General features: G+C 40.5%; 2 protein-coding genes and 1 long non-coding RNA gene across 6 annotated transcripts; 1 reads left to right on the plus strand and 2 right to left on the minus strand.

Moving 5' to 3' along the window:
- Positions 1-33,844: 33,844 nt before the first annotated feature.
- On the minus strand, positions 33,845-37,763 carry snx10a (sorting nexin 10a). 3 transcript variants are annotated; one of them, XM_080863785.1, is made up of 7 exons: positions 37,746-37,763; positions 36,185-36,232; positions 35,930-36,016; positions 35,738-35,838; positions 35,545-35,643; positions 34,479-34,670; positions 33,845-34,391 (listed from the first exon to the last, which is right to left on the minus strand). In XM_080863785.1, the coding sequence occupies exons 2-7, from the start codon at positions 36,215-36,217 to the stop codon at positions 34,259-34,261; spliced, it is 645 nt and encodes a 214-aa protein (XP_080719911.1). In that variant the 5' UTR covers positions 36,218-36,232; positions 37,746-37,763; the 3' UTR covers positions 33,845-34,258. The 3 variants fall into 3 exon arrangements, with proteins under 3 accessions (XP_080719911.1, XP_080719912.1, XP_080719910.1); XM_080863786.1 differs by lacking the exon at positions 37,746-37,763 and adding an exon at positions 37,494-37,737; XM_080863784.1 differs by lacking the exon at positions 37,746-37,763 and adding an exon at positions 37,429-37,737.
- Positions 37,764-38,214: 451 nt separating this feature from the next.
- LOC308384164 lies at positions 38,215-40,788 on the plus strand. The gene is made up of 3 exons (XR_013969280.1): positions 38,215-38,301; positions 39,214-39,306; positions 39,437-40,788. It is a non-coding gene; the product is annotated as an uncharacterized lncRNA (long non-coding RNA).
- Positions 40,789-43,159: 2,371 nt separating this feature from the next.
- Positions 43,160-54,405, minus strand: LOC308385065 (chromobox protein homolog 3-like). Of its 2 annotated transcripts, XM_080863794.1 has the most exons (9): positions 53,516-54,405; positions 51,731-51,811; positions 51,195-51,302; positions 50,524-51,001; positions 49,988-50,404; positions 45,856-46,009; positions 45,473-45,629; positions 44,995-45,089; positions 43,160-44,314 (listed from the first exon to the last, which is right to left on the minus strand). In XM_080863794.1, the coding sequence occupies exons 1-9, from the start codon at positions 54,029-54,031 to the stop codon at positions 44,188-44,190; spliced, it is 2,133 nt and encodes a 710-aa protein (XP_080719920.1). In that variant the 5' UTR covers positions 54,032-54,405; the 3' UTR covers positions 43,160-44,187. The 2 variants fall into 2 exon arrangements, with proteins under 2 accessions (XP_080719920.1, XP_080719919.1); XM_080863793.1 differs by lacking the exons at positions 49,988-50,404; positions 50,524-51,001; positions 51,195-51,302; positions 51,731-51,811; positions 53,516-54,405 and adding an exon at positions 46,746-46,901.
- Positions 54,406-72,089: the final 17,684 nt, after the last annotated feature.

Raw genomic sequence — 72,089 nt, forward strand, 5'->3', positions numbered from 1 at the left:
CAGCTTTTCCTGCTGATAAAGTCCTGGCCATTCATGCTACACCAAAGTAATAAAGTAAAAGATAAACAATTATGACTGATTTCTTTTGGGGTTTTTTTACAGTGGGTCCACAGTAAAACGTCGAAGGTTCGTTGACAAAATTTTGCCTTTTTCGTATTCTGTAACTGCTTGCAAAAGGTTGTCATCATAGCACGTAAGTCACATCTGCTTCTCTCCCATGTGTGGTACCTCAAGGCTCTGTCTGTGGACCAGTTCTCTTTTCATATTAATATTGCTATAAAAGTTATTGTACTAACCCTTCTCTTTGTTATCAAAGAGCCAATAGTCAAAACTATTTACATTAGTGAAAATGTTGGTCATGTTTAAGCATACACTGTTGTAATATTAAATAAATGATAGGATTTGTGAAGAGTAACACTAAAACTCCAACACAAAACAGAGCTAAAACTTTAAATCTGCTGCACTTTTATGTCTGGCATCAAAAGGGTCCTTTAAAAAAAAACACTTTGAAATTCATTCAGGTCCTTTGATTGAAATCTTTTTTGTTATGGCATATGTTTTTTTGCACGTGCACTGCACACTCTTCATCCTTCCACCTCTCTAATTAATGCTGTACACCCATGGTGAGACGAAGTGGGCACATTTGGTGTCTCTGGCTGGCAACCACCATGACTGATAAAATAAACAGATAAAATACTCAGGGCTGGCACCATCTCTGTCCTTCCATCTTCATCCCATCCTCTCACACACTCTGTTACGCTCCTTCACTCTGCCTCACCACTCTCCTTCTGCTCCTCCACAAAGTTGTCACTCACTAGCTGCAGAAAGGTTTATCACATCTCTTATCCAGTTATCTAACCTCTCTTTCACTCCTCTTCCTCACCCTTTTTCATTTTCTTATTTCATACCCACACTCCTTCTGGCTCTAAATGAAAAGTTGTACTGTGTTTTCTATATTTGCTGCACAGTTTAACAAGGTATTAGCATACCCTGTGGGCCTAAATTTTAGTTTTCATATGGGTGACAAACATGCTATCATACACACATAGCAAAAGCACACACACACACACACACACACAAACACCTATAGGTGCGCAGAGCCAGTTAATTAGAGCTTGAAGCCCTTCTCTCCTAATGAACCTGAGGGTAATTAAAGAGCCCCAGGACACGGGTGTGTCTGCGAGCTGGTTCTAATTAAGCCCCAGCGAGCTGATTTAGCTAATTAGCTAAAGGCTCGATGTCGAACACCAAAGCATTCCAGCTCCAGCATAACACAGGAACTTACAATGCCCCCACATCGTCCCTGGCAACACTTTCATTTCCTGCGGCATTAATCATCGGAGTTACAACTGTCACCATAGTGACTGCCATGTAAGAATGAGTAGAGGAACAGGCTGCAACCCTCAGGGTGAGAGGTGTGAGTTAGCAGCCGGCAGGTATGGCAGGGAGGACTGGAAACATGTGCCACGGTTTTTCTGAAGAACGTGGAAAGTATGCGACAAAAACATGATTATTATCCAACAGCTAGTAATAAAACAAGGTGAACGCATAACTCAAGCTAATTGGCTCAAAAGAAAGCAAGGATGTTGTTCTTTTTGTTGCACTAGTGAATATGACTTTTATGCGAGCTAAACAGGAAAACAAAGGCAAACTGTAAAATTATCATTCTGTCATATGTTAAGAATCCAACGATATGAATGAGGTGTCAGTGGCTGAAAGATGGTTAATGTCCTCGTTGAGGTTTTTGTGTTTTTTATTTCACTTGCAGTTTGATTCGATTTACGATACAAAAAAAGCCACAGAAAAAAACTCTCAATGGTCCTACTATGTTCACATGTGATCCCAAGAAGACCTCACTACATGTTCGTAGGTAACAAGATGGTAAAGAAATGAAAGACATTGTCAACTCATGGAAACTTTGACATGCAGATGAGCTAGGAATCAAACCACCAACCCACAATGCTCTACCTCCCCAGTGTATTTTACATGCTAAAATCTTAAAAGTGTGTTTTTTTTCTTTTGCTATTTAAAGGTGTTTTTTTTAATATTTAATAGCTAATTAGTCAACTTGTTTTTTTTCAACAACTATATTTAAAAATTAAGTTTCACTTTATTTAATTTTATGTCTACTGTTAAATGTACAGTTACTCTAGCAGAGCCCATTCTCAATCCCAGCTCATCAAATACTACCCATTAATTAAAGTTGTCTTTGGTGTCAGTGCCAAGATGCATTGGTTACCGGTTGGTCGCGGCACCAATGCCAGAGGGGACTTTGTGCATATCTCTCAGATGCTAGGAGCAGTTTTGGATGCTCTGGAATGAGACCATATCCCTCACAGGGGTGTAATACTGTTTTATAACTAGCAGTTTTAAGGAAAAGAAGCACAAAAATATTATGAGAGAGAGACATTAAAATGGTTATTTTTATCACAAGGTATGATTTTCAAGCTATTTGAAAGTTCTAAAACTTGTAAGAATGAAGACAAATAGACTTTTTTTTAACTAGTGTCATCCGAGGCATCCTCGTTTCCATCTCTCCCTCTTCCCCTCTCTCCAGCTTGTGTCACCAATAACTCAGCTTCCAACTTCATAGCTGGAGCGCATCTGATCCCTATTCATTTCCACGGGAGAGAGAGCGAGCTGGTGTTGGCCACTAAGGCCCTGATCAATCATGATCTAGAATGACAGCTTGTTTTAGAGATGGAGGAATGGATGCAGAGAGTTAGAGAGAGAGCGAGAGAGAGTAGGGATTTTAAGATATTCAGACATGGATATTTCTCTTTCTGAAACGTGTGTGATTTGTCGACATAACCAGATATGATCAGAAAACGGTCAGAGGATAAAGAGTTAGAGGAGGGGGAAATGGAAAAAGAACATCCCCGGCCCTGTTGGTTATTAAGAGATTAAATTCCGTCTCTGACAGACTTGTCAGTGCAGAAGACAGAATCGAGCACGGCCGGTAATTTGACTAGTTCCCTATCTCCTCTGCGCTCACTTGGCCGATGACAGCCAGGCGACAGAGCGTTGAATATGCAAGCTGTCTCTCCCTCTATCCCTCTACCATCTAATAGCTGTGAACCCTGTCAGGGCTACCTTAAATGGACACACACACATGCCCTCACAAAACACATACAGCCTTGTGAAATGGTACAATTTCACCCATTTGCATTTTCACAAAGCGGCGTTGACCTCCAAGGATATTGACAGATGAAGACTTGCAGATTCAGCTCCCTCACATGTGTGCTAGCGAGACGAATTCTCGCCACTAACGTCTAGCGTAAACTCCAGTTTTGCATTCCTCCATGCATTCCTCCTCAATAAGTGAGTGTGCGTATGTGCGTGTGTGCATGAAAATCCACTGACACCTCCTTTTATCCTGATGTGCAGATACTTCCAGCACACCCACAGTGAATTCACTCAGGCCAGGTGTTATTTTAGCACTCACTTTCCGGAAGATGAACGAGGGACGTTTTCCTCCTCCTCTTCTCATCTCACACTTTCAAATCCCTTGTTCTGTCTTTCCCCCACTCAGTCCCATCCCTCCATTTGGAAAAGCCTGACCCAGTATTACGGTGACATTATGGGGCCACTTACCGCCCTGCTAAAATAAACCCTTGTGAAGGAGGCGTGTGACAGAACGAGGTTACAGCACGCCGTCGCGCAAATTAATCAAACAAATAAACGAGGAATTTAGACTTAAACAGGGAAGATCTCCCCCTTCCTCTCTTGTCTCTTCTCTTGTCTTGCAGCTCCCGTGTTTGCCCTCTCTGGGACACAGACGCTTTCAGACAAAAAGCACACACAAAAGTCCAATTATGCATGTACAAAAGCATTAGTGCAAAGATAGCAGCTACCTGCACAGTCATATGGCAAAGTCCATCAAACTCAGACCTGCTTTGAGATTCAGCCACTGACTTTTTATTTTGTGACACTGTGAATAGTTCCAAAGCTTTAACTTCTTCACAGTGAGAAAGTCTTTTTTTTTTCCTCTGGACCAGATGTCTCCTGGAACTCGAGTAATGAAAAGTAAAGCTTTAAACCATGAAATACATGACATAATTTAAATATTTATATCCAAATATTAGTCAAGCAACCTGTTTCCCATTAAACTTCACACAGTTCGAAGCCTACTCTTTCAGCAGTACCAGCTACAGCTTTGAAATTGTAGTGTGACTAATGAACTTGCTGTTCACCCTGTATTCTGCTCATTGCTGCTCCGATTTTTTTTCTTCACTAATGGAGGCATGGATCTCTTCAACTAGCTAACAAGTCCATTAACTGGTGTTAATGAAAATGTTAGCTAGTTGACAAGAACATAAACAACAACATCAGAAAGCATCAACATCATGAAATTGTCATTTGAACTTCTGAGCTTCTTTCAAACCCAACTTACTTTACTGAAATTTTTCAAAAGGATGTTTAGAGGAAAAGCATGCAGACACTGCAATAGTCTACACTCTACAATACCCATGTGTCTATATGTGTCTGTAGGAGACGTAATTTTTGTTTTGTCTTCACTTTATTATTTGTTCACCTGCTCTCCCCAGTAGGACTTTTTCTGCTATTTCTTGTTATTTTTCTATAATTCAAGCAAATAACCATCTACAGTTGGCATTAGTGGTAAATTTTTCCTCTGTGATTAAACATTGAATGAGTGCATATAGACAGTGGATCATGAACTCCCTCAGCAATAAAACTGGTCCATGAAGACTGTTAAGTACGATTAAGTTTTTGTTTTAGGAAGGACATTTTTAGAGCACCTATGTCTATTATGTTTTTATATTGGAGCCCAAAATTGTTCTCAAAGTTCTCTGGTTAAAGATGTCTGTCTTCTTGGAAGACCAAATTGCAAGCGCTTAATAAGGGTGGTATTTAATGTTTTTTTTCTTTTCTTTTTTTTAAATAATTTCCAATGCACTCTCCCATTTTCCAGTCATGGAGCAATTTTCTCACTGCAGTCAGGAATGCAAACTACCATCCAGCTTTTAGTGGCAAACATTTGCTCCAGCCAGCTCGCTTCCTTTCAGGTTTCCTCTCTGAACTGGATTATGCTGTGAGCATTTATGCTGCCTACAAAATGACACATGATTCTTTTTGTGTGTGTGTGTCTGTTTGTCGCTGTTAGTTGGTTTTATTTACGTATTTATCCTATTTTGCTTTGTGGTGCAGCTTTTATTCACCATTAACTATCAGGTAGAAAGCTAAAAGGACTCTTTTGTCAGTTTCTCATTTTTGTTATTCATATGAAACAAAGAATAAAAATCATCGTCATTTACTTTTGAAAATCCCAAAATACACAGACCTGGAACAAGGAGGGAAAAAGTGGATTTTTTTTTTCCGTTTAAACATCATCAGGTTCACGTAAACATTTAGTCCCTGTCATCTCTCAGCAATTTCAGATTGCACCCAGTGTTAAATGCTAGTTACCATAGAGATGGCTTTGAGGCCCATTCTGCATGCAGGCGGCATCTTGATTAATCTTGACGATGACAGTGCGACTCTTGATGGGGACAGCTCCACATTGATCCATAATGAAGCCATTGAGCCGCATGACGAATGGAGGGGAAGGAAATTTGTGAGCCCGTGATTAATGAAATAATTAATTAAGTAATTGGGCTGAATTAATTATTTATTTCTCAATCCTTGAAGTCGGAGAAAAGTTTGATTACATTTTGAAATTGGGGGCCGAGGAAGTGGGGGGGGTGTCGGTGATGAGGTGAGCTGTGTTTTCATTCTCAGTCAGTGCGAACTGGAGCAGGCATCCCAGTACGAGTGAGAAATTATCTCTCATCCAGATCATATAAACTGATAATTTACTTCTTTTTGGCACATTTCATGGAAGCTTTTTCCAGTCACAGAAAGAAAATCTCTCCATGTGATGAAATGAAAGTGCGGGATGATTTGTTATTTAGATGATCAGATTTATGACCATCTGGGTGGCATGTCTAAGAGCTCTAAGAGAACCAAACACAATTGTTTCTGTTTTTCATTTTGTTAATAACAATATAGATGATTAACTATCTTAATGGCGAGTTAAGCCTGTGATCCTATTCCCACATATGACTCCCAGAACATCTGGGAATTTAAAAATTTCTGATTCCACATTGTCCTATCCATCTGCTGCCTTCTGTAAAGAGGGTGTGTGGGAGGTTTCCTGGACCTGCTGGAAGGAATGGGAGCTTGTCCAGGTAAAACATGCAGCAATTTTGGATTTTCTCTCACAAAGCTGTCACCCTTCACAAGCTCCTGCATATGTTATACGGAAAACCTGTTCAGACTTCCCATAACTTTACAGAAAGAATAATATGTTGGTTCTTTTTGGCCAGCTTTTTAAGCAAAACCTTAAATTTGTAGTTATTGGAAATCACTGGAGATCATTCTGCTAATGATGTATAGCACTCGCGAACATGTCTGCAAATCCCAGTCCGAGGTCTCCTGCTACATATCATCACTTTATGTAGGTCTGCTGAAACACTAATAAAATAAGTCACAACCTTTTATTTCTTTGTGTGTTTTTTTCACCACCATACTTACACCTGGGAGCTACAGGCTGCCATAACAGTATTTCACAACTGGCCATTATTGTGGCAGAAATAACACAGAGTCACTGTCTCCCATTTCTGCAGACAGTGTGCAAGAGTTAAAACATTTTCCTGTGAAATCAGTAGCTGTTAAAATCGCTCCAGTCTGTCTTCTGTCTGTCGCTGTGTTGACTTTTGGACCTAATTAGTGCAAACTGGATCACATCAAAATACACAACGTCAAGGACAAGTTACATAAACTAATGTACAAAATAACTACTGCCACTCCAAAACATTGATACCAGAAGATTCTGCACAGTGGAAACATGTCCACACCTAAATGCCTCAGTGTTACATTTGACCAGGCTTCTAATTTTGATAAACATATTTATAGCCCTGAGCAATCCTGTGTTTTTTAACTAAAAAATCTAGAAGCCCAGTAGCTGCGAAGATTTACTAAGTCCTCTAACTGGTCTCGTGTGACGCTTATTTTTTCATCTTTGCACTGCACTGGCTCCAGATGAAGTTCAGACTTCAGTTTAAGATTCTGGTGATCACTTTCAGAGCTCTCCACGGTCAAATGCCTGCTTACTTTAGCAAACTCCTGCATTCACGTATACCATGCAGGTCATTGAGATCTTCTGATCACACCTGTTGGTGGTTCCTCATTCAAGACTAAAAACTAAAGTAGGCATTAAAGGTTGTGTTGCTCCTAAAACTATGGAAACACTGCATTTGCATTTTGAGATCTGAGCACTCCACTTAAAGTAACAAAAATCAACTCAAGACTGATTTGAATAGGCTTGCTTTGAACTAGTGGATATTATTGTTTTGATTTATTATTTGTATTTTTATTTGTTGATTATTGTTGTCAAGCACTTAGAAAAGTGCTATATAAATACATTTTACTTGCATGCAGTTCATATTCAGATTCTGCTTTTCATTGCATTATCTTTGCACTGCAGTTACACAACAATTAACATTAGGAATTATGCAAAATAAACTCTGATTATCTTCAGGTATCTTGAACACCTGGTTAAAGTTTGGGAAACACTTACAATAAACAAATTAGTGAAAGGAAATGGAATTCAAACTCCTACGGGAAAGTGAGACTTGTTGGATACTCACCTTAATATTTTATACTTACTACATGAAGGCACACTGCCTTCCAATACTAATAAACGTCTTGTAGTGGGAAAGGAAATCAAAGAAAGTAGTGGTATGCCACATTTGTGTTTGATGATGAATGTGCAGAATCCACTGAATGCGTAACTTTTAAATTAGTCTTTTAAAAGGTTAAGAGTTGTAAACACATCATGTAATGTGCATTTATTCTTCATCAAGTGTCCCGCTAGTTTTGCCCTCCTATCATTTTTTCCTAGAATGATTTTATCCCCATAATTGCCACGCAAATAAAATAATATTACAAATTTTTATAATGAAGGTAATGGCAAAAATGGATCCTCTAATGTCTGTGCATTACAGCATGACCATGCATACATCTTGTGTGTGTATTAGCCAGTGTGTGTTTGACTATGAGTATGTGTGACTGTGTCTGTATGCAACGTGCGCAGGTCTCCCTGTTGCGTCGTATCGGAGATCATTGTGCATCCATCAGTATGCCGTTAAGCATTGGCCAGTGAGGATATGAAATGGCTCTCACTTTGGGGCTATCGCTGATCAATGCTCATAAACATTTAATGTCATAATCAGCCATCAGGCGGCACAATAACACATCAGCAGCTTTGGGCAGCGACAGCAGGATGGCAACGCACACGTTCGTCCACTAATGCATGCACAGAGTGCACAGCTTTAGTGTTACATCTCTGGTACATTGAGTATGTATATTTTATGTAACAAAGCCACGGAGGTGGAACGAACTGCCGCTCTGCGCCATACCCACACACACACACATTAAATGTCTTGCCTCACACACCATTAAACAAACACACACCATCAACCATTTAGGCACTAAAATAATGTACGCGTGCTCAGCGTGTGTATGATGGTATGCTATGGTCTGAGTGAGAGACGAAAGAGAGAGAGAGAGAGAGAGAGAAGGTGGGAGAGGGTGGGTTGAGGAGGTGAGGTATTATCAGGGGAGGGCTTTACAAAGTAAGCCAATTTATACAAGGTATCCCTGCACGAATTAGCGGCTAATGACTCTATTAGCTTTCATTTTTGCACCGAGGAGATTTGCCTGCATAAATTAGGACCCGATCATTGGCAAAGTGTCACAGCCAAAGGACAGTTTATAAATACAACAGCCAGGCCCTGTCAGCCGCACCAAGCGCTGATATAGACGTCTCTGCAGACTTTGTCGTTGAGCGCAACAGACTTGTGCCAGTCAGACTGTGACAGGGGACCGTGTGGGTCCCGGGGGGAGCTCTCTCACCATCGTCCCTGAAAAGGTCAACTTGACGCGGGCACAGCCCATTGACCTGCCCCTCTGTCAGCTCCGCTGATAAAAATCAGATAAACTTAAGACCACTTATTGATCCAGCCTGCAGAGCCTTAGGCAAATGTTGGCCGAGCTCTCCTCCTTCCTCCTCTTCCTTGTTCTCCTCCTTGCCCTCCTCTTTTCTGCATATGATTAAACACTAGCAAATTAAAATATAGGGCTGAATCAGTGAGGAGGAAGAGGGAGAAGCAGAGACGAAAAGCAAGAGGAGGGACGGCGGGCAGGAATCCGTGACTCTCTGTGGAGAGGAGGGGAAGGAGTGTTATTAAGAGGTGAGAGGATGAAAAGTGGAAGAAGGGACAGTAAGATTAATAGCAGAAATTTGAGCAGAGACAGGGAAATTTCATTAACTATGAGAGCACTTGTTAGAGCTAAATGGTCAGAGAGAGGTGGGAGGTGGAGATGGAGAGCAAGACAAGCTCTAAAAGGTGTAAGAAGTAGTAAAAAGAGCAACAAAGACGTAGTAGATGCTCATGCAGCTTACAGCTTCTCTTTACAGTTAAAGAAAAACGGATGTGAACACAGCAGATGAGTGAGAGCAGCTCTGGTCGGGAATGAAGAAATGAGGGGCCCTGCGGCAGGAAGGATACAGGCGAGCAAAGGGCTCAGAGTCAAAGCTAGGGAGAGGAGTAGAGACGGCTGTGGGGAGACAGAATTGGAGCAAAACTGCAGGAGAAACGAGCGAGAGCAACAGAGGTGTAGCACATCTGGCTGGCAACACTTTCACCTCAGTAATCAGAGCACACATCCTCCTCACTCACACCAACTCTTTTGCCAGGCTGGGTGTCTGTCTGCTGCCCTCTGCACCCGTGCTATCTTTACACATTTCCTCCATCCAGTGAAACTATACTTTTTTCAACACACACATACTGTATGCACACTCACACAGACACACACATATCCACACACTCCCGGTGTCTCACTGTCTCCGTGTTTCCCTCAGGAGAATGAGCATTACAGCTCAGGGCAAAGAAGTGCCGATAAGGCGACAGGAGTGTGACGCGAGCGGGGGGCCGATGACCACAGATAACACACTCGCTCGTGTGGCTGTGTGGGTACGTGTGCGTGTGAGGCCCACAGTCGTCAGGGTGTAAGTGGGAATGATGAGGGTAACCCCGTTATCAGCTCTGTCTGTATCAGCACCTCCATCTGGCGTTGGCTCTCTTAGCAGTGGGTGTGTGTCTGTGTGTGTGGGTGCATTTGTCTGTGCAGGTCGATAGTTGTCTGGTGAGAAGGAAGTGCAGTCTGGGTCAAACTGGTGACACATGCAGAGCAGCCTTTAGTGTCTTTCCAGTTCTCTTTTGCATTTGATTTGGATGTGTGTGTATGTGTGACAGAACAGTCGTGCAGTCAGCACAGAAGCAGAAAAACAGACTTTGTATTTAAAATATTCAAGTTGCAATTAGTCCCTATCAGTCTGCTCACAGCAAGGCTTTTGAGCCTTTCACACAGTAGAGTATTAGTCTTTTATATCTTCAGTTTGAACAATTGGTTAAGTGATGAAGCAGTACAATTGCAGCAAGTTGTCAGAATAAAAATGTTGCCCTGTATCTCGATTAAATTAGTTAGAGAAAAATTATACGCTGCACAGTTGCAGGTAGGATGCACTTAAAGAAGTGAGGACGCAGCAGCAGAGGTGTTATAAGTGAGTGCTGGGATAAGAACATGAATCACAGCTTTAGTCCTCTGCTGCCAACAACTGGAGAAAATGAGGAACAGCAGAAACTCACAGTGAATATGAAAGATCCTCCTTTCATGATCTTCTCACTTGTGGGACCTCTCCATTTTGCTCTTTTCTTAGCCACTGTGGAGAGAAAATAAGCACGTTGTTCCAATGCGTTCATATTGCCAGAAAACCTCTGTGCTTCCAGTCAAATATTAATTTAAAAAGGCAAAGCATCACATTTAATAGTGGAGGGCTTTGTCAAGGACTTCTAGGGGTCAGTCATTGTAAGTCGTTGATTGTAATGTTTTCCTTTAAATTCCCCGACGGTTCAAAGATTTTTGTTTTAAATTCCAAACAGTCTTTACTGTATAGCGCAGTTTAACATCCAGAAAGTGATTTGTTATAAATGCAGCATGGCTCAGCTGTATATTATAGTGATTCTGTCCATCATATTTTCAAAGAATAGAAATATTTTCTTTTGACAATAGGAGAATCCAACATATTAAATGCCACTAAATATCCCCCTGACCAGCAATTCTTCAGTTTATTGTTCTTTGTCTCTACCAAATTATATTTACCCAAAGCATATCCAAGATACAGCTTGTTTATATGCACAGTTTGCTGGTGGAAATAAAACTTTTACAAACACAGTTACTAGTGCAACTCATATCAGAGGCAATTTCATCTCTCTCTACTGCACAACAAGATATCCCACACAAAAAAACCACCTCGGTGGCAACACAAAGAGTAAACTTTATCATTCTAAATGTATGTATATGATGTCGAAACATGATTCATATGGACCAATGCTGATATAACTCATTGAAGATGGGTCGTTATGATTACACAGAGTGCTCCCTGCTGGCCATTATCATTCAAGTGCATCTTTACACTGAAGGACACAGCAAAGCCTGTTTGGGCACTGTGGGACAATTTGTGGCTTTTTGTATGCGCGTGTGTATGTGTGTGTGTCTGTGCGAAATTGAGGAATATTCAAGCTTTTTTCGCTCGCTCTCTCTCAGAAGACACGGGGAACAGGTGCACTCAACACTGCAGAATAAGTTCTGAACTGTCTGATCAGTGCCATTAACCGTGAAACAATTCGGTGCACTTCAACGTTTGCACGGGTCTGTATACGCGTGCGTGTTTGCCTGCAGTCACAGGGTGAGCACGTCTATTTCATCATAGGTCGCAGTGGACAGTAAAAAGATGCAAATACGCCCAATAAAATATCTGTTATTCCTCAAATCTAATACTGATGATTCAGTAGCTAGCCTCTCAATAAAACGCGGCAGTAAATGGCAACTGGATTTATTTATAATCATAACTCGACCATAAAGTTAAGTGTTCCTAATAGTTATAAATGACAGGCTGCCCGCTACTTTTGCTTATTGGCATGCCTTCTTTGGGTATCCCTCCTGATTCCCAGTAATATAACATGTCGCTCGCTCTCACCGCGCTGCGAAATGAGATTAAACTCTGACATGAGCTCCGCATCATCCAGCGACAAGCCCGCACCGTGAACTCTTCACCGGGGCACGGCACGGTGGCGAGAAGACGCGAGGATCCAAACAGGAAGGAGGCGTGCGGGCCGCGCGCTCCCTGGAGCGACAGGGCGCGCGCCTCCTTTCCTGAAAGAATTACACATTCAAGCCTGCCATCTACCGACGGGAAAGCGCAATGGCGAATTCAGAAAACGTTGGCGTACGCCCTCTTTGGTACAATACGTGTCAATATAATATTCATATGAAACCGGTTATAATGATGCTGCCTGACGTTTTTATGTATAGTTGCAGGCCTACAATTATGCTGAATATTAACTGATAGCTTGTAAATATGTTGTATTTGGAGTCTGTAACGTTCATGTTCACATTGTGAGTCATAAAGTGCCCTCTTTAAAAAGAAAAACTCCCTAAAAGGGGTATTCAAAAGCTTAGGTCTTTTTCATGACTGTATAATCCAGCAGTACCCAAGCTGCTTTAAGGCATGAGGTCTGAAATCATTTAGCTAAATGAAAGAGAAAAAAAAAGCACCAAAAAAAAAAACCCTGAAATCTTTTGTCACCTCCTTGGCCACTAGTTTCATTACAAACCCTTCAGCTATAATATCTGCATGTAGGTGAGCAGTGAGTATACTTACATTCTGGTACAATAACACAGCTAATAAACTGAAAGTGAACTAATATTCCCATAATGTGGTTATCTCAGTAATTTTTACACCATTTACAAGTCATAGCCTGGTCATAAAAAGTGCCCAGTACATAAGAATGGGCATACAGTACACATGCATACAACAGAAGAGAAGGAGCAGTGGGAAAAAGGAAGAAACAGAAGGGTGTTTTATTAGACCAGTTTTATTGCTCTCACTCAGGTCTCTTATCCTGACTTTAAAAGGGCTAAAGGCAAAAGGGTTTAAGTGTATGTATGTGAGAGAGAGAGTGTGTGTGTGTTTGAGAGAGAGAGAGACAGATTGAAAGAGAAGGGAGCAGAGGAGGTGGGGGTTACTGCCCATTACTGATGGTTGTACATGTAGGCCAAGGCCACATTATGTTGGACTGAGTTGAACACAGTAATTTTGGCCAAAGACTGTGTTACTGTCTACTTAATGCGAAAAGAGGTGGGCAGTTACAGTTTAATCTGCGGTGGTAGTATTTCATCTTGCACTGAAGGATTTAACCATTATATGTAATTCACTCTTAATGTTGCGTGAAGCACTTTCTGACTTTAATATCAGAATGGAAGAGCAGAAGACTGAAGCTTTCAGAGCAAACAGAGAAACAGGGTTGGGGTTATCACTTCCTTCTGTTGAGCTCAACAAAAGGTTTGACATGAGCTTTTTCCTCACGCTCCAACTTCACAATATTTACACACCTTTTTAACACGAGTGTTACTGTAACGCACTCACTTGTGTGTCTTTTGGAGTTTATTTGCAGTTCTGTGGATCAGCAGCTCGCACGCACACTCCATAAAGTCTCCTGAGAGATCCCCAGGTGGCCTGAGATGCATTTTATGCTGGAATATTTATGTAATTTGTTTATGATGCAGCCAAACAAAGACTTAATCCTCGTTATTGGACCCAAGTCAAAATCTTTGAAAGGACATCTGAACATCACCGCATTGTTTCATCCTGATATCACGTTGCAGTAATGAAGGTTATGTAAGCAGTGTGTGTTGTGTTGTGTTCTGTGATGAGTTATAATGCTCTTTGATGGTCAAACGTTATCTCTTATCTTGCAACTTAATGGTTTCAAACTCTTTGCACTTCTGAAAATTTACATTCAGGTTTGAACAGGTCAGTCCCTTTGCCGTATTTTCTCTGAATTTCCCCACTTGCATGAGGTCAAAGTGCACAGACAACACAGAAGAATACTTTTTGGCCAGAGCCTAACTAAGAAGGCTTGTAAATTTTTACAGAAAATGTGTCAGTCGTTTTTGCCTTTGGCTTTTTTCTTCTATTTGTGGCATTGAAAACCAAAAACACGCATTCTCAAGTTGAAAACGGGACGGCTATGTGAAGTGTTTCCTTCGGAAGTTAAGGCAAAAGGAGACGCAGAATGTCAATTAACAATAATGGCACTGCTAAAATAAAATGAAACAGAAGAAAGGGCAACAGGTGTGCTTTGAGAAACTTATGGCTGGCAAGTAAAGGACGAGAGGAAGTTAAAAGCGTGGTGGACAGATCATGATCTATAGTATAAGATCATGTGGATAGGGGTAAAGGGAAAAGATGAAACTAATTTTTTTTTCTTCTTTTTTCCTACTGTTTAGTGAAGGATTTGACTATTCTGATCACCCGCCTCTAGATGGCAGTAGAAGACAAACAGTGGCTGCTGGTCACATCCAACTGGCAGGAAGGTACGTGTGCGTGTGTTGTGGCCAAAGTTCCACGCGCATTAACCATGCCTTAATGTCACTTTTAGGAACCTAAACTTGGTAATAACATTTAGCACAACAAATGAACAAGTCAGATTAGACTACACAGCGATAGCAAAGATAAAATGATGATTAGAGCTGTGTTAATAGGCATGCATCAGTGAACGCTGATAGCCTATAGCCTGCCTTATCATCAACACACACACTCACACGCTCCCACACACAGGATGCACTGCAGCCTATATAAAAGTGTCACACACACACACACACACACACACACACACACACACACACACACACACACACACACACACACACACACACACATATACAAAGGTCCTCTGAAGGCAGTCTCTGAAGTGTATAAAGTGTTTACACGGAGCAAATGTACCTCGTTGGTTTGATGATGAAATTAGGCTACGTGGGCCATCTTGTGTATCAATTCATAACTGTCTAGCTTTGTGTTCCAAATTGATTCCATCTAATTCTATTATACAATCTGCTAAAACCTGCATCCGTGATCACTTACACATAAACCCATAATTGACAATCTTCTTGGCTGTCGTCATATTAGGGGCGGATTAAATGCAACGTGGAGGCGCGTATACCGGCCAGGCTATAATTAATATGAACTGTTTACGGCGTCGACGGGGCCGTGTTGGTTAATGGCGTTGTTTATTGTGTTGCAGGAACCCTGCGTTTCCGGTGCATCAATCCTCGTGTCAGTGGCTGGGCCTCGGTGTCGCCGAGGGCTGATGGTCGTGCGGTGATTATAACGGAATAAAAGGACGTAATGAAGTGCTTTCCGCCCCGTTATTCTCGTGCGCCCGGCTGCTGTCAGCCACCTCCACGTTGCCTTGATGCTCCACCACTCCTCCCACACCCCCTCTCCATCTCACCATCATTTCACTGTGCTGCACAGCCGGCTGCCTGATTTGTCTCTTGAATTATTATTATTATTATTATTATTATTATTATTATTATTATTATTATTATTATTATTATTTGCAAGGTTGATATCGGCAAAAAAATAAAAAGTAAAAGTAAAAATCGTTGACATACGGAGGTGAGCAGTGCTGTGTGCATGTCTGCTTAGTATTTGTGCGCATACTGCTATTATTTCATATCTGTGCACATATAGTGCCTTTGTGCCTTTGTGTCGTGTGTGCACGAGTAAGGGAGAGAGAAAGAGAGAGAAACTAATGGAACAGGTTGGTAGTGATTAATTGAAGAAATAGAGAGTTGATTGTAGTAATTAAACAAAACAAGGTAAAGCAAACGACTGGGCCGCCATCTGGGCCCGCAGGCAGAGAGCGCATGCATTTACCCACTGCCAAGCACACCATTTATTTACCCATATAAAGATGCTAGGGGACCGGCTGGGACTTACTGTGCTTGTTTGTGCATGTGTGTACATAAGCAGATTTGTCACAGACAAAGAGAATTTTATTCGTCATACAGCAATGTGTAGCTTGTGCGGCGTGGGCAAACTAATGTTTTGTTTTCAAATAACTTACTTGGTTTCTCGGATGGGGATGTTGGATGTGCCTGTTTGGGCAACAGTGTTGTGTGTGTGTGCGTCGTAGCCTGTGTTTCAGCATATTTGCATCTGTGATGGTAAAGACATCTATCCCCGTGTCACTCTGTTGATCATCCTTTCTGCTCTGGTAGATAAACAACACAAACAAGTGATGCAGCGATGGAGAGTGGATGTGCAGAGGTGCATATCAGAGTTGCTGATGGGACCAGATTAATTAACGGACACACACACACACACACACACACACACACACACACACACACACACACACACACACACACACACACACACACACACACACACAGATACAGACAGGGGCCTGCGTATACACACATTGCCGTGTAATTTCAAATGCAAATGCTTTTTTACGCAGGCACACACGAAACTAAGCAGACATCTATACTCGCACACATTCACTGGCTCTGTTATTTTTGAAGCCAGTCAACCATCAGCTAAATCTGGCCTCTTCATTTTGCCGAGCGCTTCAGAGAGAAAGCTGTGAGGAGTGGTGTGCGCATATGAAATTGCTTACATTATATGCTGCAATGTTTTTCCAATGGGCTGGAACATATTAAGCTGAAAATGAATAGCAGGTCTTCTCGACACCGTGTTGTGCGGTGGCTAAGCCTTCACTTCCCCTTCTCCGAGTGCTCCATCATGACGACAGTTGTCACTTTTATAGTTTGCGTATGTGTCTGTGTGTGTGTGTGTGCGTGTGCGCGCATACTGTGTTGGCGCCATATGTTTGAATAGATCTGCATGTGTGTGTATGTTTATGTCTGCGCCTGTGTGCACTGGCCCTCCATAACGGGTCATATGTTGAGACAAAGGATCGCATCTGCCTGACTCCTGCTAGAAGGCAAGTCATGCATATCTATTTGCTCTAGCGTCAGTCGTACAAATCAGGAAGATGTTCAAATAATGTGCATACAGCTGATTATCATAAATATGACATCTTTTATATATCCCAGCAGGTACGCAGTGTGCGCAACTGAGCACGTGCGCGTGTTAGGGTCTGTGCCTATGGGTTCGTCTGTGATCTACGTGTTCACATATGCATATTTATTCCTGCGTATCCATGCTGTGTGTGTGTATGTGTGTGTCAGACGGTAGCTCATTGGTATGCTGAGTGTCTCCGGTTCCCCTGTGGTGCTGGGTGGGATAGGAAGCATCTGTCACCTCTGCAGAGATCCAGCATGCTGCCGACTTAACCCTTAAATCGCTGCTTCACCTGAGGGCTGCTATAAAAGAGAAAGAGTGATCGGGAGGGGACGAGAGATAGCGGGGGAGAGAAAGAGAGATTTCTATTGGCAGAGTCACCCATGTGGGTGGGTCTCCTGCCAAGATTTTCCCTTGATTGATAAATTTAAGGGAGGAGCAAAAGCAGACAGGCTGTCCCGGTAGGAGGTGGAGCTTCGTCTCTGCTGTAACCGAACAACTTGACAGGCAATTGGACAACCAAGAAAATTGCTGACATACGACTCTATGTCTTCTACAATTTCTTCTCTTCTCTCTTTTTGTGCCAGCCTGCAGGTGTGTGTGTGTGTGTGTGTGTGTGTGTGTGTGTGTGTGTGTGTGTGTGTGTGTGTGTGTGTGTGTGTGAGAGAGAGAGAGAGAGAGAGGGGGAGAGAGAGAGAGAGAGAGAGAGAGAGAGAGAGATGAGAAGTCAGAGAAAAATGGGTGACAGCAAAGAAATAGTACTTTTTTGGCCTTGAAAAACTAAGTTTAGATAAGTTTATATAGATGCTCAAAAAGACCAGTTTCAGGACTCAATGACATATCAAAGCAGTAAAACCTACAGGTTTTAGCATTAGCACTGTCTGGAATCTATGCATGCCCTGCTGTCCCTGAGGTCTGGACCTTACTAACATTTTGGAGCTCAAAATCAAATTTGTGGGGAAAATACACCAAAAAAATCAGATTGTGCTTGAGAAGTTCTTAGTGTCCACTGAGTTTTTAGTGCTGAGAGATAAAGCTAAGCAAGTCAGTGCAGTTTCTTGGATCATCCGCACTTCCACGAATTTCTCTAAATACCTGTGTGTTGGTTGCACCACGTGTTTGAGATGCTGGCGCACTTGTGTGGCTTACAGAGGTTCAGAATTTCACTTATTGCACCTTTAACACCTACAAACTTTTCCTAATGTAGAAAACTATAAAGTATGGGAAGGTTAAATAAAAGTGAATGATGCAATGTAGCTCATGTCAGAAGCTTTCTGTTCCTTCAAAGGTTTGTGCTGGCAAGAAGCTAGTCAGTGGCGTACATCTGTGGATCAAAGCCAAAGAATTTGTGACCTTAAGAAAAGTCAAAATTTCTGATTTTTGAAGCATTTTATTGTTAGCACTTGTTATCTATGTTTTTGTGGCTTTGTGCCCTATTACACAGTTAAACACGGGGTTAAGACCGTATGTAACATTTTGTAAACAGTCAGCAGAAGAAAGAAATGCAGGAAACACAGAGAGTGTGCGTCTATTTGAGTTTTAATGCGGAGTGCATTTGTGTGTGAATAAGTATGTCCTCTGGGTGTCATCGAGCTGTGGTATAAATCAGCTGGGTGTGTGAGCGTTGAGCTGCAGTAAATTAGCCAGGTTTTAATTGTGTCTGTTATAGATGACTATAATTAGTCAAGGCTCTTCTCAGCCTCCACTGCCCTGACATAATCATCTTCTAGCCAAACTACACATCCTTTCGTATCTCCATTTCTTCATTCTTCATTTCTCTGTAGCCTGGAGGGACAGGAGGATCTTCTGCTCCTCCTCCTAGGTTCCCCCTGTCTGACAGCTTCTCAGAGAAACCCACCAGAGAAAGCCTCCCTCTCTTTCTCTCCACTCCAAGGCTTGATGCGATCTGGCTGAATGTAGTCGTGTTTTGTTTCTCCCTGCTTGCGGGATAACACAACTTTCAAATGATCCCTGTAGTGTTGCTATGGACAGAATTTAATCTGAAATGAGATCATCAGCGCTACACCTGCACTCACACGGTTATACAAACTCAACAGCCCAGCATTAATTCAGTTTTTGTAATGCAATGTTCAAGTTATTCTTAACTTTATGGTCTGGAGGAACGTAATACCCACTCCGACCCTCGCCTTTGTTGGCAGCATAGTGTGGTGAAAGGAAAGGAAAGAATCTTCTTATCTGTGACTCAGACATTTCGTAGCTATTTTGATTTAAGGAACCAAAAACTCTCTCTTTTTTTTTCTTTTGCTTTAAGAAAATGGGCTACGTTGTTCCATCATGTGGAAATGCATTCTGTGATTGCTTCCTCCTCTTATGATGCAGAATCTCTGCTCTTCAAAAATGTTAAATGGGTAGATTAAAGGGAAAAAAACATTATACAGTATCTTAAAGGGGTCATTAAGCTTGAATTGTCTAACAGCATGGAGTTGGAGCGGCTGGCTGACAGTTTCTGTAACTTTTCCAAAACAGACAATCCAACAAGCAAACTTTATGAAAGTGATAGGATGGATGCAACAAGTGCAAAACTGCGAATGATTTCAAGGGGAAATAGTCTGAGCATGTCCACATTTAGTGCATCTGACTCATTCAGCCTATTCATTCTGATTTTGAGCTTTGCATTTTGGAACGTTTGACTTCAAATATGCTTCGAGCACACACCAGCGTTTAGTGCAAAAGCTTAAATCCATATTAGTGCAGAATTCACAAATCTCTTCAAGTCTGTTTCAGAAACTATTGCTTTTCTTCCAAATTATATTTACTCATTTGCTCTCACTTTTTAATACATTGGTTCAATATTGGTGTCTCGGAGGGCAATGTGATTCACATTATTTTCTTACTCCTTAATCTATTCAATGATCCCTGATATTTGTGACATTTCTCCCGTCTATGCATGATTGTTCTTTAATTTGACACTCTTCAGCAGTTTCACGCTAGGTTCGCTGTCGTTTGCATAATATGCTCGTGATTTTTTAAAGCATATGTTCACGATCGGTGCAAAAGAAATTAATTTCCAGTGTTTATGAAAGTGACCAGTAACAATTGATCTGTATATAGTCACAGTCATGCAATTGCATCCACCTGAAGACAGAAATCACAACCTCTCCTTGCTCATCTCTAATGCACCTAATCACCAACGGGTGTGAGTGACAGAGGGGCTGGGCCAAGGAGACCTGACATAGCTGATGGCCTTTACCTGATAAGGCAGGACAAAACTGAAAAATGCTGCATGCACTGATTAGGCTTGTGTTCGATTCCTGCGAGTGACGATTCATCAGTGTCGACCAGCAACCGTTTACTGGGTTCTCGGGTGTCAGTGTGGTCACATTGCTGCTGGGACCTCGCCAATCTCTGTCACACAGAATCAACATCTGAGAGAGCTGGAGCTCACCCCTGCCCCGTTTAAAACACGAACACACAACTGCAACAAAGCCCTGCCTCTTATCACGGCAACAAACATGATAAACTGTGTACACTAACACTACCTGTACACATAAAGACCACACAAAGGGTTGGCTGGCTACACACACAAAGACAAACACACACACCGAAATAAGTGCACACTAGTCTATGCTGAGATATGACCCCCCCATGAAGTGCCTTGGTCACCCATCAGGACCACTTTGTCAAGGCACAGGTAACCGTGACGACTCTAATCCCTCGGCAATCGGTCGGCCATTCATCACCGCAGAGGGAAGGCGCACGAGAGGAAAGAGGTAGAGAGAGAGAAGGAAGGAGGAAAGGGGGGGAGAGAAGAGGGTGGGTGTCACAGACAGGGGCAACGGTGCAGACAAATGGCCCCAAAAATTCAGTATTAATCAACAACTGATTTGCTGCCCCTTTAAAGCCAATACCACTTAAAGACAGGAGACACAGAGAGAGGGATGGAGGGAAGAGAGGCATGTGAGCTAGAAAACAGAGACAAAACAAGAGAAGGGGAAAAAAGATGAAAAACAAATGAAGGAATGAGGGAGAGAAAGATTGAAAAAGAGCGTAAAGAAACAGGAAAGCACCTTATTGGAGTCTACTGTTGCATTACGTGTTGGGGTTGTGACATAGTAAAATGCTGTGTAAGGTGCTCTCCACACACACACACACACACACACACACACACACACACACACACACACACACACACACACACACACACAAATACATGTAGCCCCCTGTTGTTTTGTCACTGGAGTTGATCAATAGCTGTGATGGAAACAGAATCAGCTCAGATGGATTAAACGTCCCAGTGGCTCTGACGTTATTTTCCCATTAAGAGAAGGCTAATCATTACACACACACATGCCGACACACACATACACACACAACACTTACAGCTACTCACACAGACACAACTGAAACACATACATATGCAAATTTCTTACTGCACTGTGCAGTCTTATATCATTTTAAGCAGCTACCAACATAGGAATGACTTTACACACATAGTGCCTTAAAAAAACTACATCATCACACTGTTATCAGTCCTAGAACATAAAGTAAAGCGCTAACACTACGACTGTATGGATCTGTGCTGGTTTTCCCAAAGAACAAACACTATGGTATTGAACAAAATAACCCACTTATCACTTCAATTGCCAAGAAACACATTTGTTTCTATATATATATTATTTTTACATAAACTGCCTTGTTATGTAATGACAGTCAACTTTGATTCCAAGTTCAGGCCTCTAATTTCTGGGGTTTTTTTTGTTTCTTTGGTTTTCTTTTTTTCTTTTTTCTTTTTTTTGCTTTATTCGTGTATAGCGTGCCTTTAAACCAAGCTTTTAAATAGTGTTGTGCAGCCCCTGAGTGCACAGCATTCCAGCATTTTTAGAAATGAAAGAATTTGTGACTTTTTGGCAGCAAAACGATTCAAAGCCCAACCACACAACAAAATATCACAAACCTTATTGTGGATGAGACTTGGTTGGGTGCATTTATATTCATTTTCGTTATCGTCATCTTGCTGTAGGATGCCACAGCTAGACCCTGTGCCTCCAAGGAGGCTCAATTTGTCACACAATTTGTACTTTCATCCAGAACACAACAAAACTGTAGCCTAGCAATAGCTCAGCTGTTAGCAAAAAGGCTGCAAATTATTTATTATAAGTCATCGAGTGTAACTTAGATTCTTCGGTGGCATTTAGTTTATCAGTTTTCAGTCATAGTAGGCCCTTTGTGTTTTATCTTTACCTCAGCCATTGTAAATTCGTTAGCCATTGTCCTGCTAATTTTGACCTCTTTTCATTCTCCTAAATTCTCTTTTTCATTAATACCTGGATGCTTGACTCTTATATAATACCGCATATTAAACATACTGATTACATGTCTTAATGAACCTATCTATATTAAGAGTGAATAGTAATAATATCTTAAGCACTAGCTTGCAGCTTACTAGCATAAACCCATGTTATGGCAAGGTTGCTCTAATTTGAATTCGAATTACAAGTAAATCAAAATACATGTGAATATTTCCAGATACTGGCAATTCATTTTTATAATTTTTTTTAAATGAAACTATGAATTTTTCATGGAAGTTGTTTAGTCAGTACTGTCACCAGTTAGATGCTAGGCTACTTACTGCGCTACACTCTCAGGTGCTATGAATGAATCAGAAAAATAGAAGCAAAAATATGTGTACTTACCAGAGTGGGCGGACACCTATAGGACTCTGTTCACTCAATGCTAACATGTTCCAGGGGTTTTGCAGGGGCATTTGTCTTTCAGAGCACAAGGAAACCACGTAGAAATAGTCAGAGAAAAAAAAATCTGTTCTTTTAAAAACAACGATCACATTGGCATCAAAACACACCATAAGGAACACACTGCTACTGTTAAGCAGGGTGCTATATCCAGTCCTCAAAAGGACAGTTTGAAGTGCTCTGTGTGAGACCTGCAACTGTGAGGGCACGCATTTGAATAGAGAAGGAAAACAAAATTAAATCGCATTTGCAGATCTGTAGATGAGTAATCGATGAGAATTTTCTACTTTGTGATGCACACAGTTTCTTGCATTTGTGTTGTGGATAGCATGCTTTGTAGTCTGCGCAAACTGAATCTAGGTGAGCAAGTAAAAAAAAAAAAATGCTTTATATCTTCATATAAGTTCCTAAGAGTTATTACCATCACCATGGTAATCCAGACCTCATCTGAGATAACAAAATAATTATTTAAAGAATACTACTACGCCTTTCATTTCAAGACTGAACAGACAATCCATTTAAATAAAGGAGCAGTTTTCAAAGTTTTTCTTTAGAAACTAAGGCTCTTTTCACAGTTGTCCATTCTTATATGAAGCACACTGCAGAAAAAAGTGCTTGTACTCCTAACAGAGAAGGCAGGTAGCAGCAGACATGACACCCAGGCTGGCTAGCAAGAAATTCACCAGGAGTTTAGCTGTGCTACTCACCTGAAGAATTGGCAACAGCAGTGTAAAAACAGAAACTGCATGTGTTCTCACATGGACGATTGTCAGGTGGTGTCTAGTGCAAGACTGCATCGCATGTGTGAAAATTGGTGAGGTGTCACTGGAAACAATTTCTATGTAAATAAAGACAATCTGTCATGTCACTTTAACATTTCATTAACATATGTATAATGTCTATTAACCCAAAGGTCAGAGAGAAACATACAAAAAAAAATCTAATTTAACAAAACAGTAATCGACTACAAAAGGTGATAGATGGTTTTTAAATATTTTATATCACAGAGTATTTACACTTGGTACGGACGTACCTTGTCAGCATCAATGCAAAGTCATATTAGTGGCATAAATATATCAGTGCTGTTTTTTTATGTGATTTGTGTAAAAATACAGAATTCTTTAAACCTTAAACATAATCCTACAACAATTTCAGGTAGCCATAGAACTGCCAAAGAACATGCTTTACCAATGAGTTAAGCTCAAGTCAGTAAATACCCTACTGTACATAAGCAAGGACGCTGAGGTGATATGATACATTATTAAGTGTGATGCAGGAAAGAACATGAGGCAGGAGTGGAGAGAGAAAGAGGAGAGTGATAGCTCTGCAGGGAAGAAGCATGAGACCATCTGGTGCTGGCTACCTGCTGTTCCCCCCTTTCTCTCTCCACTCACCTTCCAGCTCCCTTCTCCCAATTTCCCCTGCAGTCTATGAAGGCATTCAGTCAGTTAGTGTCAGAGAACCGGCGTATGCACACTGGGGACTCCACACACAAGCACACAGTGCAAAACAAAAGCAAGCAACCAAGACCGTTTCAGTTAATTTGTGATATTATATATTTTTTTATAATGCCCATCCTCTGCATGCTCATTGGTACAGTTACTTCTTTACCCCTCAACACACTTGACTCTTCTCTTTGTCACTAATCATGCAGACATGACTCACACACACACAGACACAGAAATACAGCAAACACAGACACATATACAGAGAGACGCGCACACACTGTGAGAGGGCCTCTCTAATGGATTCTGAAGATTCCAATTTCCCCTCTGCCACCAAAGACAGAAAACCCTCTGAGCTCAATTACCCCTGTCTCACACACACCAGACAAGACTACAAGCACATACACACGAGCACACACTTGGACACATCATCGGTTGTAATCGTAGACATGCACATACACATTTCCCTGCACAGCTTAAACCACTGTGGCATGTTGAGAATCGCACAATCCAAATCTCACACACAGTCAAACTGAGCAGAGCATTAGTCTAAGGTTGATTTTATGTGATAGGAGATAGCAGGACGAGGGAGGGGAAGAAAAATCGAGGGGTCGCTGGGAGGTGAAGCGTGGGGGGAGAGGTCAGAATACACACTCACACACAAAAAAAGAGAAGATGGTACGACAGAAGATGGCAAGATAGGAGGATAGGCTCAGCTAAAAGAGACAGAGAGAAATATGGGAGCAAGAAAACTGCAAAGCCAAAGAAAGATGTGAAGGAGATATAAGAGCAGAGTGCAAGGGAGGTGCAGGCCTCTGGCTTTTACAGAATCCACTCTTCCAGAAACCTTATTAAATTCTACAATTAGCTGAACGTCTCAGGCTATAAATAGGTTCACTTTTCCCATTCCAATGATGTCAGTCAGCGGGCCAGGCTTCGACGGGGGGGGAAACAAAACAATTTAAATTATAGCGAGGCTCTCTCTTTGTCTGGCCACCCTTTTAACGGGATAATTACTAGTCTATTCATCCGCGCTCAGCCAGGGCGATATATCACCTCACTGCGCAGCAGCCCCACTTTCTCTGATAAACGTCCTTTACTGAAGAGAAGGGAAGGTGGGGGGAGGCTGAGGGTTAACGTGTGCCCGTTGATATCAGTTTACTGTCTGCTGCTAGCTTCCACACCAAAAGCCTTGTCCACTAGACTGAATAGCCTCCTGTCAGAATCTGGAGAGCACGAGAAGCACTGCACCTTAGTTTCCCGGAGTGACACTGGCAGCTTCCCACGGGGCCTTGCAATGAGGAAATGGACGAGAGAGCGAATGAAAGGGAAAGAGAGGGAGCGAAAGGCATCTATTATTCAGCACGGGCCCGACCCCTGCATACGCGCGCCATTAAAAATAGGAAATCCATAGCGGAGACAAATGGCTTCTAAATGAAGCGCTACAGGAGGAGAGCGGAGATAGGGACCCCTGTCACATGCGCTTTAATTGTCTCCCGGGGCGATAAAAGGATTTATCAAATTCATCGTGCCAGTAAGGGCTGTTAGGCCTACGACGAGCGGTTGAAGAAACAGCGCAGCACGTGTTTGTTCGTTCGAAGATATGTGCCAAGAGATGGGAGCGGTGAGCAATTAGAGTGATCATAAATTGTGCCAAGCTGAAACAACTCTAGTGCCAATTGACTGTTGCGGTTAAATAAAACCCAATGGACAGGCTTGTTCGTAAAATTAAAAAAGAAAAAAAAATGTGAAGGGCCATAAAAGACATTGTTTAAAGTTACTGTGTAAACCGCAAGCTGTGATTGAAATGTGTCTTCTCAGTAGGCACGTGATTACTTGGAAGGAAGTCCAACCGAAATCTCATGTTTGTCATGTCATGAAAAGCACAAGCAGCGTCGTACCCAGCAAACGTATTATCATCGTCTTCCAAACAGCCTTATCAAAAAACACCATACAAAGATCTGTTTGACCCGTTTGAGGTTCTACTCCTACAAAGAGCCACTGGGAGCGATGTTTTTAAATTTGCCACTGCTGCAAGATGGCAGAAAAACAGAGGACTGTAGCCACAGGTTAACATGTTAGTTGAGCTCTACTCCTTCAGTAAGAATTGAAAAAATTAAATGAATGAAATATATAAAAATACAATGATAAAGGAAATCACTGATATCCTAACAGTTGCCCTTGATAAATGCTTTAGAGCCAATCATATAAGATAACTTGTAATGAAATTTAAGGCCATGAATGTGCTAAAAACACAAAACAATTAAAACTACATAAATTTGCTATATGTCTCAGGGTGACAACCTTTGGACTAAGTCAATCTGACGTATACTTTCCTGCTACAGGAAATGCTGACAAATATATCAATACACTGCCCAAACTAGTACACATACTATAGCATGTGTACTCCAAATTCAGTTCAGTTCAGGTTTATTTATATAGAGCAAATCACAATAACAACTGCCTCAAAGCATTTTTATACTGGAGACAACCCCAACAATCAAATGACCCCTTGTGAGCAAGGACTTTGCAACGGTGGGAAGGAAAAACTCCCTTTTAACAGGATGAAACCTCCAGCTGAACCCAGGCTCAGGGAGGAGGAGCCATCTGCTACAACCAACTGAGGGTAAGTGGAAAGAGAAGAGGAAAGAGAGCATAGGGAGACAGACTAAGGAAGAGAGGGAATAAAATTCATAATAAATATGAACGTTCTGCTTACACAGTGCCCAACTTTTTAAGTAAATCATGTGGACTTTTTAAGTTAAGTAAATGTTTGTGGTTCAGCTATAGGCACGGGAATGAGAAAGATCGGGGTATAAAATACTGATGAAAACTAAAACACTGATGCTTCTGGGTTTTGTTTTGTTTTTTTTAATAAATTTGCTGACATTCTTAGAAATACTTAATTATGATATGACTGGTATACTAACCAGCAATACTATCCTACGTATTTTTGAACACATCCATGCAAATAAACCTGACACTTACGTTACGTTACGTGTGTGTCATAGCCTGTGTGCCACTCTAGGATTGAACAAAGTGACATTTTGGAAGGAACACCGGTTGGCCAAATTTAATTTAATCCACGCTTATATTATTCTTACTCTGAAGAAATCATAATCTGTACTGGGGAAAAAACAGGCATATATGTGACAGTATTTTGTTTTCCTGAAACTCACAGAGGCTTGCAGCATGCAGGGTTTTGTTGAGACGTTATAAATGACCCCATTAAAATTAATGACAAAAGTAATTAGGATTTAATTTAAAAAAGAGCACTTTTTACGACTGCTGCAATTAATCTCAACATATGTTTCAACTGACCCTAGTTGTGTTTAGATTATAACAATGTGCCCCTCTGCTTCAGATACCAGTGCACTGCTCTTTAGAGATTACATAGGATGCTTTGAACCAGATAGATATGTGTGCTAAGTATTAAATAGGAAGTCTCTGGGCAAAATAATAGTGAATTAATGGGGTAATAAACCAAATGTTTTTCACCAATCACTGCTGTCATTTAGAGATAAATTTGGGAGGCAATTACTTCTCTCATATGCGTTCATGACAGTTATGGTCAGCAATTGAGGCAAAGAGGGACGGTAAGAGAGCGGGAAAGGAAAATGTATCGATGGAGACCAAAGAAACATTACATCTAAGTGGAAATGTAAATGAAGGCATTAAAGCACGTTTAGCTTTGTATCCCAAAAAGATTGAATAAGTGAGTGTCTGCGTGTGCGTGTGTGTTCTGTCTTCCTGTGATGGATGAACGACAGTCGGCATGGCAGCTCATCTCCTCTCAGGTGGCTGGGTGACAGAGAGAGATGTTACAGCGCAGAGACAGTACAGCCGTCACATTGGCAGGCAGGTGTCGGGAACGTACGCACACACACGGAAACACACATCTCCAATGCGTGCACCTGCATCCAACATCAAGATTCCCCCTCCACTATTGCTGGCTTTCACCTGGCTCCCATTTCACAACTGTGCCACCTCACTCCACCACCTCTGTCTACCCGTCTCTTGCACCCCCTCCCCTCAGTCCATGTTCCTTGTAAGTGAGCTGTCTCTTTGTGGGCGGCGGTCTCCTCATCTTCTTCATTGCCTCAGACCAGGGCCTGTCAAATGCTCAGCCCCCTCACACACACACACAGACTCCCAATATTTCCCATCCAATCAATGGGAGCGCCATGAATATTTCACCCACCTCAGGCAGGCGTGAGGCAAGCAGGAGGAGGGGGAGTGTCCCGGTCGCCTGGGGGGTGGGGTGGGAGGATAGAGGAGAGGGGTGGGGGGATATAGGCTGTCAGGGCGCCAGTGTGGTGGAGAGATGGGACTTCTCTTCCTGAGTCAGACAGGGCCAATAACTCATTAAAGAGAGAGAGATGTAGAGGCGAAGATGTGGCAGAGAGGAAGTGAGGAGGAAAGGCAGATGAGAAAAGCTCCTCAACACAAAAGAATGGAGATCTTGTGTCTTATAGGTCTACTTTTGCCTTTCTCAATCCTCATTTTCCTCTGTGCCTTCCCTACTCAAATCCCCCCCCCCCCCTTTTCTTTTAAACGCGCACACATTCACACACACACACACACACACACACACACACACACACACACACACACACACACACACACACCTCTTTCCCTCGGCAACTCCCTCTAACCCCTCTCCTCCACCAGCTCCCCCTCCTCCTATCCTCCCTCCTTCCATCTGTCTTTCTTGCTGCAGTGCCCATGCTGCCAGGCAGTATAAATCACATCTCTGGGCTTGGCTGCAATGGGCTTGAAAATAAAAAGGCATAAAAGTGTCGGGATGAGCTACGGGCTGGGGGGGAGAATTCCTTTATGATGGGTCTAAATCCTCCTCCCACCCTGCTTCCATCCCCAGTGCACACACGCACACACACATACACATAAGCGCACACAGATTGCTTGTAGACACGTGCACATGCCCAACATACAGTGGTTCTCTGAAATTATCCCCCCAAACAGCAGCAGTTTGGTTCCTTCTCCCTTTTTCTCCCTCTAACTCTCACAGACACCTGTACAACCCCCTCGAACACACATAGGCTCTGCCACATATCATATTAAGCCCTTATTGTTTGCCGTGAACAGAATTGAGACATCTTCTCACCATTTTCTGTCTTTAAAGGGACAGTCTGACTGAAACTCTCGCCTATGTTGATGTAACCTCTGTCTCTGTCATCTGCCCTTGCTCACAGTTTTCCATGAGCATTTGCAGTGACCCTGGAGACATACTGTACATTTTTTTCCTTACCCTGAAAGAGCAGAAAGCGATAAAGGATAATGGGGATGTCATCTACAACCTTGTCCTGCTTCATTACAATTGATTCAAATGTGCAAAGGCAGAGTGAAAGAGGAGCTGTGATCCTTTTAACCTTTATAGTAGTTTAATTCGTGTTATCACTTTTGCACCTGCCACAGGGATGAAAATCAAAATATCTAATATCTGTTGGGTGGGGAAAAATACACCATCTAATATTGTAGATGATAAAAGGATAATGCAGAAGCAGAATGGGGCTTTAGTATTTTGGGGCTATCAAATGTTGAATATTCTCCACAAAATTTGGATAAATGTAGCTCATATAAAGTTGTACTTTTTCTATTAATGAGAGGTAAATTTAGTGGATGTTGGGGGTGGATATGCACCAAATTCCTAAAAGTGGTCTTTAAGGTCTGAGATGGATTTTTCACAAAGGTTTTCACCCTGGATTATGACACAAAGGAGAGCCACTTCACTGTGCATAATGGTAATTGTGTTCAATTTATGATCTCTCCAGTCTCCATCTATGTATCGTTCTGAGTAAATAAACCAATAAAAAAATGATTGAAGTGGCCCCGGAACATATTGAAACGAACCCGTTGGCAGAGATGCATTGTTAAGGTTGTCTAAATGATTATGGGAATGAAGATGGAGGTGAGTGAAAGCACCGTGAATGGGAAACTCCATCACCTGCTAAAATTAACCTATAGCTCAGAGTTTTCCTTTAATCTACGTCCTGATGTGCACTTTGTCAATTCTATTAGATCACGCTGTGTGTGGTATGAGCATACACGCATACACACACACACAGTGATGATGATAATGGTGAGCACCTCCCTAGGTGAGGCCTATTCGGTCACAGTGGGAGCCATCTCAGACCTAATTATGCTTGGTTTGGCGTTTTAACTGTATTGATCAAAACACTGAAACAAACGAGAAATGCTTATCAAGCTGGAAAAGAAGAGCCCTCAGGAGTTGGTGCGCACCACAGGAGTGACTGAGAGTGATGGTATAGGTCTGAGAGTTAGTGAGATATTGGTGGTTATAAAAAATTGCAATTCCGAGCTTTTGAGTTATTAATTACAGCCTCCCCTCCTCCTTTTTTTGTACCAGGGATTAGAAATACTGCCACACGCAGCCACATATTATTATACGAGTATGCTCACATAGGAAATGCACACGCACACACACAATTATGCACACACTCCCTCGCACAAATTAGCTCATCCATACCAACACTAATCATACAATACCCTGCTCTGATGAGCAAGCTCACGTCGACCTTGGAACTCTCTGGAAAGACAATGCGAGGGGAACCATGCTGCGAATGGGCGGAGGTGGGGGTGGTGGTGGGAGCTGATAAGGTGGAGGGAGGGATGGAGAGAGGGAGACAATAGAGGAGAGGAGGGGAAAAAAGAAAGAGAGAGCGTAAGTAGAGCTGTTCAGTATAGGGCAGGAGGGCAGCGCGCCCTCCCTCCTCTCCATCTCAGCTCATCTCGAATGCAAATGTGGTTTCTATACGGTTCCTTTGTGCTGCTTCTAACTGCTCCAGAGAGAAGCAATTACAACTGCTCCATTCACTCAGAGAGAGAAAGACACGCATGGATAGAGAAGGGTAATTAATAAAGAGATAGGAGGGATGAAGGAGGAGTAAAGGAGGTGATCGCGTTTACCTGTGGAGGATCTTCGTATTGATTGCAGAGGCGGCTTTACTATTGACACGTACAAACACTAAAGCTGACCTGGCGCATAATTACTCCACAAAAGGTCAAAGGTGAGAGGCCATTAACATCTGAAGTGTGTGTAATATGATTTTGCACAGAGCAAATATGTTTGCTGGTGTTATTCTCCCAGACGGTGCTTTAAAGATCGGATTTACTGAATCAAAAGAACTATATCCAGATATGACATCACCCTCCATTCTTCCTTCTTTTGCAGTGCCAGTCTTGTATCCTATTGCAGTCACAGTGGCCAGGCAGTGCTGCAAGGTATGGTGGGAGTTTTTATGGCAGTCATTTGGGCTGCTAATATGTCATCTCCATTAGCCGACTTTTAACACTCCCAGATAGATGGCCCTGTGACATTTATCTGTGCATGGATCGTATTTTAGCCGGTAAATGGCTGGCGATGTGCAGAGTGTGTGCAAAACGAATGCGTGTGTATGAGAGAGAGAGCGAGAGAGAGATGCATTGACTTTTAATGATGCTGTATGCATTAGCACTTCAGTGGTAATAATTACAAATACAATGCAAGTCATAGCCTTTGACCCCCACAGCACAAAATCAAAGAAAGCAGAGACGAAGGGCAGTCAGATCCAGACCTCACTTCGCAACAGACAGCTGAGAAAATAGAGTAAAATGAAGAGGCAGTGAAAGGAATGAGTGATGGAAAGACAAGATGGGTGCAAAAATAAGCGAAAGGGGCACGGTGAGAGTTACGCGGGCTAATTGCTCTCATAGATTTTGCCATTGTTGGCTTTTCTACAGTCAAGGAGGTGAAGCAATTCCCTGTGGTGGCTTCAGGTGAAAGTCTAAATGAGCTAATAATTTGGAGTCATAAAATAATACTAATGTTGACCATGCATATTGAAAAGCATTAGAAAGATTTGTACCATAAAATAGCTGTAAATATGATGTACATCACATATAGCAGAACCTTTTCCCCTTAAGCATAAAAGTACCCTCACCCAAACTGCATCAGAAAGCGAAGAACATGTTCTGTGTCATTTTATGTGTTGGCTACAGGAGCCTGGTCACCTGTCCAAAGGCAGTGAAGTTGACTAATGTGACAGAAAATTAACAATTAAAAATATCACACGGGCCCTGAGCCATTGCAACGTGGGCCGTTCACAACTCAGTGGACACCCTAATTGCTTTGAAATACAATTGGGTTTGAGCTTTGTTTGGTGTTTTGGAGGTATGACGCGCATCACTGCACACTGGAAATTGAGTTATAAATTACCAAGCTGAAATAGACATGTACCATGAATACTCAATATCCAAATGCTAGATGTTTTCTCCGAGAAAAAAGAAAGGCAGATGCGCGCATGTACACTCACATAAAATACAAGATGCCACCGCTTGCATTTGCATTTCATTTTGTCAGAAAATTGACCAGCTTTAAACCAAAAAGTGTCTGTGTATGTGTCCCGCTGTATGCTTGTCATGGAGTACGTTGATAAGGTCAACCTTTACAGCAAACAGAGAGATGGAGAGCTCCAATCACAAACCACTGGGACTTTGAAAATGACAGAAGATGAGGAAGGAGAAAATGTTCATTCATCCGCAGCTTTCCCACCAGTGTATTCTCTGCGCGTGTGTTTTCAGACACGCCTCTGTGCCTGTGCGTATGTCTGTGTTTGCTATATGAAAACAGCTCAGTGGCATGTGTGTGAAGTCACTGACAGCTTCATTATGGCTTGTGCGCACAGGGAGACAGCACCATGCAGGAGGAGAGGACAGACATAGGACAGGCTAGGCTTAACATTGGGCAGACTGTGCGTGGGTCCAGTGGCTGGCTGGTGGAGAAGGTGGAGGAGGGCAGCTGCTGTCTCCTTTAATGAGCCTTTCCTTCTTTCATCAGCTTTCAATTTACAGAGCTGTCCAACACTCCTGCATAACCAACCACACCTCCACCTGCTCACATTCCTGTAGCACGTATGAAGCTGTCGTTTTCCTTTCAAGTGATTCCCAAGAGCAATCTAATAGTTAAATTAATTTGCTACCTACCTTTAATTAGACAACCTCACCTGGGAACACTGTGACACAAGGTTGAAACGTGACAAACGCTGAGCCTCTCCATGCCCAGCACTGATAATACTTTAGATTTAACATGTATATTCATTTGCAATCATCTGTCTATAGTTTTGGTAAATGGTGGAAACATTATGAAAACGATTTAGGGAGTTCTTAGCAAGTGTACACAGAGTTTGCTAAGGTTTAATAACCCATTTTCCTGTCCTGGGAGGCACAGCTGTGTAACAGTGTATAGCAAGTAAACATTAAAATTTAGCCAGTGCAACTAGATGTTTGACATTTTTTCAGATAAGGACAAGAGACAAAAAATAATAATAATAATAATAATAATAATAATTCAAGGCTGTGCAACCTGAGCTATACGAGTAAAGAAATGCTACAGTTTGTACCCAAAATAACAGCATTTCATGCCATGTACACAATTAACTCAGACGCTCCTTCAGATGTTCCTTCATCTCACACCACTATTTACTCAAGCTCTGGGTGGTGTGATGTCTACACTCCCTCTACTGGACTGTTCAAACAGTACAGTCTATTGTATTGAACTCTGGGACAAGTGACAGGTCACAAAATATATATAAAGTATACAGGAACATGAACTTCAGGTTTTCTACTAATTAAAAGAGACAAAGTACAGTATGGAAGATGCAAGCTTTTCTTTAAGAAAGGGCCATTTATTTATGCATTGACAACTCATAAAATGTATTCTCAAATATTTTCCTTAAAAAAAAAAGTCTACAATGCAAAACAACTCTTGCCAACCTTAGTACATTTTAGTGCAGTGATTTTAAAAAGTACACATTGGAAATATTTAAGACTGTCAGTTTTTACACATTGTTTTTTAAAAACATGAAATTTTTTTAAGTACATGATACTTAAATGGTACCAATTGCAGAGGACACAAGGCAAGTTAAAATATTTTCAAAAGGGTCACACTGATGTTAACGGAAGTTTAAAAAAAAAAAAAAAAGCCAACAATAGCAAGAGTTCAATGAAGTATTGAACACATTAATGCAAAGATGACCTACACATCCACAAGAAAAAGAAGAAGAGTACAGTGTCACTTCTTTACATCAGTACTCAGTAAGTGGGCTGGTAGTCTCAGAAAAAGAACAAAAGGGTTCTGGATCTCCGTCAGACTGAAAGAAGATGGGGCTACCTCGCCCAGAAGTGTCAACACTTAGTCCCAAACCCGATGATGAAGTGCTATTTGAAAGAAAGACTGAAGGGTCAGTTCAGTTTTAAGTCACGTGTTAACAAGTAAGCACTAAGACATTTTCTATAATAACTTACCTTTCACAGTCAGAGTCACATGAAACCTTTTCTTCTGATCTGATACAACCAGTTCTTGAACACTGAATGGCTTCAGCTACCGTGTACCTGGTCTTACCAACGGCACACCTTGCAATCTTTGTAATGCTAAGGTCTGACTGGAGGAACAGATGGAGCCGACTATCAGATAACAACAAGGGTGTATGAAGAACACTAGAGGAGAAAAAAAACATTAAATAGATGAGACCATTTCAATCAAATCCAAATAAAATTTGACAGTATTAAGGAGAACAAATCAGATTTCAATGGGAGAAAAGAATAAAATAATGCTTATATCTATACTGATATGTACTGGGTAACGCATTAGGAACAAGAGGATGCTACATTGAGGGAAATTAAAATTTTGAATCTACAGAAGGCTGAATTAAAAAGATACCCCTGAAAATCAAAGTAAAAAAATAGAAATGATGCAGCAGGATAGTCCATTTTGCTAGAGTTACATTGCAGCAACTTAAAAAAAAAAAAAAAAAAAAAAAAAAAAAAGTACTCTGTAGGTTGCATGGCCCTCCACGTTCTTTCTCCAGATCTGAGGTGCAATCTGCCAGTGTTAGAGGGACTGAAAATGACGGCCCAGAGGTTTTTCCCTTCAGGTGAGCATGGAGGCCACTCAATAGCAACAATTCATTCATCCTCCAGTATTGCCTACATACTCTCGTACACATGAGGCTAGTCATTTTTGTGCACCAGGTGGAACCCAGGACCCACAGCACCAGCCTAGGGTCTGAGAATGGATTCAAAATTGGGGGGGACAAAATGCATTCTTGTTTTGGGGGAGAGGGGGGGGGGGGTCATCTCATGTTGCCTTTAGTGCATTGGTTATAAATTTTATTAATAACAAAGCAAATGAAACCAATTACCAACCCCTCAGCTATTTCACTCACCCAATTAATATCCCTCAAGTTTATATGACTTGCTGTAAAAGGGATGTGCTAATTTTTACCCCCAAACAGTCTTTGGGAGTATGAAAGGCTCCTCCAGGAGACATTAACTGAACTTCAGAAACTGCTTCAGCAGAAGAGCAACTCACATTTCTAAAAACTTCTGCAGACCCTTGATCCTCTGGATGACTTGTTCTGTGTTCTTCAGACTGAAGAAAGGGTTCCAGGGTGGCAATTTAGGCAAGTCTCTGGACATGGATATAAATATACATTTGTAACTTGCTGGATTATCAGTTTACAACATTGATTAATCACCATCATAACAAGAAAACCTCAACATACATTATGAAAGCATTCTGTTCCAGGCAGTGACGCAACCAAACAAACTCACTGTAGCGCCGTCTCACAGAGGAGGTCTTTTTTCGAAAACACAAGCTATTAGTCTGCAAGAGACAACAGTTCATTAAACGCTTATTACAAAAAACACAACAAAATAAAGCTAACAGAACAGTTTCTTTTTTAATTGGCACATACATGTAAACAAATCTCGTAGTCAACATGTGTGTGCCAGCGGCCATCTTTATGAAGCCTTGGATCCCGAACGCAAACTCTAATAAACTCCTGCAAAAATCAAGACCAGAGTTCCATTATTTCAAAATGAAAATGTGAACGTGGGCAAAATGAAAACAGGATTGTCCCACTGTTTGGGTTTATCTATTTGCTATTATAGATAAACAAAACAAGATACAGGAAAAATAAAAAATAAAAAATAAAATCAAAGCCACTTACAGTGTTTGAAAAATTATCCAGAATAGTGTCCATTAGTGATACAAAAACCTGGAAGGGAAATAAACACATTAGTACCATCTCTTTTAGCCTATTTGCTTATCAGGTGGTCTGATTTCAGCAAAATTATAGCAGCCTTTATGGGTTCTCAGAATTAAACAGCATTTTTAAAATCACAGCATTTCTTTTGTCCCAATTCCATTTTATAAAACAAAAGGCTAGCAATTGAGCCTTGAAGGATTTAGGAGTGCAAAGATTTCGAACAGATTTGGGATCAAGTGGGATGAGGGGCAAAGATGGAGGATTGAGCTTATGTGTGGGAAATCTTGGTTCTGAACACATTAAACATGGGCACATAGCAAAACACACTTGGGACAAAAACAGCCCACTAGAAAGAGAAATACAGTCTAGTGCTTTCAAAGCCAACTCTACAAGGTTAGCTTTACAGTGATATTAGTCATATGCGTTATCCAGTCATCTGTTCATGAACAAACAAACCAAACATGCCATTTGCAGGCCTAAAGTCTAACCAGAGATAATAAGCAAGTTTAAACACGTTTTCAAATAGGGTGATCAGGCCACCTTCAAGAGACTGAACTACACACCTTGCTCTACAGATCACATGAAATCATAAGCCACCACAGACTAATCTATTTGGATAAACTCTGTACTGAGGTGACTGTAGGCTCTTCCTTCAAGACTGTCATTGCTCTTCAACAACAGTCCTGTAGCTGCAATAATTCAGCAGGTCCTACACGTAGACGTGAGGTTAACAGGATGCTGCAGGGAATTGCATAATGGAGTGCACTTTGATCTGAAGTTACACGCACTCAGTGCTCTAAAACACTTAAGAGCATGAAGTATTATAATTTTCTAACCACTATCCAGGACAACACAACAGGGCTTAAACAATGATTTAACGCTCATAATCAGTGCTTATTATACATCTTCTGAATACCCCAAAATCATTTGTAATGTTTAACCTCCTGAGAACAGAGGAAGAAAGACTCTTCCCATTTAACTTTTTGTGCTTTCCTTCCTCTTTGGGGCTAAAACAGGTAATCAAAACGGAGTTCAATGGAAACCCCAGGATGCCCTCTTTTTATTGCATCGGGACTTAGGGTAGCTACTGAGAGGGAAAGACGAAACGCAAAACAAAACAAACCCACGAACCCACAAACATATTAACAAAAAAAAAAAAAAAAGAGCGAGAAGGACGCCCGATTTTGCATCTACTTTGACCTTACCTCTCCCTTCTTCACCTCGAGTGAAATTATACGATAATGTGAACAACCAGGACCAGCTCACTAACCTGGCTTGAAGCTTAGCCCTTCCTGAACTGAACTAATACCAACCCTGCTGCTACTAATTTCCCACTGCTAAGCACGACCTCCTTTCCCGACTGGATCAGGCCACGTAGTTAGAAAGTATACCATAACAAGCAACATTTAAAAAGTAATCGTAAAATGCATTGTTCTTAAATCATTCGTCTAAATCAGGCGGAAAGAAAATGATCAAGAATCTCAGATGAGAGTAACATGTTAAGCGTCGCTTTTCTGCGCACCTGTTTCTTTCTGCTATTATCCGGAATCAGTTTAAATGGTGTCACCTGGTGGGAGGAGGCCAAGCGATGGCAATGCAGCGACAACCCCAAATAAAGTCATAATAACTTTATATAGTTACTGGTCTCTACAGGACCTCAGAAAAAAAAAATAGCCTGTGAACAACCCGATTTTGAAACATTCACTTTATTCATTTATTGATTGATGGATTGTACACTCTAAGAAATGACACACTGATGTTGGTAGCATTATGTAAATGCTTCATGTTAAAACTAATGCCACCAATTGATTTTTAACTTTAAACACAAGTATGTTGTTTTGAATTTAATTAACAACATAATATTTCAATACAACAAAATGCAGTAAATTAAATCCAACGTAAAAAGTTCATTTAAAATGAAGAGCACTTTAATTTAAAGAGGATTGTCCTAATAGGCTCTCCGTACTTCTGAGTTTGCACATGTGCAGTGTGGAAGTTTGATCATCCGCCATTTTCAACTGAGACTTGCATATGCTTAGCATCCTGGATAGAATCCATCGCCATCTGAGGATTATTTGGTAAGTACAACAATTTAAGGATGACAAATTTGATTAATGTATACTAACTGATACACATCTGACACTTTCGGGAATACTTTTGCATTTTTTTTTAAACAAATGATGCCTGGCAAATTTTTTAACACTCTAGCTTGTATATCTCTCTCACATGTTAGAAGTATGAAAACATTTAACAAATATTGTTGAACCTGCTTCGGTGTAATTTTCCAAAATCTTTTGCAATTCTTGTTAAGATGAGACTTGCCTACTAAGACCGACAGTTTTAAAATTACTCCCAACATCTACCGCACCTGCTCCCTGACATCAGTAATGACCACTGGGAGCGCCAGCGATCCTGTAGTTTGAAGAATGAAATGAATGTGTAGTGTATTTTAGAAATGTGCATCAATTAAGTTGCTACATTGTTTGAAAGAATTCGACTCCATGTTGATTTCTGGTTTAGTGTCAGAAATCTTCACTGAAGAAGCTTCACTTTTCTTTCCAAGCTCCTTAGACTACGATGACCTGGATGACTGTGAACCTTCACAGACTTATTGTTATCCACAAAATGTCATGATAGGATTTTAAGTCCATATTGCCCAGTTCTAATCTTCTATTTAATTTTAATATTTTTAGGGGCACAATTATTAAATATATTGTTGAACAATCTAGAATTGATTAAAGCAAAAATGAAAGCTTTCACGTAATGTCAAAATTGAAAAGCTTCAATTTTTGGGTTCATATATTTGTTAATCTGACACAGAGGAGTCAGTGCCTTACCAATCATGAACCTCACTGCACATCACTGATGTGAGTTATGAAACATTGCTTAATCATCTGCTATGTGTTAATATTTTTGACTTTGTTTTGTAAAGAGGTTGAAAGGAACCAAAATAGGAAACTTCTCTCATATTGAGTTCTTATCTCCACCAGAATCCCAGCGTTGATGTTCGACGGGAATGCATTCTGAAAGCTGTCTGTGTCTACTTAAATGAAAAGCCAGATGACCTGTTCAAGGAATTCTTGGTAAGTTAAAAAAGGAAAACGATCAGTTATTTTCCTTTTTTAAATTTGGGATTGGAAATGGAAGGTGGACTTACTTGTCCATATGTATATGTACGCAATTAACTTATCTTTTTTTAATTTTTATTTAAAGGATGTGGATCTTGGTGCAAGCAGAGAAACGGAGCAGCTGACTTTGGGAGTCTATGTTGTCAGACATGAGAGCAAACTCTGCAGATACACCTGAGGACATTGGTGTCATCATAGAAGGATGCACTGTGCTGCAAGCTCTTAGTGATGTGGCAAAGGGTTGTGCCCTCCTGCTTGGACTAATCTATAGTCTAAATCTGAGCTACCCAAAGCACCTGAAATACACATTTGAATTTCTTCAGAAGGTGCTGATGGAGTTGGATGGGAACAACCTATCCATGAAGGTGCAGGTTCTGAAAAACAAACTGCTTGAGTGAAACAGCCTGCAGTGAACTATAGAGGACACTGAACTTTAAGGTTCTCGAACCCTTCTCCTTGCACTTCATAAACTGTTCAGTTTGAATTGCCACAAGAACTTCTGCAAGGCCTTTCACTTTTCTGCGTTCTTTGTTCTTGAACCTTTACCAACATCCAACTACACTGAAAAAGACTGCTCCTAACTTTGGACTTCAGTTTAAGTTTTGAAGCAAAGGTTATTTTTCTAAATATGGACAAAAATGACACAAAAGTAATTTCTACCTGCTGTTTGCAGGGCTGTATTGTGGGCTTTTCATTGTAGCCCAATCAAGTTTAAATTAAGTCATGTTAATGTTAAAAATGTTGGAATCACAAGTTTCCAGTTTTAATCATTTCAGTTTAACATGACATTCTGTATCTTGTCTTCCTGCACCTAAAATGCACTTGAATATATGTAAAGATTGTTTGGGGAAAAAGATCTAGAAGCATTTGAATTGCTCAAAGTGTGCTTCAACAAGTTTTACACAAAGTGTTATTAAAGTTAGGTTAACTGAATAAACTTGTGTTCGATTTATTTAATTTACAAACTTAAATAGAGTAAGTTGCAATTCTGTTAAAGTGATTTAATCCTATAGTTTCAGTAGAGCGTGTTTTGGGTGAGTAGATTTATCAGATTTACTTAAAATTTGTTGTTCAAATTAAATATATCATACATTTTATATTTCACTAACCCAGTTGTGTGGAACCGGTTGACATAACTGGGTAGAGTAAATACAACATGTTATTTCTCAAAGTAAGTACAGCTTGTTTTGGTTGAGTAGGTTTTATTTAGTCTTCTCAATTTAAATCAACAAGGTTAGTTATATCAACATTATGATATTCAGCTAATACAACATGATTCTTTTGATTTGCATTTAATTATCCAAATCTTATCAGATGTACTTAAAATTTCTTGTTCAAATTAAATGTATCATACATTTTATATTTCACTAACCCAGTTGTGTGGAACCGGTTGACATAACTGGGTGGAGTAAATACAACATTTTATTTCTTAGAGTGTAGGTGCCTAACTAATAAAAAGAAACAGATTCATTGTTAAATTGATCTCTTTCTTCTTGAACCCTTCCATTTATGTTTCTTCTAATGCAAGTGCTTATGGGGATTTACCTTTAGAAACATTCAGACAATTTAAAAGTACCACTTCATGGTCTGAGATTTTATGTCTGCTTCTTCTGCTTCTTTTTTGTTCCTACAACCAGCTCTGAACCACAATAACACTGTATGGTGGCTGGGTGGAGAAACTTTAACCAAAACCAAACAAACAAATCAAAATTTAATAACTGTCCATTGTTCTGACTTTAATTGTTAACATAGTTGTCCACGACTGCTTCACTGCAGTTCTAGATGAAATTTAGATATGCATGCTAGTTTTGAAAGGTGAAGCTGAGACAAAGGCTACGTTCACACTGCAGGCGAAAGCGCATCAAATCCGATTTTTTTGACCCTATGCGACCCATATCCGATCATGCTATGACAGTGTGAACGGCGCAAATCCGATATTTTCAAATCCGATCTGGGTCACTTTCGTATGTGGTACTGAATCCGATACATATCCGATGTTTTAGAAAGCGACTGCTGTTTGAACGGTCAAGTCGCATTAAATCCGCCTTTTACGTCACCGACACAAGACTGAAGCCAATTATCAGCGCCAGAGAAGCACCCGAGAAGACATCGCGAACGCTTCCTGGCCATCCAGTGTAGATGTTAGTGAAACTGTTGGGAAGACAATGTGAACATTTTATTTGTACTGTATAATCTGCAGATTCTGACAGAAATCTGCAGCTATCATTTGAAGCACCGCTCCTCTCTTAAACAGCAATAAGGATCATTATTAGGTTATTTACATTATTATGTAAATAACAAAATAACTTAAAGCAAAAATTGGGAAATGAAGTCCGAAGTCTGCATATTAAGGGCCATCAGTCAAACAATACTGTTGCTCTGGGTCTAAACAGAGCTCGTTGTGTGTGACAGCTTCTTTTGCGCATGCGGGCCGCTTTGAGCGTTCACACTAGAGCGCGTTTGCTGTCGCATTTTATTTGTAGTGTGAACGAGCAGACAAAAAAATCGGATTTGATCAAAAAATCGGAATTGAGCATTAAGACCTGCAGTGTGAAAAGACAGACAGGCAACTGCAGCATGATACGGTACAAAAACAACATCCCAAAACCTTATCTGAGATATCACATCATGGGTGTTATGCTTCGTTTCAACTAATAAATCAAAAGTTTCAAAATTAAATCAAAATCTCAAATCAAGGCATCAGAGCGTCAGAGATGACACTGACACCTAGTCTACGTGAACTCCAGCCCACAGCAAGCATTGTTGTATACAATGACAGTTTTAAAATTGAAGACCAAGAGATCTTACCAAAGCCAGTTGGCGTCTATCCCTCTGACCAGTCCAAGAGTGGATCAAGAAACTAGTGAGACGTCACCTTAGGTTGGATGGTAATTTGCATATAGAGATCTCTTTATCTTGTGTCAACAGAAACTTTCATTTGCTTTTACAGACTGTTACAAAACAGCACCATTTTCTATCCGATTTCTACATTTTATGGCCAATTAAGCAAAATTCAGAGTTGACAAAAGCTGACACGTGAAATATACAGACCAAGATTTATTTTAAGCATATGTTTTATATTACTTGAAATTGCTGCACTGACATTTAATTTCCATTAATATAGCTGTATGTCTATATTGAAATGATTCAAGCACTTAACAGATAAGACATGACTGTGTTGCTGTGATTAGATATTTGACTTAATCAAACTACACACCTTGCTCTACAGATCACATGAAATCATAGCTACCACAGACTAATCTATTTGGATAGATATTTGACTTAAAAAAAAAAAAAAAAAAAAAAACACTTACGAGGAAATGACAATAACAGGCCATTTTCCATCCCTGTATCCTTTCTGCAGGCTACTCACTACTCTTTAGCATTTACAGAACAAACTTTTCAGAGAAATTAGCTGTTTGTTATCAAATTTGTTATCAAATTTGCAGCAGTTGTTTTTTCCTGCTAGGACTAAAGGTTGGATATCTATCATGACCTTGTCCAAATCACTCAAATAAGAAACTTGAGTGATTTCCCACAGAAATCAGTAATGCACAAAGGTTCACTGTCTTATCTCCCATGCCATTATGCAGTCTTGCATTTAGAGTGAAACCACGGGAAAACCAAAGCACTGCAGCATGAAGACAAAACTGTAAAAAACTTCACCCAAGAAACATCTATTAGGTACATAAGGAAATCCTAATTGTTAACTTCGTTTCATATGCAACTCGCTCTGAATTACTTCCAGTAAAGTCTTACATGTATTTGTAGTTGGGGGAAAAAAAACCTAAAAGACAGAAAAAAAAAATCTGGCATAAAACCTTTATTAGAACGACAAACAATATTTAAAGACAGTATACAAAAAGTATTTATGGAACAAAACATCACTACAGTAGAAAACATGAGCAAGAATGTGGCAGAGTGAGAAAAGTGTTTTGGAATTTAAAACATTTAAACAAAGACGAAGGTGGAAGTGGCCCTAATCAACAGTCCTTTTTCAGCTGTGCACTCGCTCCCATGAATCTGGCTGCATCTGAATGTGTTGACTTCAAGTCTAAATGAGCACCTAAACTAAACCAAGTATTATTAACGACATGCATGCACTGGATTACAACTGTACTTGTATCTTGTGAATCTCTGAGTTGCAAAGCTCACTAGTTAATGCCCTAAATTTCAAATCTATGCATCACATTTAGTCTTAACTTTAGCTATTGACTTTAAATACAGTATCATTCCTCCATGAAGCATTTTTACTATTCACACTCCAGAAGGAAGTGCACAGCTCTGAACGACACACAGTCAGATCCTGTGCTGTTATTGAAAAAGGGTGAGAAAACCAATCAAAACTGTAGTTGCACCTCACCCACAAACAAGCCTTCTGAATGTATGGCTAAATTGTGCGTACTACAGAGCTCTCCTTCACCATCTTGGATACATTTAAATGAAGCCATTAGGAACACAAGCGCAATCCATGTTGGAATAACAGATTGCTGAGCAGACTGCTGAAGCCAACATTGTTGTACATCTCGTGTCTGAAAAGGGGCTAAAGAGATCAGTCATTCACAATAATACAAGAAGGCTTCTTTCTTTACTTCTTAATCAAAACACTATCACCTGTTCTCACAATCGGCTAAGCTTATATTTACAACAGAACTCACCGACTGCCACGCAAGTGTTGAAACTTCTTCCAAAATAAAAAAGAAACAAAACAAAAAAAAAGAAAAAAAAAAAAAAGACTAATTTAGCTAGACCTAGAAGGCAAGTCAGGAGAAATCCAGTACTGAGGAAAAGGTTGACAATGTTGATGTAGACTACTGCATGGGTTGCAGAGAAGAACTACTGGGCTTCATCCTCTGGACAGGAATGCCAGGTCAGTCTCTCCTCATAAAAGGATATGACCACCTGAGGACAGCGGGTGTTGGCCTCACGGGCTGGGACCAAATCTGCCTCATCCGAGTCTTTCCTAAAAGAAGGCAGATTGAGAGAGGAACATTATAGAAAGCCAGCATAAATTAATGTACTTTAAATCAACTAAGTTTATAAGTTGAGGAAAGGTTTACAGCAGGAACACAGCCTGGACAGTGACAGTTTCATAACTGTGGCTCTGTACACCATGTAGCAAGATCTAAGCAGTGAAAGGCAACTGAAGTGTAGAAACTGAGCTTTAAGTTCAAGGGTTTAAGAATAAATATTTAGTGAAACAAAGAAAGTTTCCAATTTTTAAGAGCTCAAATGCAAACAACTTAAAAATAAATCAAAAAACAAAACAGAACAAAAAAAAAACAAAAACAAAAAAAACAACAACATCCAATTATCCAAGTAATTCCACTCAGTTACACTTCCTTCAGTTTAAACTTTCTTTGATTGCTATTACAATATTTCAGGATAATTATTTGTACTGTGAAGGATCCAGAAATCATAGCACTCAATACTTTTGAATTCACTGGCCGTCCATTGTAGCATGAAACACCAGTGACTACCATGCACATCCATCCTATGACTTACACTGCCTAGATTAACAAAACATTACTGCGCAAAGGTCTTGAACTAACAGTCATTTCATTATATTTTGCTTCCAAGGAGACAAAGATATGAGATTTTTTTTTTTTCTTCAATGACCAGAAATATTGCATAAAAATGTACCATTTCATCAAGAACATCAACTCCCCGCTACTGTCTGTTGCGCCAATGATTCGCTCGGGTTCGAGGTTCCTAGCAAAACCACGTGGTTTCTCAGCCTGTAGGTGGTTACAACAGAGAATGTAGGCATATAAGATGGGAAGGAAACAAAACAACACATTTTGATTCATTTAAAATCCTTGCACTTTCTAGCATAAGTTCAGAAGCAGCTGCATTTCAAGAGAATGGTCTGAGTGACTTATTCAAAATTAGGTTTGTCACAATTATACAAGTATAATACTAAGTTAAATGTCTACACACCACCCTAGCTAAGCACAAATATGATTTATTTATAATACATTCATTTATTATAATGCTCGTCTTTGTTTAAGTTATGCAACCCTTTCTCTGAATGGCCCTCATGTTAAGCTTGACGGTTCTAAATTTAAATTGTCTCTAGGACATGCTAATTGCAGAAACTTGTGAAAGCAAAGGAACTCACCACATCCTTCTTCTTAGGTTCAGTCTCTGGCTCTTCCGTGGAGGCCTTCCTCTTAACAGGTGCAGGTTTCTCCTTAACATTCTTCTGAGCCTCCAAAAATGCTGAAATCAGCTCAGGGCAATCCAGGTTCTCCTCTGGTTCCCAAGTATTATCAGCACTAAACAAGCAGAAAGAGAGTCAACGATTGCATTGCATCAATTCACACTGATTTCCATTTAGGAAAAAAAAAAAAAAAGCCAAATACTAGCATCAGCTAGCTTGCTTGAATGAAGGCACCGTCTTCATGCAACCACAATGACTTCAAACAAAAGTATAGCACAACCCCATACCAGGGAAGCACTTCCAGCTCAGCAGGAGGGGGGCAGGAGTCCCAGCCAACTCACTCTGTAAATCCTTTCCACTTGAGGTAGAATTCTACTTTCCCATTCACAACACGCTGGTCCAGCACTTTTTCCACAACGAATTCTTCAGGTTCCTCCTGTGTATCCTGTGCATCCTTCTTACTCTTGGTATTCTGCTTCTTTCCCATTTTGTGATCTAAAAACACAAACAAAAAAAGGAATTTGATAATAACAAATCCTTCACATTCATGTGCTCCTGATATCCACATTTAGGATTGGCCATAGGCCCTAAAGCCGCCACAGACACCTGGATCGTAAACGAATTTAACTGTGAAGACTGTTATTTGCCCATTGGGGTATTAAAATTAGGCAACCTTGACAAAGGGATGGCCACCAAAGGGAAGTAAAAACGTAGCATTAGCTAGCTTAGCGATAAACTCTTAAAGTATTCAAAGATAGCCAAATTCTTATAACGTTAGCTCGCATGCTAACTTTAGCTGGCCTTTAACCGTTAGGGAAAACCTACTTCACTTTTATTGTGTCAACTGCAATGCGGAGGGACTTAAAATAGGTGCGCTGGCACACAAAAAAAACGTGCGGGTAACGTTAACGTAACTTGCGCTAACAATAACGTACTCAAGTTTAATGCGACACTCGACGTTTTAGAAACGGATACATAATCTTAAGATCTATGATACAACTACAGCATTACAAGGAACAGACACTGTTACTTTTCGCTTGCCTGTTTAAGTTAAAGTACTGCAACTGTAGTTAACAGAGCGTTTCTCTCTCATTCGAGACAGCGTCAGATGGTAAAACAACTGGCTAGCATATACTGCTATTTTGTTACAGTGAACCAATTAACTCTGACACCTCTGTTAATGATAACCTTTTTTTTTTTTTTTTAAACAAGTCGGTATCTGCATACATACCCTAAAACAAGAGAATCGCTCCAACGGCACTTCTTTTCCACGCGGTCAGTTGATTCTTTATGTCTACAAAAGTGTGGCTCAACAGCACGGGCGCCAAAAGCTACTCACGCGCATTCTTGTGCGCATACTTGTGCACCATCTACGGAAGCCCGGTTAGAAAACGCTTTTCGCTCTCCAAAACCTGTGGATGATGAAGCCTAGAACTCTACATCAGGGATATCGAAGTCATTTTGAATCGTGGGCCACATGCAGAAAATTTTGTTTACACGTGGGCCGGACCAGTGTAAAGAGGTTTAATTACACCTTTAATGTCTGCAGAATCTTAATATAAGAAAAAGAAGTGCAATTTCAACAGCATATGCTGGTTATTTTTGCATGATAAAGAAATTAAGCTGTATTAAATAGAACTCAGTCAGCACGACTCTTTTGGCTTAGATTGTTTGTTTGTTTGTTTGTTAATTTATTTAAAACAAACAAACAATCCTACAATCTAAGATTGTAGGAAATGCATGTGTAGTTATGGTTGCTCATTGCCCAGACTGTTCTGTAACTATATAATAGAAAGGTTTTGTTTATTGATAGACTATATCCTTATTTATTTATTTACTGTGAACGCACTGCAGAAATCAGAAACGTTTCTGTCATTTAAGTTTTTTTTATCTAATATTACCTATGACTTACTCAAATTGGTGTGAATAGTGATGGGAGTAGGATTTTTATCATTAAGAAAAGCTGTAAAACACGGAAAATACAGTTTAAAAAAAAATCCAAAATGTGTACCATCCATCACATTTTAAAAAGCTGTCCAGTGGCTCAGATTGCATCTGTTGCCAGGCCAATTTTTCCCCCAGGCCTTATGTTTGTAATCCCTAATCTATAATAGATCAATAGATATCTATAATATCCATTGATATTTTAAGACTGCATTTTTTGAATAATATGTTCCTATATGCTGATTTTAAAATCAAGGCCATTCAAAAGTATTTCAAAAGATTTCTTTTTATTTTAAAAAGTCTGCAGGAGCAACTCAAGTTCTGTAAGCAAACGCACACTTTCAAAAATCACAATGGAATCAAACACATTTAACTTCAGAAACAAAGCAAATATTTACGAAAACAAAATTCATACAAACAGCAAACAAAAGGTTCAAGCCAAACAAGAAAATACAAACAAAGAAAAAAAGAAAACCGAAAGCTGCATAAACTACCTCATGGACTTTTCTCAATTTCACTCACTCAGCTGACTTATTGTGCAGCATAACCAGGAACAGGGCGGCGACCTCTATTAATACTTCAACTGCCAAAAAATCTTATACATATAAAAAGGAGGCATCCAAACATCATTCAAACTTCTTAAATATCAATCAGTAATTTATTATTTAGGTTTTTTTTTAGCAGTTTGTTTAATTGGGGTGACTTTGATAATGAAGGATTTGTATTAAACAAGTGCACTTTAGAGAATTTCAAATTTTAGCCAGAAAAAAACAAAACAAAACTGGGGCCTGAGAATCAAATTTATCCAAAAAGAAAAAAACTCACAAGTACTTGTAAAGAAGTCAAAATTTCAGTTCATTCAAATTGTGCTTCAGATTGATCACTATTCAAATACTTTATGCATCTTTCTTCAGTTTACTCACTCAGGTGACTACTTGTGTGTACACATAAATAAGATGCAGACTTTTAATATCACTTGATTCTACTCAGATAATAAATATTCTTTAAAACAAACAAACAAACAAACAAACAAACAAACAAACAAACAAACACATACATTCAAACAGCATTCAGACCTTTTAAATAAAGTTGGTGATTCTATTTTTCCTGTTTCAGAAACTGAATCTTTTATGTGTGATTACGGTCACATTTATAATGAAATTGTTGTTATCGAGTGCACTTCAAAAGACAAAAAAAAAGAAAGAAAAAAAGCAAAGCGGGGTGAGGGCTTTTTTTTTTATGTAGCCAAAATTAACAAAAACTAAGCTGTGAGGTAGAATAATCTTGCCAAAAACTCTAAAACACTTCAAATGAAAGGGGTTAAACTATAGTTGAATTCTTATGCAAGAACTTTTTTGTTATGGATATATGCACTTATGTATGATGTACATACGTATTTACCAAAACACATTAAATGCAAATTAAGGCCAAGTCCTTTGAGTCATTGGTATACTGCACGTCATCAAGACATGTAAGCAAAAGACATCTATTTGATTTTTTTTATTTCAGTTTATTTTTTTTACTCAAACAGTGCATGCCCTCAAATACTGGGAACAAATCAGTAAACTTTGGACTTGTAATAACCCAATATTCTTATCACGCTGACCAAAGTTTACCATTTTGGGAGAGGGGGGAAAACGTCCTTAACAGTTCTATAAGCATTTCATGGACCTAAGAAAGTTTAATAAATACAACCCTTTAACCTCGTTCTTATACCGAGTAGGAAAACACTAAAGGCAAGATTACAGGTAAATACTCCTCTTAGATCTCTATCCTGTCTGGAAATATCACAATCCTGGCCAAGCTGACTTTTAAACATGCGTGATTGCCTACAATTTTCTGTAAAAATGAGAAAGACTATGACTTTAATGTTAACAGGCACAAAGAGACTGCTGGCATTACCAACAGCTTAGCTGTTCCCTTAAACTACCCCATCGGCCACATCCACCTTTAACAAGAAGAGAATGTCCAGTGTGTGATCTACATTTTTACGATCAAATAACATATTTACATTTTTTTTTTCTTTTACTTATTTTTTGAGTGTCTTTTCTTTTTGCATTTAGGTTCTCAACAGTGGTGAATCAACACACACTTTAGCAAAACAGGAGTCCCTAAAACCAGAGTCAGGCAATTAGGTTCCGCAATATCCCAAAACCAAAAAGATCAAGTCTCAGCAGGAAATGCTGCATTATTGCTTTTTTTCCTTCTTTCTCTTGTCTGTTTTGTTGCCAGATGTGGAGACAGCAGGTCGTCTTACAGGCTGAACTACAACCCTACCGTTAGCCCCGCACTGCAGGGTGAATCTGTCTGGGTTCAGGGGTGTTCCTGATTCATCCCTCAGCCGGGACAGGATGTCTCTGGTCAGCTGCCTTATCTGATGGCCCACAGCACCCATTGTTTTTGCTGTAAGGTGCTTCTCCCTCAGCAGTTTGTCTCTCTGAACTTGCAACCTTTCCACCTCCTCCTGGAGCCCAGTGATGGCATCTAATTTGCGCTTGCGGCAGTTTTGGGCTGCCAGCTTATTCTTACCACGCCTGCGGATGTCCCTCAGGAGGGTCACCTGTTCAGGGGAAAAGCCATGACCATCAAGAACTTCCAGGAACTCTTCAACAGGCATGTTAACTATCTGCAGAACAGAGAATGGCAGGCACATAGCACGGGCGCGCAGCTCATCACGACTCAGCTCCCCTTCTTCCAGCCGGAATCCATCATCATCGCTGAGAGGCTCCTCCTTGATGTTTTTGCGAGGCAGCGTTACTGACGGCTGGTTAAAGAAATTGGCAGATGAGTAGCTGTGATCATGCCACACACTCTCAACAGGTGGCCATGCTGTGGTGTAGTCAACAATGCCTTTAGAGGGGATTGAGTCTGCCTCACTGCTGTAGCCTGTAGCTCCACACTCATCCTCGCAGTATGAACTGGATGAGGATGACATCTCAGATGAGCCTGGACAAAGTGAGGAGTTAATGACTGTGTCAGCATATTTAACTGAAAATTTCGTAGCTTCATAAAACAGAAATTAAGACATGTAACTCTTCCAAGTATAGAAAGCAATCTGAACCAACCTGGAGAGACTGGACCTCCAGAGCTGCTCTCCAAAGAGAGACCAGAGTCTGACTCCAAGTCCTCAAGGACCCGTGGGTCTATGCTGTCCAAACAGTCCATCAGGCTGCTGTCAATTGAGTCCAGACCTTCCAAACCAAGCTGATTGATCTGGTCAAACACTGCCTCATCTAGGCAGCCACCCAGTGCACTATTTGATGACACATTTCCTGTTATGTTACATACTGAGGCAAAGGGGAGTGCAGCAAGACCTAGAGCCATCCCAGGTGAAGCATCTGAGTTTAAAGAGCCTATGGATTCCATTCGAAAGAAAGCCCTTTGTTGTTGGGTCGTGGTCCTGGGCTCAGTTCTATCAGATGCCAACCCAAACACTCCAGGACTGGTTAGCATAGCATCATGCAGACTGACATTCCGGCTGATGGCGCTGGTGATGTCAGTGTCGAGATCTGACAGACGCTCAGTCACAAGGGGGTCCAAGTCCTATATTTTAGAGAGACCTATTAGTCGAACTTTATTCTCCAAAACTTTGAAAATCCTCTAAAACAACAGTTAGATCAATGTGGTAAACTAAACCTCTAATCTGCAATACACGTGTCTGTATGCATGTCCCTAAACTAATGTAATTTTATATAAGGCTTAATTTAATGAACATGAAGATGAACATGAAACTTACATCAAGGTCTGCAACAGAAAGTAAATTGTTCCACTGCTGGTCAATATCAAGAGTAGCAGAGGGATGGCGTGTTGGACTGGACAGTGCAGTGATGCCTTCCAGCAGGCTCTGAAAGAGACAACACACAGAAAATCTGATGTAAATTTAAAAAAGTAAGTGATATGTTTTGTTGTCAGTATACAATCATAGCAAAGTAACTGATGAAAAAAAATGAACAAGAAAAATGAATTTATATTTAGCTTCTGCATAGCTTTTTACTATAAGGAACTGCCTGTGAGACTGTAATTACTATGCTTCAACCTTTCTAATCATATTCTGTGGTGTTACTAAAACAGCACTGTCATCAAAATGATGCAATTTCAGTAAATATGTAATGTGAGTCCCTGATTTTTCTAGTTAAATCAATATAACCAGCCTAAAATTGATGCCAACGTTATACATGCATCATTGCAGATGGACAAACACTACTGTGTATTCTCACAAAAAATCCAGCACTGTTACGATCATTAAAATACATGAAAGAGTGCCAACAGTACCTCTTGTTCCAGTGTGGAACTGTGAGCCAGCTGAGAGACTGGAGCAGGTTCCTCCTCTTCTTTAACTTTAACATCTTCCTCCTGGCAGGGAAAAGAGAGGAGGGAATTCAGTTTAGAAGTGAAGAGGAAAGAAAAGGAAAAACAATTTGTTAATTCTTAGTAAAGAACTCCAAACATCGTTACATTTCTAGCGGTAGTTCATTGATCTCAATTGAGTCTTTACAGTATGACTCTTCTGTCATGAGATGATTCTGTTATAAACAAGATTAGATTATTTATTTATGATTACAAAGCAATCATTGTAAAAGTTAAGCCAATTACCCTCTGATACACCTACAGAAATAAAGGTCACCAGCTTCCAAGATTAGAAAGTTCACGATATATCCAATTAAAGATATAATAGAATTCTCATTTGTTCTAAAAATATATATTATATGGCCTTTGTTTCTGAGAATATACAATATGCAGGAGCTGTATATAGTTATCCTGTTGAAGGTGTATCAATAACTGATTCACTTCCTAGACCAGTTCAAACAGGAAAAGTGGAGACCAACAAGCCCAGACAGAACTTGGGCAGAACTAGACTGGTCTTGAGTACTTCTTGTCATTATTTGGCTTTAGTCTTAGTGTGAAAGAAAACTTTTTGCTTTCACACTAAGACTAAAGCCAAATAATGACAAAAAGTTATTGATACACCTTCAACGGGATAACTATATACAGCTCCTGCATATTGTATATTCTCAGACACTAAGGCCATTTGCAAAACAAACAACAAGGCTTGTAATTTTTTTTATTTATTTTTTTTTGGGGGGGGGGGGGGGGGGGGGTATATGGCGACCCATCTCTTGTCATCAACAACAAATGAGTCAACATCACATTATACACATGAAAAGCAACCCTAGGAAGAGCAGTGCTTAACTATGGAAAACTGCTTTTGTGTAAGCAAACAGGGTGGGGATCCGAGTCTCACTTCTCCACCCCTCAAAGGGCGCAGCTGGTGGTTGGGTCAGGAGAAAAGAGATATAGTTACACAACTGACAACATAAACTGCCTTTGGGATACAATATCCACCAATCAGCTCTTTCTGCCATGCTCTAGAAAGACTACACTACTAGGAGGACTGAATATAAAGGTTGTAATTACAGTGTTATAATATATTTGTTGTCATAAAGTACAGACATTAGTTACACCTGTCTTTGCATGGTGTTTTCTGCTGAAGTAATTCTATAGTTACTATTCCCAGATTGCTTAATGTGACAAGTACCATAGTGAAAGAGTGACAAGTGCAGCAGGCAGCTGTATGCCGCATATACAGTATATGATGTTTGGTAGACATGTTATTAAGCTTTATGTTTAAGTTACTTACTACACTGATTAGGTGACTTATCCAAGTTAACACATTGTCATTACGGATGTAAGTGACATAATCTGACTAAAGACACATTACTGGATTGTGATTTGTGACAAGGGCCTGACAGAGCCTGACAAAACGAAAATAAATTTGCATTCCAGAATATTTTTTTGACTTGCTTCCTGGTTCACCAGTAAATACTCCAGTAAAATAACGTAGTTGTTGGATAACACCCATCTTTCCAGTTCAACGGTTAGTTATGCTAGTTAGCTAGTAATAGCTTAAGCTAGCTATTACGGAAGTTTTACTCGTTTGTCACCTCAGTTAATCAAGTACTTTAGAGGGATAGACCACCTTCACTGTTGCAGGTTACATTATAGCTTCATTAGAAACAAAGTTTTTACAACTTTATGGCATATTACTCACAAACTTGCCTCTTTAAGAAACCCGCAGGCTCCAGCGCCACAAGGCCCTTGTCCGAGTTCAATGTTTGTCTGGTACACTGCTGGGCCACTGACTGGCAGGTGTTCACTGACATCCCTGGATTCTTCGCCAGGACTTTCTAGCCCTGAGCTAGATTCGGTGTTGTTACTGGTTGAAGGCCCACAGTCAGCCTTGTCAGTTGCAGGCACTTCGTGCACCAGCCATGCGTTCAACTGCGTGTGGAACCGCGGGGAACCGAGGGTCCTCACCTCGTCCAGCAGCCGACGACTTGCAAAAAAATAGTCCAACTCGGGACATTTTGGGTGTACACCATATCCATCAAAAGTGTCTCTCAAAATATGAAACGGTGTCTGGATGTAGGCTGAGCTAGGACCCAAGTTAATCTCTGTCAAAGGCGTATAATAGCCGCTCAAGTAGCTGTCGATATCCACACGAACTCCAATCAAACTGAGCAAGATGGTTAACTGAATCAGGCTTTCTGAAAAGTATTTTTTGGCGATCTGCATTTTCTAAATACTTTCAGAACTGTGGATAATTGTGAAATCCCAACCCAACAGTTCCTCTTTCCCGAAGGGACAAAGGGAAAGCTTAACAAAAGAGCACGCCTTCCCCTGTCAGACAAAGAGGACCGCCTGTACCGGCGAACTAGCAAGATAGCTATGCTAGCTTTAGCAGTTAGCTTTCTCTACCGGTTAACGCAAACCTGTTAGCGCAAACATAACAAACAGTTTGTTCTTCAGCGCCTTGCAGCGGATGAGTTATTCATAAGCAATACCTACTTATCACAACACTCTTGACGACGATAATTAAACAGAAAATAAAACATGGGAGGCTCACTGCAATCACCGTGCTGGTACAGGGGGAACTTTGTTTCGGAATTTGCATAATTCGTGCTGATTGGACCAAAACGCTCACCACAACAAATTCTGATTGGTTAACACACCTGTCGCGTCAGCTTTTGATCAATAAGAGAACGGGGTAGTTGCTTCTATAAAGGCAGCCTCCACCCTGATATTAACTACAAATATTGTTTACACGAAAGTTGAATCACCGCATAAACAAGAGGTACTCCTCTATGTAGGTTCATATTCTAATATATAATGCTTTATTGGTGTAAAGGGGATTTCTCAGAAGCATGGCTGGGCTGCATTTCCTTTATGTTTGTGCTACTGACCTGCATTTGTTCCTTTTTTCAGCCTACTGGTTAACAACTGAATTACACTTTCAGTTGTTACAAAGGTCTGGGCCCTCGTGACTCAACTCACTAAGAAAGAGGAATGCCAAAGGCGAAATCCTTAAAACATAGTACATTGTACCCCCTGGCCTTCTAAAAAATCTGACTTTATACTGGCTTCATGATCAGTGCTGAGAGGTAGCCTACGTAGATTCTAGGTGCTTTTACTTTAGACTATTGCTTTATGACCTATTTTATAATAGAATGTCGAAAAGACAGACCATTCTGCATCAAAAAATATGTTTTGCCCACTTTTGTGATAAAAAATCTCTGTTTATATGTAAGAAACTGAATGCATGTAACAGTGTCACATACATTGTAATATTCCTACTTTCACTGAAGAAGCAATTCTAAATTCAGCAATGTTTATGAATGCTTATTATATAGGAAAGGATACTCATGTCATTTGAAAGAAGGTCTTGAACATTATCTGAAAGTCTGTCACTCTACTTACTCACTCTGTTAGATCTTCCAAGGCCAAATTGTTAGCTATGCGATAGCTAACAATAGCAATACCCCACAGAGGAAAATTGGGAATGCAGCTTTCCCAGTTTCTGAAAAAACAAAACAAAGCTCTGGAAAAGTGTACCTTAACATATTGGAGAAGAAAGCTCAGATAGTTACGGATAATATCAAGAAACTCTTAAAGATACCTTTTTAATCTTGCATTTAACTAGTCCTCCCACTTAGTAATAACACCACTGTGTTTATCTTTGTGTTTATGTCTTTATTTCATATTACTCTGTTTTTTGTGTGTAACAGGATTTTATGATTTATTGTTATGCATATGTGTATATCTGTCTGTGTGACTGTGTATGTATCTCTGATAGGTTTCTTGTTTGTTTAAATGGTTGTTTTGACATAAAGGTGAAGTCATTCCCTAACATGTTTTTCAACCCATGATTATTTGCCCTATACACAAGGAAATGACAATCCACCTCCTGTTATTATTTCTTAGGTCTGCTGTAGCTTTCCTTTGACTTTGTAGCCACTATCTTTTCCAAGTGGTCTGTCAGAATATGTTCAGTCAGCCCTCATGTTAACTGTTAAGTTACAATAATTCCTTCACACATTGCTCAGCCACTATGCTATGCTAGGTTCTCCTTTTTCTCCGTCTTCCAGTTGTAAGAACAATACTGTGCAAAGGCACTGCACTGTTAATTTCTAGTGTAAAAGACACTTTGATGAAAAAACTGTCATTTGTGGTGTATTTGTCTGTGCCCACTTTGTTTTGGTTGTTTTTTTGTTGTTGTTGTTGTTGTTTTTTTTTTTTTTACATCTTAACACACAATGAGAATCATGTCTACAAAACAACTGATAAAGGTTACAGATTACACAAGGCAGTGGCATAAGAGTTGATTTAATAACACTTGATTGTCTCAGACATCCAGGCTCTATGTCTGGCTGATATTTGCCATGTTTGCTGATTCCTGGTCATCTGAGGTTTAAGGTAGCTCATGTCAGTAGTGTGATTAGAGATAGGCTTAAGTTCAATTAAAGCAACAGAACAGAAATGTTAAATCAAGCAATGACATATTTACTGTTATGTATTGCAGAGGAAAACTGTGAAATATGTGCAAAAGTATTGGTAGCCTGAAGGGGGATCAAAACATTCCTATATTAAGTAAAAACCAAAACTACTGCAAAGTAGAGTGAGACTTACATCAATGTGCTGAAAGTGAAAAGTGAAAGTTGTTTCTGAGTGAGCAGACCTCAGCAATTTGGGGCGAGAGTTGTGGTGTTCTGGTGTGAGAGTTCTTCTTACAGTTGCTGTAAGAAGAACTGTTGCTTCAGCTACTTATTTTCCTTTCTTTTGTCTGAAACTGAAATATTTTGGCTACAGCTAATCAAAATGTAGGCCAGTGTCTATGTGAGACAGTGGATATGCTTTGCAGTCCCACACAAAGTTGGTAATCCTCCACCATCTGGTACACTTGCGACCCCTGGTGTCTAACAGTGGTAATTAATAATTAACCGACGTGTATTAGTATTTTGAATGTGTTTTACTGCTTAAAATGCAGTAATTGATACTAAAGACTCATAAATTTTGCAGATTCTGGTTGATTAGACCTGCAAACTTGTCTATGAAGTTAAATCAAAGACTGAACGTGACACTCTGTAAAGTCAGTTGTTTCTTTTGTATTGATTTTACGTCAGTTGATAAAATGATGACAGACCAAGAGTTTTGAATGATGATGCGTTTTTTAATGTTATCATTTCATTTAAGATTCTATTCCTTTAATTGACGTGACCTTCATAGCTGCACGAGTAGCACCAATATGTTACTCACAGCACACTATAAATACCGGTAATAGTAGCGACAACATGCTGTCGAAGAATCCGCTGTAAACACCTTCCCCTGGGTGACCATCGCGTAGTACAGTATAAAGACCAGCAGACTGCTGTACTTTGTTTATGTCTGAATGTGGGTGCTGTAAGTAATTGAGTTTTCCGTGGGATGAAAATCCCACCGTAAGCCTTTTGCAAATCTTCCCCGGACAGACATTTTTATGTGGCGCTGCATCACAAAGAAGTCTAGAAAATCGCATTCTCTAACAAGCCTAGTTCAACACCACCACATCAAGTTCAACACGCACTGCCTGTCAGCTGGGCTCTCTCCCAGCAGCAGACAGTCGACCCTCCCTCCCCCTCACTCCCCCTGCAGAACACACACACACAAATCTAGAAGACAAGTGCGATGGTGGGCTTATCTGAAAATTGGCAACATCAAACTTCCCCGAGGATGCAGCTGCAACACTGTTGCAGGATCTACTTCAATGATGTAGGAGTCACAGAATATAGAATAAAAATCAATATCCAAAAAGAAAAACAAACAAACAAAAAGAAAGAAGAAAAATCAGAAAAGGCCCTTAATATGACATTTGCTGTCCATCTTATGTCAGCTGTCGGATCGACTTGGTGGCCGGATGTGTAGAGAATCTAAACGCTCCAAATCACGTCTCCCTAAAGAAGCTGCGAATGGTAATCTGCTCCAATTGATCTGACGCCAGCGTGCAGTCATTTGATTAATCCGCGAGTATTTTCATAACGATGTGAAACACATTTAAATCAACTTTGTGAAGTTCTGACAGTTTTATTGGGGCAGAGCTCTTAAATCACCCCCACATGCTCCTCCGAGGACGACGCTGATTGGTGGAATTAAACGCGATCTGAGGGATATCAGTGCGCGTGCGCACGATTTAGTCCACGCAAAGACTCATGGGAAACGTGAGGGAACTCGCGGTGACTTGAGCGGACTACTTTGTCATTCTTTTTCAGGTTTTACGGGAGGTGTTGTAATTGTTTTGTAATTGTTTTTGCAGTGACCTTGGCCAGATTTTAGTGTATGCAGAGTGCAGGCCACGCTGAAGCCGCTTCACAAATGAAATCTCATATTACGTTTTTAACCTTTAAAAGGATTTGTTGCCTTTATTTTATTTTGTTTTATTTATTTATTTACAAGTTAACAATACCACAGCAAAAATATAAAACATAAAAAATATATTTGGATAGTCACTTTTTTGTGTCTGTGAAAAATGTGTGAACATTGTAAGCAATGCAAGCACAGACTATACCGATCATTTGATTAAATGGCCCAACAGATTTAATGAAAAGGTTTAATTAGCAAAGCGGACAGATCACTACTCTGACCCTATATATATATATATATATATATATATATATATATATATATATATATATATATATATATATATATATATATATATATATATATATATATATATATGTAGATATATATAGATAGATATCTTTATATATAATTGTAAAATGTTTTTTTTCCTATATAAAAAAACTCATAACTTTTCTATTTAAAAACAGCTCATATATAAAATGACTGAAAAGGCGATACAATTATACACAAAATAATAATTTCAAAATAAAAATTTCATCTTTCAGTAAATGTCAGAAGCAAATAAAATAACCCCTTCATCATAAACTTTTCTGACTTTGTATATTGTGACGATAATTATTTCTAAAATTTTAAAAATATTCCATAAATATGTGTCTAATTAACGGCCAGTGTTTGAGATTTTTGTTTTATTGAGATAAAATAATAGTAACGATTGATCATGATATAGTCTAAATGATAATTAATCGTACAACTAAGTATTTAAATATATTTATTTATTTCAATAACAAAATAGTATATATTTTTATTATTATTATTATTTGAACTTCTTAAATGAAAATGCAATAGAATGTGTCCAGTGTGTGTCAGTGGTCATGCAGTAGAGTGTGTGTGTGATTGTGCCTGGATGGTCTCAGTAGCGGAGGTCTGCTCTCTAGAGAGCAAAACAACCGACTGGCCGCTCTCTGCTTTCAGAGCTCGTTGCTGCTTGATTGACATCCACGTTTGGCCACTCAAATGAAAGAATCACAGTCCCGCATTCCTATTGGTTCAGCGCTCCAGCTCCTGCAGTTCGTCTTAGCCAATCACAATGCGGAACTCGCTTCGGAAATTATGATAGCTTTTCTGGCAGACTCTGTGGCGCCCCGCAGCGGGGACATATGGAAGCAATTTTACATCAGTCTGTTCTCTGTAAATTAAGTTGTAATAATGAAAAATGCATTGCTCTACCCAGCTGTTTATTTCTTTTCCCTTTTCAGTACAGGTTTTGTTTTAGTGCTGCTGGACTGAGCGCTCTTTGCTACGTTCAGTGACCCAGTGGTCTTCCAGAAACTGACTGAGTTATGCTCCAAGTTAGTGGTGCTTAGGCTTTATACCCCGGGCAATATAATAATCTCTTATTCAAATTATTATAGGGCTGCAACTGGTCATTGGCACACTTATCTGTGCATGACACAATAATTCTAACTGTTTATTTCCACGTGCATTGATTCAGTTTTATTGTATTGTAAATTTGATTTACAATGAAATAAAATTCAGTGTTTATTTATTTTAAAAAGAAAGAAAGAGAAGAAAAACGACCGCGCATTGTTGACCACGTGAGGGCGCTGCAGTCCAGATTTTTGCCTCCACCTGGCCAGTAGGTAATTCACTTCTCATTGTGCTCACTAATTGAAGTATGGCATAAGTCTTTCTGTTTAATCGAACGGACAAATAATTATGATCACTTTACATTTCACTCCCAGTTCAAATTGATCACTGCTTTAACTACTAATTCAGATTTCTCCCTTGCGCTCTCCTCCCTCCTTTCCAGTCTCTCCAGAGTCAAGAGGCTGAGGGGCCAGCAGCAGGGCGAGGCACTGACAGTTTTTTTCAGCATGAGAAGCAGTTGTGGATTTGATGTCAAAGTCAGAGATGGCTGCTCTGATAAAGTTAGTCTGGCTCGGCGAGATTGGCATCCTTCTCCTTGGAAAAGAAAACAGAAAGGCCCTACATAAACAGAGGAAAATGGCCCTGGCCGAGCATGAAAACAGCCCTCTGTGATGTGACCTGGAAAATCTGGAGCGATATCAGCTCAGCTGTGTGTTGCACAAAACCAGAGTGTACCTGCATGTGCAGCACTATCAAGATTCGAATGTAGCATTAAAGAAGAAACTCGTATAGGGTAAAGCTTTTATTATTCATGATATACTGTGGTATATCATGCATGTGCCAGCGTACAGGATGTGTGCTATTTTCAGGCCTGTTGTGCACCTCTGTCTTTTTCAGTGCATGAAGGAAACCGCCTTGCAGTCGGTTCTGTTCCTGTAGCTATTGTGTCTGTTTCACTAATGGACTCCTCTCACCCTGTCTCCTTTTCCTCTCTCTTTCTTCCCATCCTTTTCTTCCATATCATATCCATGTATTCCCCCCGGGGCTGATTAAAAGGCTTTCTAGCTGGGGTGCAGGGAGAAGAGATGCAGGGGGGTGGTTTGTGGAGAAGAGTGGTCCTTATTACCCCATATGTCTGGACAGGAGAGTGTGGAGTGGAGGTCCTCTTCCAGTTAATCAATAGAGATACCGTCGTTTTACAGTGTCTGTGTCTCTCTTTCTTTCTCTCTCGCTCTTTCCCTGTCTCCTCTTCTCTCCACCCTCTGACTCTCCCATTAGAGATAATGTGTCTGCTATTGATACTGTAAGGTCTGGGAACTGTGACAGAAATACAATTCTGCTCCGTGAGGCCGAGTTCCATGTCAAAACTCTGTGGTCAACAAAGCAACCTGAGTCATCGACTTGGTGTTTAACCTGGCTGACTGCGTGTTCCATCCTTTGATTGTTGGCCATTCATTATGGGATTCACCACTGAATCAGTTTAGCACTCCATCGTCTTCAATATCTTTGGTAATTACTGGTAAATATGAAGGCTTTTGAAGTGTATAGAGATTCCCACGGTTTGCTAACAATCAGTATAATTAATATATTGGAATTATTTTGAATTTAATGGGATGTTTTCTGTGTAAGGTAGCAAAAACGTATACAATACCCAGAAACTAATATGTGTACAATGATTTTTTTCTCATAATCACTGATTTTTAGAACCACAGACTCACTTTTGTGAGTGATTTCATTACACTGGAGAGGGAAAAGAGCAAAATGATGGGGAAACTGAGCGACCACAGTCGTGTCACAGTGAAAGTGATCACGTTATGGTGGGTTTTTTAAGCATCTTTTCCCACTGAAAAGCACAAAGGAAAAACTAAAACATTGGTTGATCCATGGATGAGAGGCCTCGACATTCAAAACTGTGTATGAAAATAATTCTCCAGAGAATCAATTAGCTCGCGAGACAAGACTGACTGGAACAGACCATTGTTTACTAGAATGGGGTTGTATCTCTGTCTCCCTCGGCTCCCTGGGGGTCATGTGGGTATGCCTCTGCATGGCCGCAGGGCTTCAGACGGAGAGCCGGAATCTTCTGAGAGATGCCAGGGTTCGCAGTGGGGAGAATGACTTCTGACCTCTCAGACTCTGTAACCCCTGGGGTCATAGATCTGGGGGCTCGCGCAACGGGGAAAGGTTGTAATTGATGTGGGGAGAGAGGGAGAAAGGCCTGTAGGGGTTGCTGGAAGCAGAGAGGGTGGGAGGGATGGATGGAGGGGAAACCTGAGGCCCCAGTGAGAGGTGGGAGTGTGAGAGTTGATGAAGGCTCTGGTCTGTGTCCACGGGTCTATGGTGCTGGTCTGGATCCCACGAAAGGGAGCGGCTGAGATGATAGCAGGCCGTCCAAACCACAGGCAAATCTAACTAGTTGGACTGACTGCTTAACGGAAAAGGAATGAGGAAAAACAATATTATATTATTCAAAAATATTATTCTATGTATTATACTGTAGTGGTTGTACTTGGCACACACACACACACACATTCTGAGGCATTTTGTCATGATTTAAGTATATAATGCACAGCAAAGACTAAATAACCTAAGGGGTTTCCACTTTCTGCCACATTCTGCTGCAATCATCTAATGTGCAGCTGCACTCTCTTAAGCCTCCTTTCACTGCGAGTTTTGCCAAACAAGTATTACTGTTTTGATAACACTGATTTGTCCATATACAGCCATGCGGCTAAATCTGTGTTCCCCTTTGAGGTAGATGTCAAATAACTGAAGTCTTTGCTATGTTTTTGGCAGAAAGTCACAGTTGCTCTTTCTTCAGCTGAAGGGTCAAAGGTCAAGCTGAATTGCTGGGGTCTGGAGAAGAAGGGCGGGCCAGGGAGCCAATGGCTGACAGATGTTTACAGAGGCCTGACTGCACTTCTGTGACCATAAGAAGGGAGTAGGATTTCGTGCCTGTGCTATACCCAACCACTGCCACCAAAAAGTCCTGGTCCACCACATTACCAGCTGCAAGGGACTTTGGTAAATGCTTGTTTTCTTGTTTTCTGGATCTTACCCTGGTTCTGTCCCACAAACTGAGTAGCTTGTGTGTGTGGGCCCTTTATACCATCCATCCCATCAATTTCTACCCACCCCAGCATGGCCTGGTTCCCTGACTGCCTCCCTTTCACAAGATTCCTCAGTTCTCCGTTTTCTAGCGGGCTGCTCTCGAGTTACTGGCAACACGGCGCAGATCGTGTCAAAGTTGTTATTTTAGAGTGGGGAGAGAGAAAATGTGTACAATGTTTGTGAGAGATTCAGAGTTTCCTGTCCACATCATAGCACTCTTGAGGATTCTAGTCCTGTCACGGTGTCAAACATAAACATGTCCTCCCGTAGCTATAAACACACGGTCAGAGAAAATCATTTAGAAGTGCGATGGTAAAGGCAGCAAATCGACTGTGTGTTTTGGGTTGCTAGTCATCCTTAAATATTGTGGAATCCAATGTGGAATCTATACCCAAACTCCTTAGAGAGTAAAACTTTTACAGCCCCCATTCGGACCATTTTTTGTTTGGTTTCTTTTTTTCCCTTTATAATCCTTCACCTCTGATGACACGTTTTCCAACGGCAGATTTTTTTGGGGGGAGGGGGTTCATTGGAACAAACTCAGTTAAACTTTCATGAATTAACCTTAAATCGACCGGGACTTATATGAAGCATATGAAGCAGCGTTTAGCAAGCGCACATATTAATGATAATGACGACCCCTTGATTTTCCATGCTTGACTAGAAGAAAACAGTTGGTGTTATAAGGGGAAAAACAATTTGGCTCGAAAACCAAGATCCTCGCTCCAAGACCGCTGCTTCATTAGGCCACTGAGACAGTATAGTTTGCACTTTCCAATCTCTGCATTTTGAGGTGGAAAAATAGCAAAACAAACACACAAACAAAACCTCACTGGAAAATATAACCACAGCCCTGTCTGCAGCAGGCCAGATCAGCTTAATCCAGTGCTTACACTGCTGCTTTGTGTGATGCATTCAAAACTGATTCGAACTTCTTCTCGCAGAAACGGTAACCCCCCCCCCCCCAAAAAAAAACAGGACCCCACAGGATATGCTGCAAAGTGAAACGAAGTGGAAAGAATCCTTTTCACTTCCATAGAAAGTGATGAAACCTATGATGAAAACATAATTGTACTAAAACACCTGGAAATGATTGAAGTGGATAAAAATGGTGAAAGGTGTTGGGGAGTCTGGAGGAAAAAAAATTAAATGAAATAGAGACTAAAACTTCAAACATATTCATTTGCAGTTGCTACATGATAGCCTACAAAAGCGTACCCCTCCTCTCTTGTTTAAAGCATCTGATCCCCATAGCTAATATCCATGATAGAGCACTCTCTGTGTCTCTTTGGCCTTCATGGGTGACACCAATGTGGGAGGGGGAAGGCAAGGACGTGTATGTGCTGCAGACATGGTGCTGGTTTCACAGAGCTGTGACCGGCAGAGTGTAACGCTGATGAGGACTCCATCGTATCTGCAGGGTTTACGATGGGGGTGCTGAGACAGTGGCCCCTATCCTTCACAGATCTCTCAACCCCACTTTGCTGTCTCTAGACCTTTTCCTTCTTCCTCAATTTCTTGTCCATCTGCTTTCATTCACTTAGCTGCACATAGACTACACACCACTACTCAAACTGAGTCATTTGTACTGGTTTCATTACGGTTTTAATGATGCAACTGATATACAAAGGGTTTTTTTTTCTTGAATTCAGAATCACTACTGTGTGCATACGTTAAATGCAAGCATGCACACGGCAGCCATATATTCACAGCATTTACGCTCCCGTATATGCTCTTCATGGAGTGTGTTTCAGCCCAACTTTGTTTGTGAATGGTATTGGAGGAGCTCCTAAAGAGAGACGGAGAGCGAATAAATGGAGGATTTTCAGCTTGTTAAACGGGGCATTAGAGGGCTTGTGACTGGGAGTTGTAGGCTATAAAACTGAACAGTTCGGCGGCATTCATGTTTTAGTGCATTGGCTCATGGGCTGACAGCTTTGCTGTCATGGTGTCGTTGTGGGCCATGTCTCGGGGCATGCTTTACGCTTCTTATTTGGCACAGGGGCACTTTCAGGACACACCGGAGGCAGATTTAGGGACAGACCAAGCTCCACACGTAGTCTAGGTCCCCTCCACCACATCCAAGTGAAATAAAACAGTGAATGGAGAAGGAATGTAACACATTTATTTCACTCTTGTAGTTCGTTAATGCCTTGGAGACTGCGTGTCTCAGTATGTCTTGTGTTTTTATATATGCTGTCCCTGGTTTGAGGCTTCCAAACCAGATGTAAAGTTAATTGGGTTAGTGCTAGATATGATTTACCATTGAGGTTTCTAAGAAACAAGCAGACATGTGTTTGAAATCTTCACATCTAAGTTCTGTACAAATGCAGAGGCATACACGTTGATCCTTCATGCATGCACACACACATTTGTTATTTTTCTCTATGCCTGGATGTAATTTTAGAGGAGCTTAAATGATCTAGGCAGCCATAATGATGTCCGCATGCTGACATATTTTCATATTTTCAGTGAAGTATTCCTCTTGTCTGTTCTCCATATAGCACCAAGCCATCTGGAATAACAATATCACTTTAAGCTGCAGATCCAAGGAGGAAAAACAGATGAGGCAAAGAAAAGAAATGAAGAAAAGAGCAGAAAAACCCAGTACAAATGGCTCACTTCTCTTTGCTTGCATTTGTGGTCGAACATTTCATTCCCACTCAACAGTTCTCACATGAAATAATCAGTTTTGTCTGCGCTGTATAATTTTTTTCCTACTCTATAAAACATTACCATAGGAGTACGAATTTAAAGCTATCATCTTGATTTGGTAAGACGATAGCTTACTAATAAAAGCAACACATCAGCAGCAAGAAGTGCTTTTGTGAGATGTAACTATGAGCAACCATTTGGAGCCCTCTAAGCGTTCATGCTAGGCACTCCAGGAATCTGTGGGCTGTCATGGTGTATGAGCAGCCTCCTGGGTGCTTTTGCCAATGGACTAAACCGTCAACAGGGAAGAAATCGCAGAGGCGAGGATATTCAGAAGAGCGAGCTGATCTCATCAAAGAACATCTGCATGCCTCGGTTTGATCGGCGCGAACCAAAGATCAGCAGGGTTGCACAAAGATCAGTAAAAAAGATTTAATGATTTAGAAGATTCTTTGACTGGAATTTATATTTAAGATTTACTACAACACAACGAAGCTGACAAAGATAATAAACTGATACCGTTTGCTGACACAGTCCCTAAAATGTCACCCAGACATGTTATTCTTTAATCTGCGTTGCCTCAGTGTGCCTCCTTTGATTTTTCTCCACAGCCTTTAAAACTGTTGCCTTTTGACCCCAATATAGAAAACCAGCCACAAGCCAGAGAGTAATTTGCTCTCAGACAGTACATGTGAGGAAAGAAAGGGATTTCCTCTTTGAGATGATACAGTCATCTGTCATAATAGCTGTCACAGTGGTACGGTTCAACAGTTCCCATTCTCTGTTTGCTGTGTCTGAGCAGCATGCCTGCCTTTGTGAACACAAGTCTAATCTCCTGAAATGGAGAATACTGCTGCCTAACTTCAAGTATAAGAATTTTTCAAAAATGTAAAACAACCTTTATTAAACATATATTGACAATCTTATATATACCAGTACAGGAGTACTATCAGAAACAAGTTCTTAAATATCAATAAACTAAGCCTCCATCCTGCATATGATTTCACTGTATACTATTATTAAAGGTTTAAAATGTGTCAAATTGAACTCATTTATCTGTCAAAGCTAATTAGACTTCATGTAATAATCTTGTATGTATTTTTGTGTGTTTAAGTATCTAGTACCTAATGGCGTAAAGTAGACGTCAAGTCAAATGTATAGTATCTGATAAACATTGAGTAAATGTGTTTATTTTTAACTATTTATTTAGAGCAATGCATGTTTGGTCTTCAGCTACAAAACTGACACCTTGATGTCCTTCAGGATTTTTTGGCAGAGAGCAGAACTCCCCCTTTGACTCATTCTGTTCCTCTGACTGTTCTCTTATCTGCTTGCTTGACTGCTGCATAAACCTCTTTTTGTAAAATTGAGGATTTGATTTTGGGAATCTGTTTATGCCTGATACCCTTTGAACAGTTGTAGTAATGAGCAGGTTTTGTGACCTACTGCATGAGTCACCTCAAAGCTCTCAGAGGAATATTGGTAGGTCTGTCTTGTTTGGGAACAGTCAGTATTGTTCTAAGTCTTCACCAATTGTAGATAATGTCTCTCAGAGCAAAACTGCGAAGTCCCAGAGCTTCAGAAACAGCAACCTTTCACCCTCTGCCTCTTTCTTCTCGGATATCTTCTTTTTCTTTTTCTTTTTTTTGCAACATTGTGTGTTATTCATGATACCTTACAGCTTACCTCATACTGCTTGATTTGATTGAACAGGGTTGGTAGTAATCAGGTCTGGGTGCGTCCAGCCCATCTTCAATCAATATCAATGTGTTTGGGTTGTTTGATTTATTAAATAATAGGAGGGGTGAGAGAGGACATTTCTGCACAGGCAGATACGCTTTTTTATAATCATTTTCCTTTATATATCTTTATTATTTGCAACTTTTTGTTTCATTTTTTCATATTTGATCTGGTACAGTTTAGTATGAGATACACACAAAAAATAGAAGATTTTGGAGTGATTTTGGAGTGAAAATCTTTTCCACAGCACTTCAAATGTAAACATTACAAAATAAAGCAGTAAGTAGTACTTTGATGTTGCTCTTCATACAGACGGTGCTCATTTTCACTGCTTTTTAAGGTTTGGGAAATTTTAGCTATTACAAAAAAGCAGATATGTTATTTTTATGCTGATTTTCTTTTTACCATCCTGACTGTGAAATATGAAACTAATGTAAACTACACAATATACTGGAGATCTCTTGTTATAACACATGCATAATCATGAGAAGACAGTGATTGACACGCACTGTGTTCACATCCAAATCAGACCCTGATTTTTCCCACAGAGAATGAGTGAGAGCAAAATGCAAGCGCCCACAGCTCGTTACTTTATCTACTAGAAGAGCTGCTTTGTGCTGTGTAAACCAATAGAGATGGATAAAGTAAATCATACACACAAGAGCCAGAAGTGTTTTCCAGTTGACAGCCACTTCATCATTATTTACAAGATGGGCCTTTGTCCTCTTTGTTTTAGTGACCATGTTAAATTAGCTCTGAACAGATGGGTGCTGTCTTGTTGCCAAGACATCTCTGTGCTATGTGTGTGTGCGTGCATGTGTGTATGCGCCAAGGTAAACAAGACAGAGTCTTTTCGTGCACTGATCTTCATCTATGCTGTGCGTGTTTATGCATGTGCCTAATTGCAGCCATGATTGTGTATGCGCAAATCTGCTTTTCCTGCGTATGAACATATGTGTGTGTGTGTGTTCTAGTGCACAGATGCCACAGGGTCGTTACCCTGCCAGTAACAAGGACTTTTGGGGTGCAAATTTGAGGGGAGGACAGCCAGAGGATTGGCAAGGCCATGAGGTACAATCTACAGGGAGTCCAGTTTTGTGTTTCAGTGATCTGCGTACACTGAGGTACACAACTGTATGTGTGCTTTTAGGAATCGAAAGGTGTTGATGCCATGTCATTTCCATAGTCTCATTTTTGAAATATAACATGCATGTGTGTGTTTTTTGTCACACACACAGACAAAAGTTTTCTATCCATGTTCCGAACCTGATCTTGGATGATGTCATATGCAGCTGCTGCGTGGCTGACAGACAGTTTCCGCACCACAACATGAGGCCCTATGGTCTCCTTGTCAGGCCGATTGACAGGTGAATGACACCAATGAGAGCCAGCCGTCCCTCCCCCTAGGAGCCAGGCACTGAGTGACAGCCAGTAAACAGCCAGAAAGAGCTTCTCTGAACCTGAAAGTAATCTCTTTTTAACTCACTCGCTTTTTTCTTTTTCTTTTTTTCTGCAGTGCGCTTCACTCTTTCTCCTTCTTGGCCTCCAATTCCCTTTGCCTCACTTTGACTTTCTCCAGTCATCTCAGCCTCTTTTCAAAAAAAGTCTCGCTCTTTTACGCTCTCTGTGGATATTTTTCGCTTCCACTGAGGGCCTCTGTCTTTTTTCACTGTCTCTCCACCTCCCCTCTCTTTCTCCCTTTCACTCTGTCTGTCACTGCTCTGTGCTGCTTTCTCTCACTTTGTCACTGAGTCTTAAGGAGCTGCTTGACTGCCTCTCAGTTGTGCCTCTCACTCAAAACTGGGATGAAAAGTGTTTTTAGACTAAACCTAAATAGGCAGTGAACTGTATGAGAAGGAGTTCAGTTTGTTTATTTGGGAGTGTTTGTGTGTGTGCGTGAGAAAGACAGACAGACTGGGTGGCATTCCTCATGTCGAACAGTTTATTGTGGGCATAAACTCAACTCAACTCAACTCTTCTCTTCTCTTCTCTTCTCTTCTCTTCTCTTCTCTTCTCTTCTCTTCTCTTCTCTTCTCTTCTCTTCTCTTCTCTTCTCTTCTCTTCTCTTCTCTTCTCTTCTCAGCACAAATTGTCCAGTTGTCAAGATTTTATTAGAGCTTCACATTTTGAAAACATTACATGGATGGATTACTTTGATGCTCAGTTTGCTTTAGGAAGTCCTCCAGTGAGTATCTCCACCCTTACCCTCTGGACCTTGACTCTCCCTACATGGCCCTTTCTCCCAGCAGACCGGCGGTGAGCCCACCCAAGTGCCTTTCTGCCTGGCATTTTGCCCGAGGCCCACACTCCCATCTGGCCCCGTAGCATCAGGCCCATTGCCCCAGCCCCCTTTGCACCAGTTGACCCCCTCACCTCTTGACCCACTGTCCCACGCTCCCTCTGGCTCCTTTGCCACCTCGGCCAACCTCCACCACCCACACAGGTCTTCAGACTTTTAAAATGCACAGAGAAAACTCAGGGAAGCTTGTTTTACACATGAGCAGTGTAGATCTTTATACCTTGACTTCATATTATGGGTGTGTATACATATATAAAGATATATCTTGGTATTATTGGATAGGTGTAAGAAGCTTGTTAAATCTGTTTCCCCTTTCTATCTAGCTACTCTCCTCTTATTACCAACTCTCCCTCAATTCTGCCTCCCAACCTCTTTATCACAGCATGTTTCTGCCTTATTTGTCCATCACATCCATTCAATCCATCTTCATCTGCGTGGCATCTCACTTGCTCAGTCACTCAATCTCCTTGCTTTGCAAGTGTTGATGCTGTCTCCCAGTAAATCTCGCGCTGTCTGTTTCTGTCTTCTTCTTTGTTGTTTTGCTCTGTGTGCCTTTCTTTTTTGCCTTATGAGAAACTCTTAAGGGTCTTTGTTGTGAGCTCAAGTCACTTCCATGGTGATCAGCATTGACTGACAGCTCTTAAAGAAATCTCTTCATTGCAGGAGCCAGGGAAGGCATGAAGGAATGCGTATGCGTGTATGCAAAACAGATTTGTTTGTGGCTGCGTTTTACGACTGAGCGTGTGCAAATCTGCATGTGCAAGCTCTCTCTGCTCACCAGTGTCCATCCTCTTTTGGCTTAGTTTTTCTTGCACAAGGGTTTCTGCGATGTTTATCTTAGAAAAATAAAGTGGAAGAGAGTCAGTTTAATCCACGTAATCAGCGCTGAGCCCTCTATGGTTCTGCAGGTTTGTTTGTTTATCCTCCAAGTTTCCTTTGAACCCTCGTCCCCAAACACATACAGATATACAGTATATGAACTTATATAACCCAAGAGAAAGAACCACAGAAGAGACATGCAGGAAAAAAAATCTAATTAATGTAAAAAAAAAAAAAAAAAACACCCCAAATTTTATCTGATGATGGGGTTCATCCAAAGTTACGGTTACAGTATGTCACCACGTAGCTTTTGTGGCTATGGTTATTTCAGTCATGCTCGGCCATCATCCAAAAAGAAAACCCTGCAGGCACTATCTGGGAAATCTGACTAAGTCAAACAGAAGGAAGCTTTTATGTGAGTATTTTGTAGCAATTATTTCAGCCTTCGAAACGCTCAGAACAGCAAAAGACTATGCCCCGCACTTTATGCACTTTATCTTGGCTGGCCTCATTTTTCTATGTCAGCCATTAAAGCCAAATATCTGAGTGGTGAGTTTAATCAAAATGATAACATCAAGTGCTTTTTGGAATGGAAAACAGAGTTGCTGAAATGAAAGGCTGCACCATAACTGCCTTAAGTGGTCTGAGTGATAATAGGAGGCAGGACAGGACACGGTCAGAGGTTGACCTTTTAACTGACAGGAAACCTGAAGTTTGATGGACAAAAGCGATGAACCTGAGGGATCAACAATTTCGATCTGAGTTTCGAACCTGTTTCATTTTCCATGTTTTTCCGGGTCTGTGCTACGTCTTAAAGATGGAAATATGTGTCTGTGCACCTCATATCAACCCAAGTTAAACATCAGCACCGTGGCACTGTGAAACTCAAGGCCGTACAACAACACGAGCAATAGACATTCCATAGCACCCAGTGAGAGGGCTTGAACTATTGCAAAAACATTCACATACAGGGAAACCCCAGGAAATACAGAAATATGGCATTTGATATTTTAAAGAACATTACTTTAGAAGTAATTGGAAATCAAATCAAGTCTTTGCTTTCTCTGACTTGAAGCTTGCAAAACCGCATTACCAAAATACCCAACTGCCGAAAGAGAAGATTGTTTTGCGGCAAATGGCTGACAATCAAAGTGGTCAAATGTCTTCGAAAAGCAGCAGGGAAAACCATCTTAAACTGGCAGAGGTTACGGCACACAGCACATGTGGTCATTCATTTCAGTGTTTTAGTTTTCAGTGGGAACCTCAATAATTTAGAAGTAATGAAGGGAGAGAACGCAGATGGGCAAGCAAACAAATGAGAAATGTAGTCCCGTGTACTTTATATTTTAAGACTCCCCTTGTTATCGTGAAGTGTTTTTGAAGTCGGTCGGCATTCTTTGAAAAAAAAAAAAAAATCCAGCACTGTGTTTTGGACAAAGATGGAGTGGGAGGCCAAAGAAGAAGAAGATGAGTGTCACAGTTTTTTGAAAGTGACAGGCTGCTGCCCCATCTTGCTGCACTATCAATCTCTGGGGCATTCTAATTATCCATAATTGGTTATAATTGGATTTAATTGGCTTTGATTGGCTGTAATTGGGCCGATAGGCTAATCTGATTCGAGATCAGAGAACCGGGGGTCCTGTGTGGTTTGCCAGCGAGTATTCTGTTGCCCCTTCACTGAACCAAGATGTTCACATCAAACAGATTTGTTTGTAACACAGCTGATTGCCACCGGTCATCGCTGAGTGGTTTGGGATTTGAACTACACAAGCTTATGTTGTTAGCTACAGCTGGCAATCTTGGAGGGGTCATAGGAAATTTATATAGGAAACAAAATAAATTCCTGGGTGTGTGTATACATTGTACTTGTAAGTGCATTCATGCATTCACACACTAACAAATACCCTCACGAGACAGCCTCGGAGAGAAACTGAAGGGGTGTGAGATGGCAGGCGAGATCATGAG

Source organism: Rhamphochromis sp. 'chilingali' (genome assembly GCF_963969265.1).
Source record: "Rhamphochromis sp. 'chilingali' genome assembly, chromosome: 17".
In the NCBI taxonomy this organism is placed as follows: domain Eukaryota; kingdom Metazoa; phylum Chordata; class Actinopteri; order Cichliformes; family Cichlidae; genus Rhamphochromis; species Rhamphochromis sp. 'chilingali'.

Coding starts and splice junctions, on each gene's coding strand:
- snx10a (XM_080863785.1), bottom strand. CDS start 36,217: ATGGACACTATTCTGGATAATTTTTCAAACACT. Junction 36,017..36,184: donor TGGATAATTTTTCAAACACT/GTAAGTGGCTTT, acceptor TGATTTTTGCAG/GAGTTTATTAGAGTTTGCGT. Junction 34,671..35,544: donor CTGCAGAAGTTTTTAGAAAT/GTGAGTTGCTCT, acceptor TTTCTCCTCTAG/TGTTCTTCATACACCCTTGT.
- LOC308385065 (XM_080863794.1), bottom strand. CDS start 54,031: ATGCAGATCGCCAAAAAATACTTTTCAGAAAGCCTGATTCAGTTAACC. Junction 51,002..51,194: donor TTTCTGTTGCAGACCTTGAT/GTAAGTTTCATG, acceptor TCTAAAATATAG/GACTTGGACCCCCTTGTGAC. Junction 45,630..45,855: donor AAGTGGAAAGGATTTACAGA/GTGAGTTGGCTG, acceptor CTGCTTGTTTAG/TGCTGATAATACTTGGGAAC.